The 71,731-nt window shown below is 45.5% G+C and overlaps 1 protein-coding gene across 6 annotated transcripts; it reads left to right on the forward strand.

Annotated features, from left to right (window-relative positions):
- The first annotated feature begins 26,623 nt into the window (after positions 1 to 26,623).
- On the forward strand, positions 26,624 to 53,842 carry DET1 (DET1 partner of COP1 E3 ubiquitin ligase). Of its 6 annotated transcripts, none has more exons than XM_061595606.1 (5): positions 26,624 to 26,718; positions 28,724 to 29,902; positions 38,850 to 39,040; positions 43,340 to 43,531; positions 53,308 to 53,842. In XM_061595606.1, the coding sequence occupies exons 2-5, from the start codon at positions 28,820 to 28,822 to the stop codon at positions 53,495 to 53,497; spliced, it is 1,656 nt and encodes a 551-aa protein (XP_061451590.1). In that variant the 5' UTR covers positions 26,624 to 26,718; positions 28,724 to 28,819; the 3' UTR covers positions 53,498 to 53,842. The 6 variants fall into 6 exon arrangements, with proteins under 6 accessions (XP_061451590.1, XP_061451588.1, XP_061451585.1 ...); XM_061595604.1 differs by lacking the exon at positions 26,624 to 26,718 and adding an exon at positions 26,725 to 26,909; XM_061595601.1 differs by lacking the exon at positions 26,624 to 26,718 and adding an exon at positions 26,725 to 26,883.
- The last annotated feature ends 17,889 nt before the right edge of the window (positions 53,843 to 71,731 follow it).

Here is a 71,731-nt window from a genome sequence, read left to right on the forward strand (position 1 = left end):
ACCAATGGTCCGACTCAGTATATAGCAGCTTCCAGTGTTCCTATGATCCGTTTTGGAAGCGGGTTTGCTATGTAAGAGCACCAAATTCACTTTAATTGTGCAACCTGAATTTGATGGTATACGCTGAGGGATGGGGTAGAAATTTCAATTCAGTTTTGATCTACAGCCGAATCTATCAAATCCTCACTTTCCAAAACAATATGAGAACAAAGCGCAGCCATCCTTCAAAATTTGCATTTATCTGAATTTTGCAATGCAGTCTCCAACCAATGTTTACAAAAAATGCATATATTAGAGGGAAGTATGCATAAAAACGAACGTATTAGTGAAAATAGCATGCAAACATGTATTATGTTAGGAGGAATTGCTTCCAAAAATGTGTACATTAGTCCGAACTGCCTACAGAAATGTGTTTATTAGAATAAATTAGGATAACTATGCACTACAAGACAGCCAGTGTGGTGTAGTGGTTAAGGTGTTGTACTACGACCTGGGAGATCAGGGTTCGAATCCCCACACAGCTATGAAGCACACTGGGTGACCTCGGGCCAGTCACTGTCTCTCAGCCTCATGAAAACCCTATTCATAGGGTCGCCATAAGTCGCAATCGACTTGAAGGCAATATGTACATGCACTAAAATGCTGAAGATTTTTCATTAGTATTTTTAAAAAAGAAAATTTGCAAATTGCTGCAGAAATGGGGAGAACTAAATTTAAGACTGGAAAAATGAGAAACAGAGAAACCAACATTGACAGATCCTTCCATCTCTATATAGGATTGAATCCCACCTGCAAATAGTGACAGTTTGGAAAGGCACTGTAACAGGATAAATAAATGAGTAAGGCCACTTGATGAGTTTATGCAATAGGAGATTTGAATTTGAGGCTTCCTAGTTTACAATTTAGTGTCTTAGGCTGCAATCCAATACACACTTACCTGTGATTAAGTCCCATTGGACCCAATGGAGCTTTCTTCTAAGTAGACATGTTTTGGATTGCAGCCTTAGCCACCATGCTACAGAATTCTACAGCTAAGCTACTCTGAAGCATGGTATAGTGTCAAAGATGCTGGACTGCAAACCAGGAAATTCAAGGAAGTTGCCAGTTTGACTACCATAAACTTGGCAAGCTACTGTTTCTCAATCTCAGGCCCCTGTCTGCAACACAGAGACCTTATTTAATTAATATGTTTATATCCTGTCTTTCCTAAAAAAAAGCTCGAGGTAACTAATGAAAAGGAGGGTTAGGGAATGCAACCACGGGGGGGGGGATACAAACATTACAATTATTGTAATGGTGTGTGTAGTAATATTAATAATAATTTCAGAAAATGTACTAAGGTTTGTACAGATTAAAAACAAGATCGTCTTTGCAATCGAAAAGACCTGGCACAAGAGGAAAAAGGGTTAGGGAAGAGAGAGGAACATACATCCACAGCCACAATTTTGCATAGTTGTTCTCAGAATGACCACCTCAAATGGGAAACAGCTCAGGAAAAAGAGGAAACAAATGGCAGCTGGTCTCTCAGCCAGTGAAGTCAACAGGCAGAACATTAACATTGCAGCGGGTGCCACTGTTCAGGGTTCCAGCCACCCCCACCCCCCATTTTCTATTCCCCATCCCTGACAGTCATCATTCTGTAGCCAGCGACCTTAGTCTTCATGGGACTGTTTTTAGGAAGTTCCTTCCCCCCTTAGGGTTTTTTCCATGAGAGTTTTTTCCTACTTCTGCCAAACATGGGGTCCCCTCAAGCCTGCTGATACTATCTCTCATTTTAAGGATGTATTTTAAATTGTGGTAACCCTCCCTGGGACCTTAGGGTGAAGGGCCAGTAAACAACAACGATAATACTGTAATAATAAAGTAGCAACATGGGAAGCTATCTTATACTGAGTTGTTGGGCTCCTGCTGGGAGGGTGGGGTATAAATCAAATAATAAATAAAAATATCTAGCTCCATAACATCTACATTGTGGCTCTCCCAGGATTTCAGACAAGGAGTCTCTCCCACCTCCACCTGGGGATGCCAGGGGTTGAACTTGGGGACTTCAGCATACAAAGCAAATGATCTACCACTGAACTATGGACATTTCCCCAGTATTCCTCTCAATGCCAGTTGCTGGGGAATAATAGTGGGAACAGTCTTGTTACACCCACTGTGCGGTCGGTGCCTTTTTGGGTTACATAAGGAATGGCACTCAGACCCTGAACGTTGAATTGTTGCTTTTGTCACCAGTTAGACTGCTGCATCACTCTGCTTCCACTTTGCCCCCCCCTTTTTGCATCATCATAACCCAGAAGATCTGCTGCTGTTATTGACAATGCCTACTGGGAGGAAGGGCAGGATATAAATCTAATAAACAAACAAACAAACAAACAAATGCCCTCCTCGTCGGAAAGCTCTAGGTGGAGGAGTCTCATGCAGATCGGGAGTGCAAAAGGCCCACCATCCCAGCTTCCCCCTTTCCTATCTCACCCCTCCCCAAGTTGAGGCTGCCCTGAACTTTTCCTGCACCTGTGTGACGCTGATCCCACCATGGCAGCCCTTTTTTGCTTCCCCTTAAGCATCGGGAGAGGCAGCGGTTGGTTAGCTTTGTTTAATGGTTCTAGGCCTCATTAAACTCCAGCCCAAGTGAGAGAAGCCTGTGCAGTTTCCCCCTCCTTGCTGTGAAAAAAGTTCAAAGGTGACGCTAACAGATGTCCCCTATCAGCATCAGAGCACCTGAGGCAGGCGCGGTGCTGTTTGTTTAACAGCGTCATCAGTAACTGATTATTGGCACAGGCAGAGAACATCTGTTCAATTTACAGAAATGGCTACACAGCCCCCTTCTCTCACCTGACATCCTCCCTGGGTTTTATTGAATCTTCGGGCCTCACAATTGCCTCTAATTTCATTGCCGGCCTTGTGTGAAGAAAAGTGCTTCCCCTGAAGCCCCAGCAAGGCACACACGTTGATGGCCAATTCTCTCTGTCTCTGCCTTTGCCCTTTATTGGATGCAGAAGGCAACAGACGCAGCTGAGGTTTCTTGATGGCATTTGTCTTGAAGCACGGCTGGATCCACATCCCTCAGGCGCCCTGAAGAGGGACCCTGAGGTCTTCTGCTACAAATGTTCTTATGTGGGTGAAGGCCACCAACCCAGGGGGCTTTAAAAGAGGGTTAGACAAATGCATGGAGGATAAGTCCATCAGTGGCTATTGGCTGCACAGACTATGCTCTGTCTCCATTGTCAGGGGCAATATACCTCTGAGTGTCAGTTGCTGGGAATCACAGGAGAGCGCTGTGGCCCTCGGGGGCCGCTTGCGAGCTTCCTGGAGGCATATGGTCAGCCACTCTGAGCAGGTGCTGGACTAACTGATGGACCTGTGGCCTGATCCAGCAGGGCTCTTCTTCTGGTAATGCTGTAGTTGCATTCTGCATTGTGGATCCTTCACTGAGTAGTGTTGTAATTGTTGTAAACCACCCAGAGAGCTTTGGCTATGGGACAGTATATATATATGCAATAAATAGTGGGGTTGAACTAGATCAGGAATGGGGAATCTTCGGCCCTCCAAACGTTGCTGAACAACAACGCCCATCAGCCCTAGCAAACACAGCCAATGGCCAGAGATCATGGGAGATGCCGTTCAGCAACAACTGGAGGGCCAGAGGTTTCCCATTCATGAACTAGGTGCCTTCCGATATGATAAGAGACTGGATCAGATTAAAGGTTCATCCTGCTTCTAACAGTTTGGATGGACTGCCTTCAAGTCGATCCCGAGTTATGGCAACCCTATGAATAGGGATTTCATGGTAAGCGGTATTCAGAGGGGGTTTCCCATAGCCTCCCTCTGAGGCTGAGAGGCAGCGACTGGCCCAAGGTCACCCAGCTGGTCACTCAGCTTGCCACAGGTGCACAAGCCCGCCCCTTCCTTGTCCGCAACTGCCAGCTGGGGGGCAACTGGGCTCCTTGGGACTATGCAGCTTGCCCACGGCTGCACAAGTGGCAGGGCACGTAACCCGTGAGCCACTCACTGGGGGGGTGATCTTTAGCTGGCCCTTGACACCCAGGAGACACGAGCGGGGATTTGCACTCACAGGCTCTGGACTCCCAGCCAGGCTCTCCTCCCCAACAGTAGCCGGTCAAATGCCTCTAGGAAGTCTCCCACTGCCACCACTGCCCCAAAACTAGGCATGAAGGCAGTAGCCCATCGCTGCTGTTGCCCTTCTCCCCCAGCAGCTGATTTCCAAAAGTTTAACCTCCTCTGGACACGGTGGACTCTCCTTAAACTATCATGAATGTGTCTCACCCCTTTTCCCTTTGAAGATCTATAACCATCAGAAGATCTATAACCACAACTGTGTCCGCACATCCCAGCCCCCGAGATGGAGCAGGCCCTCCAGCTTCACTCACCAGCCAATAAAAATAATTTTAAAAATCAAATCCTAGTATTTTTCAGCGGGCACCTCTCTCTCTCCCCCTGCCCTCCCCATCCCAGCCTCCATCTCTTTTATATTTACTGCACTTATGAAGTAGCATTAAGTGCATGTATGGCTAGGGCCGGGAATGCGTAATAAGCCACTCAAGCCTGGGGAAAAAAGGACAGGCCAGCAGCCAGCAAATGGAACTCGAGAGACCCCTGACATTCTACCTTTCAACGGGCGGGGGGGGGGAGGAGTGGAAGAGATGAGGAATCGAAGTGAAGGGGAGATGGCAAGCACCCCTCCCTCCAGCACCCCTCCCTCCAGCACCCCTCTTGGCTGAAGTTGGCTCCCATTCTCTCTCTCTCTCTTCCCCCTCCCCTGCTACATTGTTAATGCAAAAGGATAGAGGGGAAAGTGCGGCTAAAAGCCCTGCTGCATGCCAGCCACGGGTTTCAACGCCAATCTGAGAACTGAGAAGCTTTCCAACTCGCCCTCAATAAAATGCTCTCATTTCCCCCATCCTGTGCTGAACACAACAGTCTTTCCACAAGCAGAGCACGTGTTTGGAAAGGGAGTCGGGCTGGAAATGTTGGTGCTCAGAATTATCGATGCTAAGGTGGCCATGATGCACCTTACTTAAGAGAGAGCAGGCCTCTGCTTGGAGAAGTTCTCTGTCAGAAGGGCTCTCAGGTCCAGTTCCGGATTAAAGATAAGAACCGTCTGAAGGGAGAGCAGGAGGGGCCTTGAAGGTGTCCACCAACAGTGAGCAGGGCCTGGACAGCAGATTGAGCCGGCAAGCACAGAGGTCACCTGGCCACAGTCTTCCCCTCACCCCTATGGAGAGATGTTGCATTCCTGTTTCAGTTACAGTAATTATTTCTAAGTTTGCACCTATGGAATTAAATTAGCATATGCACTTTTTTTTGCAGAGCCTTGTCTGGGGTGTAGTCGCCTAAGGTCTTACTTAGACCCTTTACATTTTTGGGAGCAGGGTCCCAGCCGGGTCCCTGCGTCTCCAGCATCCTATGAGCCAATCAGCATGAAAAGGGAGTGTGTTGGCCACTGAGACATGCTTCCATGCCCTTTCTTGCTGATTGGAGCCTATCAGAGTGAAAGGAAGTGAGTCAGCCACAGAGAAGACTCTGCTCAGTAGCTAACACGCTCGAACACCTCCCCCTTTCATACTGATTAGCTCCTAGGGATGTTTGTTGTTTTGGAAGAAGGTGTGCTGGGGAAAGACTGAGTGTGGAGATGACCACGGAGAGCAAACAAGTGAGTTAGGGGATGTGGCTGTGAGGGGCTTGGTGTGACTATCATGAAGGAGTCATGCACTTGTGAATTTGCCACTACACTACTGGCCATGTCCTCTTTGGTCCTCTTTTCTGGGGGATGCATAAGTGGCTGCCATATTTTTATGCTCCCAACTGTACCCAATTGAAGGACAGAGAAAGTGGAAGGAGATTAAAACCATGCATGGACAGGGGCTTGAACTAGATCAGAATCAACCTGGCAGGTTTGGGACAGAGGCAGAGCACAATCTATTGGGTTAAGTGGAACCAGGATGGTCACAGTCAGGGTCATATAAACACCTCAAGAGCCATGCTGGGTCAGACCTATTGAATCCAACATTTTTCCAGTGGTGGCCAGCTGGATTATTCTGGGAAGTCCACAAACAAGGCATGAAAGTGTAAATTGGACTCTATATCCCATCTTGCTTGAGCATTGGCATTGCTGGCTGAGACTGTTGTGAGTCGGAGTCCAACAACATTGGAGGGGGCACAAATTCTCTATCCCTGCTCTAGTATCATAGCAGGCCAATTGCATACTGGGAATTGTAGTTAGAGGCAACAAAAGGAACTGGGAGGAAAATGACGCAAAGCAATCAGTGGTCCTGTAGAATGGCTGTGTTGGTTTACATTTCAGTTTTGAGAAAGTGCCTGGAGTAAAGAAGCTTCAAGTATTTGTCTCTGGAGTTTTAGGATTTTCACAAAACAACAGAAGGCAACAGCTCTCCTCTGTTATTTGTCCACCAGCAGCTGGTATTCAAAGGATCGTCGTCCCTGAACATCGAGGCTCCATTTAGCTATTGTGGAGAACAGCCATTGATAAACCTTTCCCTCTCCATGAAATTGTTTAATTCCCCCTTCTCAAGCTATCTAAGCCAGCGGCTGTCCGTATCATGATGATGGCACAATGGTAGCAAGCAGGAGTGGCTGATGCTGCCGCCCGTTGGGACTGGTAGGGCGGAAGGTAGGGAGCCCAACAATAGGTGGAGCCAGAGCCACTGACGTGCAGTGCAAGACTCATTCTAGTTTTGTTTTTATCCTTCCTCCTGAGTTCTACAAGGGGCAACACAGAGACTATGGAGGAGGAAGCTGACAGGCAGTGCACAAGCCTGGTGCCAGCGGGCGGCCAGGTCAGGCGCTGGCCAAGTGGCCCTGTGTCTCAGAAGGGCCCCTCCTAAGGCTGGGAGGGTGGAGCTCCCGTTCCACAATCCATGCTGGCGAATCATGCCCAGTGTCCCGATGCTGCCATGGATCATGGACTGGGAGCCCCACTGGCAGTGAGGGCTTAAATAGGTCCGTCTGCCCTACCTACTTGCTGCATTGCTGCGTCTGTGTTCTGCATACACATAACTACCATCAAACACAGTGGCAGTGGGGGAGTCCTAAGGGGTGGATGCCTCCACTGTCATCTTGGGTGATAGCAGGCATGCACACACAGTGCACCAGACCCCTGAGGCAGCAACATGAAAGGTGGGGCAGGTGCAGAGCTTGGAAAAGTTACTTTTTGGAACTACAACTCCCATCAGCCCAATCCAGTGGCCATGCTGGCTGGGGCTGATGGGAGTTGTAGTTCAAAAAAGTAACTTTTTCAAGCTCTGGGCAGGTGGGTCTATTTACGCCTGCACCACCTGCATCTGGAGGGGGTGGTGGGGAGCATGATGACTTGGGCCCGGGGCAGTCTGATGCCCAAGGGCCCAGTCATGCTTGGTGCCAGCCCTGGCAGCATCGCTCCCCAGTCTGATCGTAAGAGAGAAAGCAGGTTTGGGCTGGCTGAGGACAGACTGAGGCTGGTGAAGCAATAACAATAGAAGCCGAGAGCAACACATTTTATTTTAAAGTAGCACATTTTCTTATTTAAAAAAAACTGAAGTCCATTGCTAATTAAAACACACATTTAAAAAAACAGTTTTGTGTACCTCTCAACAGGAACTTCTATGCAGCACCATTCCAAGAAACAGGGACTGCGTCCAGGTGTAAATCATGGGCCCTGGATAGGGATGGGTGAGAATTTTGATTCAGTGCACATTTGAAGCCGAATTTATCAAGGTCACACCTTCCGAAACAATATGAGAACCGAAACACAGCCATCCTTGAAATATGCACATACTCAGATTTTGCAGTGTAGTTCAACAACCGATGCTTACAAAAATTTATATGTTAAGGGAAAGTGTGCATAAAAATGAACATATGAGTGAAAATAACAGGCAAAAATGCATTGTATGACAAACGTCTTGCAAAAATGTGTGCGTTAGTCAAAATTGCCTATAAAAATGTGTTTATTAGGAGAAATTCGCACTAAAATGCTGGAGAATTTTCATGAGGACTTTTGTAAAAAAATTGCAAATCGCTGCAGAAATGTGGAGAACTGAATTTAAGAGTGGAAAAATGAGAAATGGAGAGAACCGAAATTGACCAATCTTTCCATCCCCAGCCCTGGAAGAAGATAGGGGGAGATTCTTGCCGACTCTTGAAAAGTGTAGGTTACTTTTGTCCCTGCCTCCCCACCATCTTCAATAAGCATTCCCAAAAGGAGTGTTCACACCTTCCATTCAACGAGTGTGCAATCTGGTTTATGGCAACTGAGCTGCGTGCTTGTATGGCTATCATAACGGTCAAGGAGGGTACAGTCTGTGTGCCTATGTGGAGACGACAGCTGAGCCGTAAAAAGCCAACAAGCGTACACTCTTTCACACAACCAACTTGTACGTGTGTAGTAGAGACAGCTTATACCTGTGCTCAGTGTAGTGGGAACAAGCTTGAAGTGAAGAGCAAAAAATGGGAGGGACCTGCAATCTTAGGACCTTAATATACTTGGACCTTAATACATGTGGCTGAACGCTGGGGGAGTGAATGGGGGCATGTGAAATTGGGGGAGCATTCACTACCCCTTGCTGCTTTCTGGAATAATCCCTGAAGCAACCTCTGTCTATCCCTCCTTTTTCCTTCCTCTCAGTTTCCCTTTCTGTTGCCATAGTTCCCACACATTTCACTGTTTATGGTGGGTGGAGGCAAAGCATTGCCCATCTGTCACAGTTCTTTCTTAGGGGTCACCAATCTTTTTGGGCCTGAGGGCAAACTGCATAAATGGTTGCGTTGTGGGCACCGCATGGATGCTGCAACCATGTGCATGTGCCCTGCAATGGTACACATACATGTACACTCACACACACCCGTCTCTACCGGCATTCAGGCTTGGAAAAGTATATTCACATCTTTTCAAGCCTTATTGGTGTGTGTGGCTGTGAGAATACTAGCTGCCTACAGCCAAGTGTTTCCATTGGCCACACCTGGAGGGGCAGTGGATTGATCTGCCAATCAGTTGCAAAATCTGTTTGAAGCTGATTTTAAAAAAAACCCTACTCGAGCTGATCTCACCAGGTTTTACAGTAAAATGGGGGCAGGGTTTAACTAGCATTGCGTGCTCCTGTTTTCAGTAAAGAGAAGTGGAGACGCACTGGAACCAGCAGAACAGTAAGTGTGTCTCTACCCTTTGTGTGATCTTACTGGAGAGTGCAGCTGAGGAGGCAAGAGTTAACCTTCCCAAGACTAATTTCAGCAGATGAGGGGAATGGGACTCTGCGGGCACCAGGGAAGGCCTCTGAGATCAATTGCGGGCACCGCATTGGTGACCATGGTCTCTGTGATGAGCATAGTTTTTGATGATGATCCAAGACGTCTGGTGTCCATCAGATATTATAGCAGCCACTACCAAAAGACTTTTTTTAAAAAGTTGTTTTGTTTTTAATATGTTTTTAGTGATTTATCATTTGTTTGCCACCCTGGGTTCCCTTTGGGAGAAAGGGCGGGATATAAATGTAATAAATAAATAATAATATCATAAGAGGCAAGGAGACTTCTTCTTGCTTTTATTCCAGGTGCAGCCAAGGCTCATTATCTTTAATAATAATAATATATATTTTTTAAAAGACACGGTATTTAATGAAGCTATTTCTAGGCTTGGAAGCTATTAGGAAAGAGGAGGCACGTTCCCAGTTTGGGCAGTGATGACAGTGAAAGGCCCACCGGTCATGCTTGCTGACAAAAAGAATGGCTTGCAGTGGAATATGGAAGCTCCACAGAAAGACAATCTGAATGGAAAGAAATGGTTCTTTGGTGGTATAATCTTGGTTGCCACAGGGCTGGGAATGTATTTCGCTATGTGACAAATTTATCCCAGTGGCTCATTGTCTCCCGCACCTGTTCTAACAACACAGCTTATCCAGTCTTAACTCCCACCGATGCTATTGACTCACAGGACTTGAGCCAACAGACGCCCTGTTAGCCAAACACAATTTGGTGGGCTTGATATTGTAGTAATGGGAAACAATTCAGTTACCTGTATGATGCAAGGCACAAAAACCTTGATGCTTGTAATGGTCCCTCCTGACCTTAAAACTGCGTACAATGGCTGAAGCTGCACAGGGAACTTTTAATAGATTGATCCATGGAACTGGACCCTTGCACGTTTTTATGACTGTGATTGTCTTGTGCATTTTAATTACTGTCTCACTTATAGAGGGCTAAGGTGCCAAGGCAAAGTAAAAAGTTTGAATGGGGTTGTACTCCATCTGAAAGAGCAGGTTCGTGGTCTGGGGTGCTCCTAGATCCATCTTTGTCACTAGAGGCCCAGGTAAGCTCAATGGCTAGGAGTGCTGTTTTACCAGCTTCGGCTGGAAAGACAGTTGTAGCCATTTCTGGACCAGGATAGCCTGACCACTGTTGTCAATGCACTGGTAACCTCCAGGCTGGATTATTCTAATGTGCTGTATATGGGGCTGCCTTTGAGGTTGGTCTGGAAGCTACAGCTGGTGCAAAATGCAGTGGCACGGCTGCTCACTGGGGCAGGGTACTGCCAACATGTCAGCCTGTTGCTGAAAGAATTGCACTGGCTGCCCATTAGCTACCGGGCCAAGGTCAAAGTTCTAGTTTTTGTGTTCAAAGCCCTACGCAACTTATACCTGAAAGATCGTCTTACCTCTTACATACACAATTGATCACTGCACTCTGCAGATGAGGGCCTCCTGCAGATACCATCTTATCAGTGTCGGAAGTGGGGCAAGAGCAACTCCTGTTTGGGTTCTTTTGTGTGTATTCCAGAAGGATACCAAGGATGCACCAGACTCATGGAATCAGAAGGGGTGAGTTCACGAACCAAGCCCATAGATGTGAAACACCATTTCATTAGAGATACCTACTGCAGAGGACTACTCAAGATGGAGTATTGTCTAATGGAAGACATGACTGCGGACGCTCTGACGAAGGCGTTGGGCAAATTCAGATACTGCAAGCTGCAAAACAAAATGAACCTCATGGGCTGAACCAAACACTCACTGAGAAGGGGTGTTGGAAGTGGGGCAAGAGCAACTCCTGTTTGGGTTCTTTTGTTTGTATTCCAGAAGGAAGATAGAGTTAGGGTCCTCCAGATGGCTAGGCTTGCCTACCTTTACCTGTGCTCTTCTCTACCTCACTTCCTTCCATTGTAAACTGATATGCTCAGGGAAGCTGACCTGCCCCTCCTTGGTCTTCTTCTTCAACCATCCGAGGAGAGAGGAGACATCTTTGTCTTGGCATTCTCTGCTAAGCCATGAGGGCAATAGCCAAGTCTGGGCATTGCGCCTCCAACTTGGTTAGTTAGAACTAGGTATGCCTTTCCTATCTATTATATAAAGTAGCTTTTCTTATTTTACTAAGTCTTAAGTCTCAGTGATCTATGCAGGGTAAAAGCCTGCTTCTCAGGTAAATACACACACTGGCACACATGCAGCTCAGACCGCTGAATCACTCTGCATATACATATTCCCATAACAATCAGGAGGTCCATTCCACACAACATAGGAAGTGGACCTTTAGTATTGTGGCACCGACACTTTAGAATTCCCTCCCTTTACATATTAGACAGGCTCCATCTCTGTTATCTTTCTGGCGCCTATTGAAGACCTTTCTCTGTCAACAAAGCTTTTAAGTAGAGACCTTATGCCAGTCTGCGTCTGTGCTGGAACCACTTTTTAACGTTTTTTAAAAGTTGATTTTTTAAAGATGTTTTAATATGTTTTTAAAGATGTTTTGTTTTAGTATGTTTTTAAAGTCTTTTGTTTTTAAGATGTTTTAAAATACTTTTAGTGTTTTTGTTTGCCGCCCTGGGCTCCTTCTAGGAGGAAGGGTGAGATATAAATTTAATAAATAAAATAAAATAAAATCTACACAGGGTGAGATGCAGAGCTTGGAAAAGTTACTTTTTTGACCTACAACTCCCATCAGTCCAATCCAGTGGCCATGCTGGCTGGGGCTGATGGGAGTTGTAGTTTAAAAAAGTAACTTTTCAAGATGCTAAGGGCGCTATCCAAACCCGGCTCCTGCCATGCCATGTCTGCTAGCCTGGGCAGAAGGCAAATTGTCGGGCCAGGCCCAAATCAGGCCCAACCCCATCATGTGGCGGCAGTGGGGCTGGCTCAGGACTCAATGAATGGTATTCCTATTCAGAGTAATCCAATTGAATAGATATGACTAACTTGGCTTCATTAATTTCAGTGGGTCTACTCTGAGCAGGATTTAGCTGGCTACAACCCAATGAATCTCAGGTTGGTTCAGGCCCTCCTCCCCACAACTGGGCTACCCCGTTTTGGGGCTTTCTGTTAGCTCCATCAACCCACACATTTAATAGGCGGGAGAGCTCTGCCCCAGTGGAGGCTGGCAGGGCTGGGTGGAATGACACCACAGTCCAATCCAGTCCCAGGTCCTGCACAAAGGTTTGTGCCATCATCATCATCATCATCATCATCATTATTATTATTATTATTATTATTATTATTATTATTATTATTATTATTATTATTATTATTATTATTATTATTTCAGTTTCTTACCCTCCCTTCACCATTGTTAAAGTTTTTGGTAGATACTGTATGCATTGCGGTGGAGTGCAGAAATAACTGGTCTGTTAAGACTGGTAGTTGAAAGAATAAAGAAATGTAAGGTTTATTTCTACAAAGCTAAAGTCATACATGCTGAAGCAACCATGCAGCCTGCACTCAGGAAGCCATGACTCACTAACCAGGAACAAAGAACAGGAAGGGGAGGGAGAAACAGGAGGAGTAAAGCCTGTAAAAAACAACAACGAACACTTTAAAGGAAGAATCAGCAGAGGGAAGTCTAGATTGCCTTTCTGTCTATCACCCCCTAACCCCTGCCACTGGTTCAGGTCACTTGTAACATGCGTTGGTGCTCTACTCCCAACAACTACAAGGTCACAGAGCAGGTTACAGCAACTTAAAAATACAAAAAAAACATTTTTTAAAAAAATTCCAGTCAGAAGAAGAAGGTGGGTCCTGAAAATGCATCTCTCATGTGTCAAACTGCATCTACGCATGCAGCTGATGGAAATGAAATGGTAGAGCCCTATGGTGATACCTCAGGCTGTACCACATCATACACAGGCTGGGGATGATGAGAGCTGTAGTCCAAAGCATCTGGAGGGCACCAGGTTGGCGAAGGCTGCTCAAATAAGTACATCTTTTGAACAGAAGCTGTTGACTGTGACTAGATGGAATCTATTTTGGTCTCTTGCACTCAGTTCTACACCCTGAGAGAGGGGAGACATTTGATGTCTGTTTTGATTTACTGAAAGACGCTAAAAGGACTGGGGTTGAATTGCGTCAAAAGGCAGCTGCAGGTTCTTATATCCAAACAAAGAATTTGTTCTATTATCTATGGGGAAATAATACTCTGCCATTGGGAACCAACCTCTTCAAATCAGGCACATCTCTTAAATTAGGAGAAATCTGTCCTGACCACCCTAGCAGCAGAAACGTTGACAGTTAAAAAAAAAAGTTGAAATTTGGATGAGTCTGCCAGAACCTCATCTTCAGCATGGCAGTTCAGACCCTGGTTCTGAACCAGGCAAAGAGGGGCCAGCCAGATCGGCTGGACTAGCAGCACCAGAGGCAGAGGTGATGGATGCCAAGCCAGGCCACTATTTCACAGGTGAGCCTATCAGCCAGGTAAGGCTGGAGACTTATGTATCATCTGAAGGAGAAAAAGAGGACATATATTGGCATGTTTGCATACACTAATTTATATCTGTAGATGCACATTTAGAAAGAATTACTATAATTTAAACAGAAATACAAGACATCCCACCACAGTGGGGAAGACTATGGCAAGGTGATCTGTGTGCCTGCTCAGTCTGCTTTCCAGGTCCTAACAGTTGATGGGCAACTTCTAAACCCCTGCTCTCCCTTCTTGAAACCACACTTGGACCACAGAGCCCTTCAAATACATGATGCCTAACTGCCTTAGACTTTGGGTCCATCCTGCTCAGTACTGTCTACACTGACTGATAGTGGCTGTCAAGGGTTTGAGGCTCCCATCCCTACCTGGAAATGCCAGGGATTTCACCTGGGACCTTCTGCATGCAAGGCAGGTGATCCACCACTGAGCTACAGCCCTTCCATAGAGTACAGTTCCCTGTAAAGTAGGATAAATGGCCACCCTATGGCCAGGAACCTCTTTAGCCAAGAACCCCTGAACTGAGACCTTCAGAGACAGTGGGCGCTGCCCCATCAACCTCAGTCTGCCCTTAGCCAGCCCCCACTAGCCTGCTTTCCTATTTACAGCCAGTCCAGGGGGTGGCATTGCCTGTCAGCCTCTTACTTAATGTCTGAGTTGCCCTTGTAGAACCCGGCAGGGCGGAGGATTGTGAGAAAACTAGTAGTAGCTGGATCTGTCTGTTGTTGGCTGTTGCTCCACCTACTGTTGGGCTCCCTGCCTTCCGCCCTACCAGTCTCCATTGGCAACAGTCACCACTGCCTCTGAAGCTGTACCCTCCCACAAGGACCAAGCCCCTTCCACACCAGGGACCTCACACACCTTTTAGACTGCCTGTCAGTGCAGGCAATGAGCCTGGAGAGGACACAGAGTCCTAGGTAGACCTTCCAGTATTCTGTGGGGGCTGGCCCAGTAGGGCAAATGGGGCACTGCCTCACCAACCTCAGTCTGCCACCCTCAGTTAGCCTCAGTCTGCCTGCCTTTGTGCCTGCAACCAGTCCAGGGGCTGGCGCTGTCCGTCAACTTCCCCTTCCTCAGTCTCAGCGTTGTCTTTGCAGAACTCAGCAGGGAGGGGGGGGGGAAACAAAACTAGATGTAGTCACTTAGAGCTCTACCATTTCAAATCCTTAAACCTCAAATTATAAACACTTTGCTAAATCCTTTTACAAAAGGTACTACACTTACCTGGAAAACTTGGCAACCCAAATTGGCCCCAATAATATTTCCTCTAATACCCATTACTCATTACCCTAAATTCTTTACACCAGACAGGGAAACCCAATTAAAAGCTTGGAGCACGAAGGGCTTCTGTAGGCAATATGATTTTTATGCTAAGATAAATTGGCTTTTCTTTGCGTAAACTAGGAGCTTTATGAAACAGGAATTTGTTGTACAGCAAGCTACAAGACCGCTCACACAATTTGAGCAATTAGTAAAATATATGACTAAAGGGGAGAAAGGTCTTGTTGTATCGAAGCTGTATAATATTTTACTGAATGTGTCCAACAGCTTCAACAGCTCCCTTAAAACTCTATGGGAAACAGCTGTGGGTGCTGAAATCCAGCTTAGTGATTGGAATATACTTTGAGATGCTCGTCTGTTTTAATCCATGCCTAGTTTTATGAGAGAGAACTCACTTAAAACTAATTCATTGGTACTACAACCTGGTACAATTCTCCCATATGTTTTTATCTATTTCACAGTCATGTTGGAGAGGTTGTAAAAAAACTGGGACCTATTTTCATTTATAGTGGTCTTGTGATTATGTTAAGAACTTTTGGGCTTTGGTTTACAAAGAAATGTTTCTTATTTCACAAGAATATTTATTATTTGATCCTAAATTGTTGTTAAATATTTTTCAAGATGAACACTTGAACATAATATTGAAAGAACTTATTAATTTACATGGCCTTAGCAGCAAAATTAGTTATTGCTGCAAACTGGAAATCAACCTGGAAATCAATTATCAATTGACCACTGGTACCAATCGCTGTGGAACACTGCAATTATGGAAAAGATCACACACCAGCTAAAGCTCTGACATCACAACAAAACTGATAACGTCTACATGATATGGCAGAGATTCATTGACTTTACTTCAGAAGACAATTTCATGAAGAGGCCATCTATACAAGCTTGGCAGATCTGGCAACAGAAATGAACAAGAAATCAACAGAACGTGTGTTTTTCTATAGATTTATTTTTATTTTCAGTCTAATACTATCCCTTGCAGTCTTTATGAGTTATTATTTTTACTATGTTCTCTCCTCCCAAAGTGAAGTGCACGCCAAAAGTGTGGCTGTTGTTTATTTTTGTTAATGTTACATGCTTATCTGTTTCTTCTTATTCATCCACAGTGATGTTCTGATGGTTATGTTAGGCCATTATTCTTGATGAATGGAAGATAAATCCTTTAAAATAATATTTTTTTTAGAAAATAGATGTAGCCAGCTTTGCCTGTCATTGACTCTGGCTCCACCTACTGCTGGCCGCTCTGCCTTCTGCTCTGCCAGTCCCAGTGGACACCAGCTACCACTGCGGGTGACCTGGGGTGGAAGAGAACCTTAGAAGGGTGGGCTAGCTGTACAAGGGTAAAGGGCCTCAGTTCAGTCTCAGATGTTGTAGGAACAAGTTGTTCACTTAAAGGAGCTCTCTGAAGTTCTGCAGTTCAGGCTGGGCTTGCTTCATCACATCCTGCCTGCTTCCAGTCAAGGTCAGAACAGGACGGGGTCCATCTGGAATTTCCTAGTTCGTTTCTGGGTCTCTCTGTATAAAGTGGTTCTCAGGTTCTTTATATTCATAACTGCTATAGCCAGTGCAATGTAATGGTTAGAAGTGTTCTTCAACCTTGGGTCCCCAGATGTTGTTGGACTACAGCTATCATCATCCCTGACAATTGGCTAAGCTGGCTGGGGCTGATGGGAGTTGGAGTCCAATAACATCTGGGGACCCAAGGTTGAATCCAACAACATCTGGGGACCTAAGAGTTGAAGAACACTAGGATAGACTGTTGGAGTAGGACCTAGGGGACCTGGTTCAAATCCCCACTCAGCGAACGAGCTTGCTGAGTGACCTTGGGCTAGTCACTGTCTCTCAGCCTAACCTACCTCACAAGGTTGTTGTAAGGATAAAAAAGGGAGTGGAAGAACCATGTACACTACTTTGAGCTTGTTGGAGGAAAGGCAGAATATAAATGTAATAAATCCATACATTCTTACAGATGAGTCTTAACCTCTAGGAAATCTCTGCCCCCCAAAAATAAAGCCCACAATGTCTCACCTATGGTACTGTGAGTTGGCAGAAACTTTAGCTCAGCTCAAGGGAGCCTTATTATTGGGGATAGCCAGGCAAAAGCCAGGCAAGACCCTCATACTTATTGAGATGGAAATTGTTTGGGAGCTTCATTGCCTTGCTTGGCCCCTCTCCCAATGTTGGGGACGGGAGATAAGAGAGGAATCTGCCAGAGGCATAGGAGAAGAGACCTTACCTTTTGCTGCTTGCTTGTCCCCTGTCTGTTACATCTGCTTGAGGAGAGAAACCCCCCTGCCTCCCCCAGCTCTCAGGTATCATTCATTGGGAACACCTTCAGCACCTTCGACACGTCCTTGAAAGTTCGGACTAAAATGCGGAGTGTATTCCACTACCCCACTGACATGGAGCCACCACTCGCCACTGGCTAGAAAGCTGGCTGCTGCTTTCATTCAGTCCTCCTTTTTGAACAAAAGAGAGAGATGATGATGAAATCCAGCCCTCTTGCCAAGAACCTGGGGAATAATACACCTGTCCCTGGGTGAATTCCTTGGTCATAGGGGGCCCTGGGCCAGATGTTGACCCTCTCTCTGCTCTCATTTAAGGATCTCACTCTGGCAGGGCATGGAGAAACTCTGCTTCAAAGAAGTGAGGCACTCGCCCTGTGCTTTAACAGCATGAGGCCAATACGTGTTGGAGTAAATGAGGGAGGTCAACCGCAGCTATACAGAGCTATACTGGAGGAGTATACTTCACCGTCCTTGGTTGAGCAGTACTTGAATAACAGAGTGAGATGATGCATAACTGTGGGCAAGCAATAAACGGGCTCTCTCCTCCCTGCAACATCGATAATATGCAGATTTCTGTACCCTCCAACGTTAGCACTATTTAACAAATGCTTTGCTTATGTCCCCCCCCCCCCGAAATCTTCTCTCTCTTGCAAAATATCACAACTCTCCTTACAATATCATTTCCGTTTACATCTGTGTCTGGTGTTCTTCCTTTCAAGGTGCTCCAACCATCCTTTCTTTAGAGAGTGCTTGTCTCTCATTTTAAAATCCAGGGAGGAACACATTTTTGCGAATCTACGCTAACGAAAGATATGGTCAGGAGTGCAGGTACCGTTGAAAGCACATGGTTGTTAGATATAAAAATAAATGGCTCTCAAAACTTCTATATAGCTTGTCCTGCAGAATGTTGTTTTATGACTGGTGGTGCTACTAGCTACAGGACACCTCCAGAGACAGAGAAAGAGAGAGAGAGAGAGAGAGAATACTGGGAATAGGAGGACTGAGCAAGTGTTCGGTGGCTGGAATATAGCCAGACAAAGAGGCAGAAGCCTGAATTTGTTCAGCCGGTTGGCAAGAAGGAACTTTGGGTGGAGAGGGGCTCCAGTTCTTTCTTTGGGAGGAAACAATCTGTTTTTAAGGATAAGCATTGTGTCTGAGGTCCCCTCCTCCAGACAACCTGTTTATTGAGCAGTCACAGAATCACAGAACAGTAGAATTGGAAGGAGCCTACAAGGCCATCAAGTCCAACCCCCTGCTCAATGCAGGGATCCAGGTTATACAATGCCTGCTCTTTATTAAATGTTTGTTCTGATATGTTTGCAGGGAGGCTATATGACAGTGAGCTTTCATTCTGATTTGTTTGCCCAAAAGTTATACGTCTTCCTGTCAGTCTATCATTATCCCACACTTTTTAGTGCATTTCCTGATCACTTTCGCAACTGCAAAATGCCCTTTTTTTAAAAAGTGAATTTATTGCACTTTAACCGCACAAACCTATACTTCTGGTATGTAACTGAATCCCTCCCACAAAATCGTGACAGTCTGGAGGTGACCTAAGTGCCTCTTTCCTCCCCCCCCCGTGCTCAATGTGAATATCTGAAAATAAGCAGTTATTACATATTAGATTGCAACACAGACACGTTGACCCTGCAACTACCTACCACTTGGGGAAGTTGACAGCAGGAAAGCTGTAGCAAGATAGTATTTATTTCCAAGCATCAGTTCTATCCTACTTTACTATTTCAGGAGTAGTCAAAACACCCAAGTTTTTTTTGCAAAAGTACAAAACGACAACATAAAACAGTAATGGGGAACCTTAGGCCTAGGGGCAAAATGCAGCCCTCCAAGCCTCTCTGTACGGCCCTTGGGATTCTCCCCAGGACACACCCGTTCCACAGCCATACCTCCTACTGGATCTGCTTCATACACCGCTTGAGTGTTTTTGCCAGGCTTGAATGTGTCCTTGTTGTTGTTGTTGTTACATGCCTTCAAGTTGGTTACGACTTATGGTGACCCTATGAATCGGCGACCTCCAAGTGCATCTGTCGTGAACCACCCTGTTCAGATCCTGTAAGTTCAGGTCTGCAGCTTCCTTTATGGAATCAATCCATCTCTTGTTTGGCCTTCCTCTTTTTCTACTCCCTGCTGTTTTCCCCAGCATTATTGCCTTTTCTAGTGAATCATGTCTTCTCATTATGTGTCCAAAGTATGATAACCTCAGTTGCATCATTTTAGCTTCTAGTGATAGTTCTGGTTTAATTTGTTCTAACACCCAATTATTTGTCTTTTTCGCAGTCCATGCTATGCGCAAAGCTCTCCTCCAGCACCACATTTCAAATGAGTTGATTTTTCTCTTCCCATTTTCTTCACTGTCCAACTTTCACATCCATACATAGAGATTGGGAATACCATGGTCTGAATGATCCTGACTTTAGTGTTCAGTGATACATCTTTGCATTTTAGGACCTTTTCTAGTTCTCTCATAGCTGCCCTCCCCAGTCCTAGCCTTCTTCTGATTTCTTAACTATTGTCTCCATTTTGGTAATGACTGTGCCAAGGTATAATCCTTGACAAGTTCAATGTCCTCATTGTCATCTTTAAAACTACATAAATCTTCTGTTGTCATTACTTTAGTCTTTTTGACATTCAGCTTTAGTCCTGCTTTTGTGCTTTCCTCTTTAACTTTCATCAGCATTCGTTTCAAATCATTACTGGTTTCTCCTAGTAGTATGGTATCATCTGCATATCTTAAATTATTGATATTTCTCCCTCCAATTTTCACACCTCCTTCATCTTGGTCCAATCCCTCTTTCTGTATGATATGTTCTGCATATCAATTAAATAAACAGGGTGATAAAATACACCCCTGTCTCACACCCTTTCCGATGAGGAACCAAGCGGTTTCTCCATATTCTGTCCTTACAGTAGCCTCTTGTCCAGAGTATAGCTTGCACATCAGGACAATCAGATGCTGTGGCATCCCCATTTCTTTTAACGCATTCCATAGTTTTTCATGATCTACACAGTCAAAGGCTTTGCTGTAATCTATAAAGCACAGGATGATTTTCTTCTCAAATTCCTTGGTCCGTTCCATTATCCAACGTATGTTTGCAATATGATCTCTGGTGCCTTGTACCATGAGACCTTTGCTTTCCTGGATGGAGGATAGAGAGGTGTGTCTGTGAGGGTGTGTAGAAAGTTTAGACTCTAGCCTTCTGTACAAAGATGAAATTAACATTCATTTTCCACCCACATGCCTCTGGCCCTACCAACCACTGGCATGTGTCCCTTGGAAGGCTGTCCAGAAGGGAATGTGGCCCTTGGGCTGAAAAAAAGGTTCCCCCCTCCTGACATAAAACATCATCACACTGAATAAAGATTAAAACCATATATCAAGCACCACATTATCATAGTACAATGTGATCAGTTAAAAGCCACGTCCAAAGCCTGCTAAAATAAATATGTTTTCACTGCCCAACAAAAGGAAGAACTTAGGCATTCTACATCCTTGGTACCCGAACAGAAATGATATCTTCCTTCTTCCTACTTGCTGAATCCTGAAAACAACAATTTTCTTCTGTCAAAGGTCAGCACTATGCATTGACACATAACTGAGGATATGAATCCTAACAATGATGTATGATTGTGTGTGTATGGTGTGTGTGTGTGTATATATAGATGTGGGAAATCTAATTTCATGTCAACAACCAGGTATGAAGTCAAGAGTAAATAGGCTTCCCGTTGATAACTGAAAAGGCTCAGGGGATATGGAAAGATATGGGATGGAGAGATGTCTACTGATTATTGCCTGTGACAGGAACATGGATCTAGAAGTGGTTGCTCCTAGGGTTACTTACACCATACTGGGTCCAACTGTTGGCTTGTTTCATAACATTCCAAAAATGGAACTCTTTGATTCAAGCTACTTTTAGTCAATGCAAGAGAGCCCATGGAGTTTCAAGTTGGATCCAAACACTCAATAAACAGCAGGGATATTGATTCTTCTAACCTCCTGCTAAAATGTGTTTCCCAAACACTGAAAGGAGAATTCAAGCAGTAACATTTCTGCCCCCCCTTCAAAACTTATGAAAATCTTTATTTGTTAACAGAAGAGAGAGCAAAGTGGATTCTGCTGTTCTCTTTGTCAAGGCATCAAATCTCATAGCCTACAATGTAGGCCCTGCTTGGATCATGAACATTATAAATTTTGAGGGCCTTGATAGGTCACAAAACCTTTGGAAATGGCCCAGATATCAACACTGGCAGTGAACTATTTCTTTAAGAGGTTTAGAACAGGAGTAGGGAAATATTTCCAACCGGTGGGCCAGATCCTTACCTTCCCCAACCCTTGCAGGCCCTCACAGGCCATTTTGACCAGGGAGGGGGGCTGTCAGTTATCTGATGTCACCATACCAGGTGAAAGCTTTTTTCTTTGCCCACATGGTTTGAAATCAAATCACGTGGGCAAACACTCAGGGGTTTAGAGACTTCACAGAAAAATAGAAAAAGTCCCTTGTAAAGAAGTTTAAAGAAGGTGCTAGAATCTTGAGCAACCCTCTTTGATTAACATGACAATGAACATACTCTGATTTAAGAATCTTGGTTCCAACCCAAACCAAGACTCACTCCTCCTCTCACACTTTCTTGATACCATCAGTTTTTGTCCCTGCACCAGTGGAGTTGCAGTGCATGCAGCTCTTAACTAGTTTTAGCCAGTTATCCTACAGCTCTTCAGCAGACATAAATGGAGCATAAGATTGCATTGTTAGTTGCTTAAAATGCTCTCCACTGAGTTTAGTGGGAGAATGTTAATGTACACCACCATGTACTCAGTGTAACAGTGTACACCTGTAAATTCTGAAGTGCAGGCACTCTACATGGCAACCTCCATAGCCAGTCCCTTCTGTATAACAAAAAATAATTTTTGACCAATGAAGACATTATGGGTTCAATACCAAGTCAGCTTTTTTCTCCCCGCCCCCCCCCTCCTGATTTGCTTAACATCCAGCCTAATGAAGAGTTCTGGTGGACTCAAAAGCTTGCTCCACTCTTTTGTGACATTTTGGTTAGTCTTAATAAAGGGATTTTGGAATTCTTCCAATGAAGAGAGGCAGTTTTGAACCCCTAGCCATGGATGCTAATGTAACTTACCTCTTTTGCTGCTTAGCTTATTTGGTGGGAGTCTACCTCAGAAAAAACATATTCACCTGGCATACAGAGCATTAGCAGATAACACCCCAGGGTATGACATCATTGGACTAGTCATAAATAAATAGTGGTGCTGCATCCTTGCTCCACTACAACACTGCAGTGTAATATTATTTTGGTGTAGGGACCTTATAGGAGAGTCTGAGTGAGCCTGGATTTGATTGATTCTGGGAAGGGCTGTGGTTCAGTGGCAACGTGTCTGCTTTGCACGCGGAAGGTCCCAGGTTCAACCCCTGGCATCTTCAGGTAGGGCTGAGAGAGATGCCAGTCTGACATCCCAGAGAGCCTCTGCTAGTCAACGCAGAGACATACTAAGCTAGATGGATCAATGTTCTGACTCGGTATAAGGCAGCTTCCTATGTTTCTGTTGCATACATTGCCACTGTTTTTGGTCCTTCATAGCAGAATTGCATGAGTGGTAGCAATATGCCGGTGTGACATTCCACTGTCATATTTCTGGCATTCTGCTGGTATATTTTCCTTGGTAGACGTGTATCTCTGGTTGTGCCAGCATAGGGGTTTCTGCCAAATCCTAAAGCTCCTCAGCTGCCGTATCTGGAGCATAGGATTGTGCCCTAAACATGGTATCCTTTCCTTTGATTAAGCATGCCTGTTTGGATAACAGTCTTCTTCTGCAATATGTTGGCCTAGACAAATCATGAAAAGAGTATTCTCCTGGGCAGATGGTGCTTTACTATGGGGAAGATATGCCTATCTGAATGTGCAAGATCAGAGATATTTCCTTTCCAGCCCCCTGCAAGTAATTTATAGACCACTTACAGAAAGGTCTCTGAAGTGACACCGTGCACATGTGGTAGCTCTTATATCCCATCATCTGCAGGTGCACTGGTGAAACAGCCTGTGTGGTATAGTGGTTAGAGTGTTAGATTAGGACCTGGGAGACCAGGGTTCAAATTCCCACTTGGCCATGAAACTCATTGGGTGACCTTGGGCCAGTTGCAGGCTCTCAGCCTAACCTAACTCACAGGGTTGTTGTAAGGATAAAATGGAGAGGGAGAGAAGCCATCTTGAACTCCTTAGACGAAAGGAGGGACATGTGTGTGTGTGTTATAGGCCACAAATAAATAAATAAATAAGATCTCTCTGTTAATGGCTTTGTAGTCCATGCCACCCTTTCCCAACCTTTGGGTTCCCAGATGTTGTTGGACTGCAATTCCCATCATTCCTGACCATTGACCACACTGGTTAGTGGGCCTGATGAACGTTGTAGGGACCCAAAGGCTGGGAAAGGTTGGGTATTGGAATTTGATATATATTGTAGTGGAGTGCAGAAATTGTCTTGTGAGATTCTGGTTGAAAGAATAAAGAAACTTAAAGTTTATTGCTACTGGGAAATAAAGCCATTCTGCTTACAGGCATACATGTGGCCAGTGTAGAACCATGAGGCTTGCACTTGCAGGCACTATTTCTGACAAGTAGTTACTAAAGAAGGAATTGTCAAGGGCAGAATAGGTTGCCTTTCTATCGCCTCCCACTTGTTAGGTTACTTGTTACAAGTGTTGGTGCGTTACTCCCAACATGGGGAATCTTTTTCTGTCGAGGGCCACATTCTCTTGGGGATAATGTGTTGGGGGCCACATGCAGTGGGCAGGCCCAAATCCAAAAGTGGGCATAGTTTACAGGTTTGTATTTTTCTCCCTGTCTCTCTCGCTCTCCCCCCACATCTTTCCCCTCCCCATGCCATCCCATTCTCCCCCCACCCCCGTGTCACCATCCGGAGGGCTGCAGATTCCCCATTGCTGCTATAATGTATTGCTAACCTTACATTACCATGCTCCATTGGCAGGGGTGCTGATTGCTGAGGCCTAAGCTCGTCACATTCTGTCATGGCCAAGGCTGTTTGTTCTTTGGAAAACTGGGAGCCAGGGGGACATTCAGCTGATATTATCTTTTTCCATCATAGAGCCACAGTAACGATAAAAGAGGCATCTGCCAAACAACTCACATGGTTAGTAAAGACTGAGCAGCTCCATCCAGGAGCAAGGGTAGACATTTTACACCCATAGTTTTCAAACGGTGTTCCAGGAACCCTGCAGTTCCCTGACAGCTTAACAAGGACTTCTCAATTAGAGAAAATTGGTCATGGTAGGGAAGGGAAAAGTCAGCTTGCTCACCACTGTCACCCTTTTCCTGTTATACACAGCTGCAGGGGAGCGCTGGGTGTGTCCCAGGGTGCAATCTCAGTTCACATGGACTCAGAATGGGGTCCAGCTACTACCCTCTCAAGCAGGATGCTACATATGAGCATCATCACGTTCCCTATGCCCGTGCCCTGTATGGAGGCACCATGCACACCTTAAAACAGGGGTGGGGACCCTTTTCCGCCTGAGGGCCTTATTCCCTTCTGGGCAATCTTCTTGGGGCAATATGTCACTGATGGGTGCGTCCAGAAGCAAAAGGGGGCAAGGTAGGTCAATTTTACCTTTGCGCAATGGGCTAATTTCAGCTCTCACACTGTCACACTTGCTCCTCTTTATCCACCAACTATTAGAGTTCAAGGAGGCATTATCAGAGTTTAAGGATACATTCCAGGCTGGGAAAAAGACTCAGGGAGTGTGAAAAGCAGGGCCACGGAAGGATGTGGCTCAGGAGAGACCACTTGAGGGCCAGATAAGGAGACCTGGAGGGCTGCAACTGGCCCACAGGCCTGGGGTCCCCTACCCCTGCCTTTGAATAAGCTCTGGAATTCTTTTGCTGTGTAAAGAACTTCCCCAGCATTTGTTTCAGGAGCTTCCTCAGCAGGGGTGTAGTCGTCCAGGTTCTCAGGGGGTCTTAGTCCCCCTACTTTTTTGGGAGCAGGGTCCCAGCAAGGTCCCTCTGTCTCCAGCATCCTACAAACCAATCAGCATGAAAAGGGAGTCACTGAGAAGAGTCTTCTAACATGCTTCCTTGTCCTTTCCTGCTGATTGGAGCAGATCAGAGTGAAAGGAGGTGAGTCAGCCACTGAGAAGACTCTTTTCAGTAGCTTACACTCCACCCTTTGATGCTGATTGACTCATAGAGTTGTCTGTTGTTGTGGGGGAAGGCATTAGCAAGGATCTTTCTCAACCCAGGAGCAAAAAAGGGGGTATGTGGCTGTGACTATGATGAAGGGACCCTGCACTTCTGAATTGAATGAATGAAAGAATTAATCTTTATTTTTACCCCGCCCTTTTCCCAAAACTGGAACTCAGGACGGCTTACAAATAAAAACTACACATAGGTAAAAAAACATACAAAAATATACAATTAAAATAGAATTAAACTATTTGCCACTACACTACTGTTCCTTAGCTGAAAATGGAATAGGCAGTGTGTTCTCTCAGAGTTCAGAGCCTATCAGGAGATATGTGTATGCGTATATAACTTTTCCCTCTGTCTGGAGAAAATCAGTTGTCATACTGTTCTCCCAAGAGCCATGGATGGATGTTGGGAATGACTCTTGACACCCATGAGGAAGCTTTGCTGTGGAAACAGGTTGTCGTTGCTTGTGAAGGCTCCCCCTGGGGTGGTGCAGTAGTCCCACTATGCTTCTGGGATAGCAGTTGGCATTAATATATATTTTGGGGTGGGGTGGGAGGTCGTTGTTGTTGTCAAGGCCTGTTTGTGTATATTTTATAATGTTGGGGAGTATGTCGTCATGGTGCTTAAGGTTGTCATGGCATCGCGCTAGGCTGCGGCTGTCGTGGCAAGGTATCCAACTGGTGAGAGCAGTTGGCATGGCAACCTCAAGGGGATTGGCATCATGTTGCCTCCTCCCTGTACTATATCGGGAGGGAGAGAGTAGAGGTTGCCACCATACAGGGGTTCCTTTGTGGGGCTGGTATCATCACACCAGCTCTTATTATGGCCACGGCCACCACGGGCACAAAGAGCATGAGGATGCTCAAATGTGGCTTCCTGCTGGGAGCTGGGAGGGCGTAGTAGTTGCTAAGACGCCTTGGGGAGGAGGGGGAGAGAAAGGGCCTTGGTTGCCATGAGGAGCCCTCCCTCCTAGGAAGCTGGTTACCATGGCACCACATTAGGCGAGGATGCGGTTGCCATGGCAGCCACGCGGGAGGGGAGGAAGAGGCAGAAGGAGGAAAGGAGCATCGAAGCGACGTCGTCGCGACCTCCGGCCGTCAGGGGCCGCTGCCAAGCTGTCTGTCGAGGGAGGAAACAAAACGGCCAACAGCAACCAAAAACAAAATTAGAGCTGCCGACGCTCTGGTCCTGACGCTTTTCACTCTGTGGTACCTGGGTAAGCTTCCGGTTTAGGGCGCGTACGCTCCTGCCGCCGGCGTAGAAGTAGGCTTTGGGGGCTCGTTGGTGGCGGACTTCGCTCCCCCTCCTCCTCCTTGTTTGGTGTAAACATGGTGGCGGCTGCCGCTGAGTGAGTGATGGAGGCGGCCTGCTGTTCTGCCCCGTAAGGACTGGGTGGGGAGGGAAGCGGTGAGGTGCAATCTCTCCCTGCTCGACCCCTTCCTTCGTATCCGCGAAAGGCCGCGGGGAGGGGGAGAGAGTCGGCGCGTCTCCCCCCACTCTCCCGCCTCTCACCCTGGCCTCGGGTCTGCTCCTGTCCGAAATGCCCTTTCCCGATAGTGATGCGGTTGAAATGTTCAGTGACTGCCCAGGAGGAAGGAGCCTCCAGAAATCTGCAGAGGGCTCCCTTAAGTAACTGCTCCAATGTGGTGGCTGCAGCAGCCATTCCTACATTCATTTTTAAAAATAAATAATTAAACAAACCCAATAATTAAAAGTTCCCGGGAGCCCAAGCAGAGGAGGCTGCCCACTGTATCTGTGCATGCTTTGCTGTTCTCAGTCCATTCTGTCTTCCAAGAAGCATCCGTTGCCCATGTCTGCTTCAAGTGTGGTTGGATGATTCAGTCACGCCTACTATAGAGATGCACAGAATTTCGGTCCCTTAGAGGCAGCTGCCAGTTGCATCCCTGCATGAGTCGTCGCCCTAGGGTTTGGCTTCCTTCCTTACAATCGTGTGGTGTGCCCAGAACAATGACTTTTGGAGAAACAATGGTGGGGTGAACATCTTTTGAGGGTTGGTAGGAAGGTAGGTACCTCATAGGGTAGGTAGGAAGCTGTTTTATACTGAGTTAGACCATTGGTCTATAGAGTTCAGTAGTGCCTACACTGACTAGCAGCAGCTTTCCAGGATTTCAGACAGGGGACATTGTCAGCCCTACCTAGAGATGCTGGGGGTTGAACCTGGGACCTTCTGTATGCAAAGCAGATGCCGTGCCTCTGAGCTATGGCCATTTTTTACATAGGCTGTACACACAGAGAAATGTGTATCTAGTTTTAACTCATCTGAGGCACACTTTTCTGTTAGGAATTTGGGGAACACCAGTTTAAGAGTATTTGGACTTTGACCAGGGAGGTCTGGATTCAAATCCCCATTCAACCCTGAAGCTGACAGGGTGAGATTGAGCCACTTGCTATCTCTCAGCCTAGTCCTTTCTCTGGTGGTGGTTGTAAAGATAAAAGTACAAAGGAAGTGAGCCCTGTACTCTTTGAAGAGGTAGTGGAAATTTGTACTTTTGCAGGTGCTTTGCTGTCTGTCATTCTTAACCTCAGCACCTCTTGTCTGCCAGCAGGAACATTTTCTTTTGTCAAAGCTTGGTTCTTGCAGAATATTTGAGAACAGTTATAAACTGGTTCTGTTTTAATTGTATTTCTAGAGTACTCTGTGTTGCATAGTAGCAGGCATTTCCTTTTTTGATACATACATATCACTCAAGAGAAACTTCATGTTTTTACAAAGAACAAGGTATTGCTCAGTTCTTGTAAATACAGTGTTTGTGTTCAGATATTCTCTTCAGGCTTCGTGCATTGAATACATGCATACATCTGCTGGCCAATGAGCAGACAGTCATTTCTCTGGCACGCAGTACAAAGAGCCAGGTAGAGCAGTCAAGGTGTAACAGTTGAACTACAAATCCCAGTATCCCTAACCATTGGCCATGCTTGCTGGGGCAAATGAGTGTTGGAGTCCAACAACATCTCAAGAGTCACAGGTTTCCCATCTCTGTGACAGAGTCTCAAGCCACTTTAAAACAAACACATTTATTGTTGCATATGTTTTCGTGGGGCATAGTCCCACCTTACCCGATTTGGCGTAGCAGATTTAGATTTAATATTGGCTGTTATGTGAACAGTGATACATTTAATCTTAAACAGATGCACTGTGTGAGTCTAGCTCTGACTTCTCTTTCCTTTGATCTTTTCTCCCTGCATTCTCATTCTCACAGAAACCGCAGTCTTCTTTTTCCTTGACGGCATGATCTGCCTTTTGACTCCATCACATTCTAGCCATCCTGGGACTTTTTCCACTAGAAGAAGATACTATGGATCATGAGGCCCCTACTATCAGGCCTCGTCGGATCCAGAACCAGAATGTCATCTACCGTCTAGAACGTCGAAGGATCACCTCTGGCAAGACTGGCACTCACTGGCACCAGGTCCGCATCTTCCACCAAAATGTCTTCCCCAATTTTACAGTGGTCAATGTTGAAAAACCACCCTGCTTCTTACGGAAGTTCTCCCCTGATGGAAGGTACTTCATTGCCTTTTCTTCAGATCAGACTTCATTGGAGATCTATGAGTATCAAGGGTGTCAAGCAGCAGAGGACCTCCTCCAAGGCTACGAGGGGGAGATATTGGCTAATGGCAATGACCAGCGATCCATCAACATCCGCGGGCGACTCTTTGAACGTTTCTTTGTCCTCCTTCACATTACCAACGTAGCCTCTAATGGTGAGCACTTGAACCGTGAATGTAGCTTGTTCACAGATGATTGCCGCTATGTCATTGTTGGCTCTGCTGCCTATCTTCCTGAGGAGCCTCACCCTCCCTTTTTTGAGGTTTACCGTAACAGTGAATCAGTGACACCTAACCCCAGGTCTCCTTTGGAAGACTACTCTTTGCACATCATAGACCTTCACACAGGCAGGCTGTGTGATACCAGGACGTTCAAATGCGATAAAGTCATCTTGTCCCACAACCAAGGGCTCTATCTGTATAAAAATATCCTGGCCATCCTGTCTGTACAGCAGCAAACCATTCACGTCTTTCAGGTAACACCTGAGGGCACCTTCATTGACGTACGGACGATAGGCCGCTTTTGCTACGAGGATGACCTCCTCACACTCTCTGCTGTCTATCCGGAGGTCCAGCGGGATTCTCAGACAGGCATGGCGAACCCATACAAAGAACCGTTCATAAATTCTCTGAAGCACAGGCTGCTGGTCTACTTATGGCGAAGGGCAGAGCAGGATGGGAGTGCTATGGCTAAAAGGAGGTTCTTCCAGTATTTTGACCAGCTGAGGCAGCTGCGCATGTGGAAGATGCAGCTCTTGGATGAGAACCATCTCTTCATCAAATACACAAGTGAAGACGTGGTCACGTTACGGGTGACAGACCCTTCACAGGTATGGATGTAGCCTCTGTGGGAGCTATTGTGGCAGGATGGCTTAGAACTAACCCTGATAACTATGTTCTGCCCAGGGCTGTGGAGTCGGAGTCATGGAGTCGGAGTCAGAAGCAATTTTGGGTGGAGTTGGAGTCAGTAGAAATGTACCGACTCCGGCTTCAAAATAAATTTTGATTGACAAATTTTTTAAAATATAAATTCAAAATGTCAAAGAAGCTTCCTATGAAGTCAGCTGTAGTTGAGCATTTCACCATAACTCAAGATGGAAAACATTTTGTGTGTCAGTGTATGACACAGGACCCAGATGAAGACAAATGCTGTGATGCCAAGATCAGCGCATATTCAGGCAGCGATAAAAATGTTCCTATGAGAGCTTCCAATTTAAAAAGACATTTACAGCCCTTTCCAGGGCTGTGGAGTTGGAAGCAATTTTGGGTGGAGTCGGAGATGGACAGTAGAAAAATAGAGGAGTGGGAGTCGAAGGTCTGGCGTACTGACTCCTCAGCCCTGGTTCTGCCTCCAGTGTTGGAGGCAGGATGCCTCTGAACACCAGTTGATGGGAATCACAGGTGGAGAGAGTTCTGTTGCACTCAGGTCCTGCTTGCGGTCTTCCCACAGGCATCTGGTTGGCCACTGTGAAAACAGTGCTGGACTAGATGTGCCATTGGCCTAATCCAGCAGGCTCTTTTTACATTCTTAAAATCTTTTGATGATGAAAGTCTGTTCTCATGCTTATAAATGCTGTAGTCCAGGCTTCCTGTCAGCATGCTGCTTTGAGTTTTGTGCGTGGAGAACTTGAGAAAAGACCTCCGGGATCAGGCTGAGGGTCTTTCCAATCCACCATCCTGTTTCCAACAGTGACCAGCCAGAGGCCTCTCATCAGCACACAGGGATGAAGGCAACAGCCCTCCCATGTTGCTTGTTCCTCCTGTAACTGCTGTTCAGAGTTATACCGACTCTGAACATGAAGGTTCCATTTACTTAGCGTGGCTAATAGCTGTAGGTAGACCTAACCTTCATGTATTCCTGCGATCCCTTTTAAAAGTTATCCGAACAGTGGAGATTACTACGTTTTGTGGCAGTGAATTCCGTGGCCTGATTATGCATTGTGTGAAGTAGTCTTTTTTGTATGTCTTGTCAGCTCTGTCCCGAATCTACTGCCCATTAGTTTCACTGGATGAACTTGGGTTCTAATATTGGGAGACACAGTGGAACAACTCTAATACAAAGCCCTCTCTGTCCCCCCATTTTAAAGCAGTGGTGGGAACCTGTTGTTCAGCAGCCACATGGAACACCCATTCGAATTTCATGCAGTCCTCTGGGCGATGTGGACCCATTGTTGCTCTTCATACTGTTCCTGCAGGAGTCTGTGTGTGTCTGTCTGTCAGAGAGAGAGTGTCACCCAGAGGGAGGCTGCATACACACCATACATTTAAAGCACATTTCTTCCTCCAAAGAATCCTGGGAACTGTAGCTTACCACACACAGGCTCACAATTCCCAGCACCCTTATCAAACTACAGTTCCCAGGGTTCTTTTTTGGGGGGGCAGGGTATGTAAGCTTTGAATATATGGTGTGTATGCAGCCTTTAAGAGAGAGAAAGAGATGGGGAACGTCACAGCTATGCAAGCCTCAAACCCTGTCCACTTTTGACTCTGGCTCTGCCTGCTTTTGGCTTTGTCTCTGCCCACTAGTAGCATGCGACCCTTGACAGAAAAAAGGTTCCTCACCCCTGCTTTATAGCAATTACAGTTTTATACCTTTCTATCAAGCTCCTGCCCTTATTTGTCATTTTTTCTAAACTAAAAAAGATCTAAACATTTTTGCCCATTTTGTTTGTTTATTATATTTGTATCCCACCTTTCCTCCCAAGTATCTCAGGGTGGCATACGTGGTTCTCTCCCTCTCCCCATTTGATCTCTCCAACAATCCTGTGAAGTAGGTTAGGCTGAGAGGCAGTGACTGGCCCAAGGTCACTCAGTGAACTTAATGGCTCAGTGAGGATTCAAACCTGGGTCTCCCAGGTCATAGGCCAACACCCTAAGGGATTTGTATGTTTTGCTGGGGTCTCTATTTTATATAGCCGTGTTCCTTACACGATTTAGTAATGCAAACCTCTCTCCTCTGTGTTGTCACAATTTCCTGATCAGTACCCATGTTAGTCTGTTGCAGCAAAAACAACAAAGGGTCTTGTGAAGCCTTAAAATAAATGTGGAGTAGAGTGTTGTCTTAATTGATGTTGTGATGGAACAAGGTAAGGGATTTTTTGGTGGTGGTGAATGTGATGAAGCCTCTGCTTGGCAAGCCAAGGGAACTGGGCAAGTAGAAGCTCTTGGTCTGCCGATGGCTGAGCTGCTGTGGTCTGAGAACAGGAAAGGCAGCAGGATCTAAGGAAGGAGGGATAGAAGAGGCAGGGGCCTGAGAAGGTCTAGAAAAGTGGGGGGGGTAGAGTCCAACAAAAGAGATCTGGAAAAGGAGTGATCTAGAGCAGTGTTTCCCAAACTGGGACTCCAGATGTTGCTGGACTACAGTTCCCATCAGCTCCAGCCAGCATGGCTAATGGCAAGGAATGATGGGAACTATAGTCCAGCAACATCTGGAGTCTCACAGTTTGGGAAACACTGATCTAGAGGAATGGGAGAAAGGGAGAAGGTGAAGCCTAAGAGGGGGCTGGGAAACTGGGAGAGAGAACTATGTAGAGCAAAGAGGTGCACATGGCTAGAAACTGCAGATGTGAGGGAGGCTGAAGTTGTCATGCTGATTTCAGGTGACCACTCTCCCCCCCCCCCGGCCTCGTGTTTATTGTGATGATCATGCTGTTGTCCAGGCTGTCAATAACAATCAGGCCTAGTCTCAGTGGGGTATCTTCTACTATTCAGTTGGTGGCTTTGATTGATTCCCTCTCTTCCTCTGATTCTGTATTAAACCTGCCTTAGAATCAGTCCAGGAGGTCCATAAAGAAAATTATGTTTTTCTTTCCTTCAGTTCTAAAGATTTCTATTAACGTTACCATTTGCCTGGCACCCAATACCATTTGCATTCTTGGAGCTCTGCTCCTTTTGCATTTCTTCACTTTACATCTCTAGAAACATACAAACTTGAATCCTACGTGGGCCAAGAGATGCTTTTTGGCAGCAGGTCTTCTGACCGTAGCTGTGTTTGTGGCTTAAACAGGAACTAAACCAGACTGTCCTCCCAAAGGCTAGTAAATTTCACTAGTTTATAAACGGACACCCCCCCCCATCATATATAAGAAGGTGGCTGCACATTGCGACCATTTAGGTGGGAAGCCAATAGTGTAGCATCCCTTTCACAACTATCTCTTGAAAGCTGCATCAGCTTCTTTTCCAGGAAAGAGAGCAAAGTCCAGGACAAGTCAACAGGGTGGGAAACAGCTGCAAAAGAAGGCATGTATGTTAATTGAGAGCCAGTGTGGTGTAGTAGTTAGAGTGTTGGACTACAACCTGGGAGGCCAGGGTTCGAATCCCCACATAGCCATGAAGCTCACTGGGTGACCTTGGGCCAGTCACTACCTCTCAGCCTCATGGAAACCCTATTCGTAGGGTCAGCATAAGTCGGAATCGACTTGAAGGCAGTACATTTACATTTATTTTTTACATGCTGTTGCTGCTGTGTTGGGCGGTTTCCCTCCACTCCCCAATCTTGTGATATTGATTGGAGTAGAAAGATTTAAATTTGTGAATTTTCCTTGCTTCTCCCTGATTATTATTTTTAAAACCTCAGCCTAGGCTACTATGATTCACACCTTCCATTAGCAAGATTGATGGCCTGATTTATCTAGGGCTCTTTTTTACTTCTTAGAAGACTTTGGAGAGGTGTGGGTTGGAACTTCGGAAGCTGCCTTATACCAAGTCAGACCATTGGTCTCTCTAGCTCAGTATTATCTACACTGACTGGCCTCAACTCTCCGGGGTTTCAGGCAGAAGTCTCTTCCAGTTGTACTTGGAAATACTGGGAAATGAACCTGGGACCTCTTGTGTGCAAAGCATAGGCTTTACCACTGAGCTATTGTCCTTAAGGCTACTCCAGTCTCCCCAGCCTGTTGAAATAGTTGCACGAGGGTCCTGGACCATTTCCAAGCACAATCCAAACCTTGTGTTTCAAACCCTAAATGACTTGGGACCCAGATGCCTGAGGAATAGTGTTCTCCTGTATCAACCTGTCAGTGCACTGACACTGGCTTCAGAACTTTTTCTGTAGTGAGTGATCAGAGATAAAACACTAAGCAGATACACAAAACTGCAGTCAGTCGCAGAGTGGAAAGATGCCACAGGAGTTAAGAATGCAGACCCTATTAGATCCAATCTAACTAGCAACGCTAATGTTAATGTCCCAGGGTGTGGTCTGAAGGCACATGGGACCTCCACTTTGCTGATGCTAAGCAGGTTTGGGTGTGCTCAGTGTCTGATTGGGAGACTGTCTGGGATCCACAGGTATGCTACCTTGGGTTCTGTGATGGAAGAAAAGTGGGATATAAATGTAAGAGAATAAATAAAATAAACATGGAACCAAATTGGGTTACATGGTTATTTCCTACTGAAACTCTTAAACCACTGTTTCCCAGAAGTTAATGGACTACAACACCCATCATCCCTGACCATTGGCTTAGCTGGATGGGTCCGATGGGATTTGGAGTCTAGCACCTTCTGGGGGCCCAAGGCTGAAGAACATGGTCTTAAGTTCTTTTTGTCAACCTAACAACCTAAGTTGTGGTAAGGTGGGCTGTGACTGGACCTTCCCAGTTGTGGCATCCCACTTGTGAAATTTACTTTCCATGGAGGCTTGCTTAGCATCAACACTATTTATCTGTCAGGCACCAGGCAAAGACCATCCCCCCCCCAGGCTTTAATCTCTGGTGGGTTTTAACTCTTGCTGAAATTGCTTGTAAGTGCTGCTTTAATTGTTATATTGATTATTATGGTTCTAGTATTTTACAATCTGTTGTACGATAATCTGTTGAAAGTGGATAAAGAAAAGTTTTTTCTCCCTGTTTGATAACACTCACACTCTGTTCTAGTGAAGCTAAATGTTGGAAGATTCAGGACAGACAAAAGGAAGCACTTCTTCACACAGTGTATAGTTAAATTGTGGAATTCACTCTCACAAGAGTCAGTGATGGCCACCAACCTGGATGGCTTTAAAAGAGGATTAGACACATTAACATAAGAACATAAGAACATAAGAAGAGCCTGCTGGATCAGGCCAGTGGCCCATCTAGTCCAGCATCCTGTTCTCACAGTGGCCAACCAGGTGCCTGGGGGAAGCCCGCAAGCAGGACCCGAGTGCAAGAACACTCTCCCCTCCTGAGGCTTCCAGCAACTGGTTTTCAGAAGCATGCTGCCTCTGACTAGGGTGGCAGAGCACAGCCATCACAGCTAGTAGCCATTGATAGCCCTGTCCTCCATGAATTTGTCTAATCTTCTTTTAAAGCCATCCAAGCTGGTGGCCATTACTGCATCTTGTGGGAGCAAATTCCATAGTTTAACTATGCACTGAGTAAAGAAGTACTTCCTTTTGTCTGTCCTGAATCTTCCAACATTCAGCTTCTTTGAATGTCCACGAGTTCTAGTATTATGAGAGAGGGAGAAGAACTTTTCTCTATCCACTTTCTCAATGCCATGCATAATTTTATACACTTCTATCATGTCTCCTCTGACCCGCCTTTTCTCTAAACTAAAAAGCCCCAAATGCTGCAACCTTTCCTCGTAAGGGAGTCGCTCCATCCCCTTGATCATTCTGGTTGCCCTCTTCTGAACCTTTTCCAACTCTATAATATCCTTTTTGAGATGAGGCGACCAGAACTGTACACAGTATTCCAAATGCGGCCGCACCATAGATTTATACAACGGCATTATGATATCGGCTGTTTTATTTTCAATACCTTTCCTAATTATTGCTAGCATGGAATTTGCCTTTTTCACAGCTGCCGCACACTGGGTCGACATTTTCATCGTGCTGTCCACTACAACCCCGAGGTCTCTCTCCTGGTCGGTCACCGCCAGTTCAGACCCCATGAGCGTATATGTGAAATTAAGATTTTTTGCTCCAATTCATGGAGGATAAGGCTATCACGGGCTATTGGGCACAACGGCTTTGTTCTCCCTGCGCAGGCAGCATGCCTCTGAGTACTAGCTGCTGGAGAGGGCAGGAGGGGAGGGTGCTACCGTGCTCAAGTCCTGCTTGCAGACTTCTCAGTGGTATCTTGTTGGCCATTATCAGAACAGAATGCTGGACTAGGTGGGCCACTGGCCTGATCCTGCAGCCTCTTCTTCTGTTCTGAAGGGCTTAGGAGTTTAGGTTTATTAGTCATCAGTTGCGTTGCGACTCCTTCACATGCAAGATGGGTCCCAACAGAGAGACCACTGATGCAGGGAGAGGGGAGAGGAAGAGAAAGATGTGTGTATATGCTCAAACATTAGAAGTGGGACTTTAGTTGCAGGTTGGGGTTAAACATGGGTCATTGGGGATGAAAAGGTGGAAGAATACTACATTGGTTGATTTTGGGGGTGGTTGGACAGTGTGGATTGTTATCTTGCAGCCAGTTGCCCTGCTGTTTCAGTTGCTGAGTTTGGTTGATCAAACCATTGACGGATCTTTCTTTAGACAGGTTAATTGATCCATTGGGTCAGTTGTCTAGTTAGGGTGACAAGGAGGGTACAAGACAGGGGTGGGGAATCTGTGGCTCGCCAGATGTCAGTCCCAGCCAAAATGGCAAGTAATTGGGGATGATGGGAGTTGTAGTCTAAAATATATGATGGGCCAGAGGGTTCACCATCCCTGATGAAAGAGTTTCAGTGGAAAACAGCCGTGCAGTCTGATTTTGGCCCTATTTTACTTGGAAACAAGTACTGTATTTGATGCCGCTTGCTCCCTGGTAAGGTGTGTATAGGATTGCAACACAAATGCAAGCTGGTATTGGGGAGCTGGATCACAAAAGGCTCGGAACTCTTTGGATACAAACATTTCTCAGAGAGAGCGTATGGTGCACTGGTTATGCATAAGCCGAGGAGACATGGTTTCAAATGCCTCTTTAGCCACAAAGATTTGTGGGTGACTGCAACACTTTCTCTCTTTTTTTTAACCTAACCTACTTCACAAGGTTGTTGTGAGCATAAGGGGTAGAGGCATGTAGGCAACTGTGAGCTCTTTGGAGAAAAGGTGTGATAAGCATGTACTAAATTATGCAATGTTACTAAGATCAATTAGGATCCCAGTTGTACTGCTGCATACAAATGACTTCGTGGAGGAATTCTTAGGATTGCTACAAGAATGAGAAAAAGTCTAGAATGCAAATTGTGTGTGTGGTGGTGGTGGCGGCGGGGCTAAAGAGGATTGGATATGTTCAACCTAGAGAAAAGATTAAAACTGATGGAGGAAGAGCATGCTGGTGCCAGCTAACATTGTTGGAAATGATCTTGGAGAGTTGTGAGAGCTGTTATTCACAAGGTAGGAGGCAACAGAAAGTCAGGCTCGATATCAGGATAGAAGAGCCTTTATAGTCAACGTAAGCTGTCTAAGGAAGTTGTGGTGAACAAGGAAAGGCTGGACAGGTATCTGTTGGGTCTGCTTCTGAGCTCTCAGGAATCCTACCTTCTTTAGGCCAATAAGCTGGACCTGTAAGACTGCTGCTGCTCTGCAGGGTCAGAGTTTTCCCAAGGGGGCATCAAAGGGTTCTTGGGCTCTTCCAGATAAATCATGTTCTTTGAGCAATCCATGTGCAATTTGTTTCTCGGTTGTGTGAGATCCCATAGACCACATTTATTGTGATAAAGAATGCTGTGTGGAATTTAGTTGCCTGAATGTTGCAAGCATCTATCAGATAATGTCTGCAGTGTCACTGGTTCCATACAAGCATGACTACCCATATTCTGGAAAACCAGATTGCACTTTTAGGATTTCACTCCCCCCCCCCACACACACACTTATGGCAGTGACTGGAGTAGCAGAGACAAATGGGGAAAAAGAATAGGGAAAATAGAGCTTAGATTGCCAGTATGGGGCAACTGACCTTGCCATGGTAGCTGTAACAGGCCAGATTTTTCACATGACTTTCTAAGTAAGTGTATTATGCACTATTTGCAGCAATATGGACTAGAAACATTTTTTTTAACATGGAAACTTGGATTAACAGATAGCAAACTCTGTTCAAACTTGAGCAATGAGTCTGTAGACATGCAGAAATACTCATAGTCCTAATCTTTTGTCTGCAGCATGTTACCCAGGGAAAGATTTCTTCACAAGTACCTAGGTGACTGATTGCAAAACCAAAATGCAGCTTTTGGACATTCTTGGATAAGAACGCCAGTAATTCAAAAGGAATAGTTAATGGCGCTCAGTCTTTCATTTCCCCAGCAGCGGGAGATCCTGAAGGGTACACCGTTTACTGGCAACAGTAGACCACAATGCACGTTAAAAGGCTCCTCTCGGCATGTTGGAAATATTAAGACAGGAAAAGAAAATAAGTGCCCCCCCACCCCTCCCCAAATAAAGCCGACCAACTCTCACCTCTCTGCATATACAGGGGGGAAATAATTCATTGCCAGCTACCACCTGGCTGAAAAAATCACTTCCCAGCAGGAACTGAAATTAAATCTGCCACTCTGAAAAAAAAAACACATTTTTGGCAGAGAAAGGAAACAGAAACACTGATGTGTCCAGCTTGAAATAAATAAAACAAGAATTGGAGGAATTTCACATTGCTTTTTAAATAATTTGACGGTTGTTAATAGGGTAGTTAATGTGTTGCTCATTGCGATGGCTGGGAATACAATGGATCGGTGGGAGGAATGCAGAATACCCCTGCAAAATGAGCATCTGTCTTGCTTGCTTAAACTGGTTGGTGGTAGGAGTTACTCATGTAACATGGTCTGTGCGTCTTTCATTTGGGCTCAGCTGGCTGATGTTAATTCTGCTTCTTCCTTTAGCCTTCTTTTTTTGTCGTGTACAACATGGTGACCACCGAGGTGATCGCTGTATTTGAGAACACATCAGATGAGCTGCTAGAACTCTTTGAAAACTTCTGTGACCTGTTCCGGAACGCCACGCTGCACAGTGAGGCGGTTCAGTTCCCATGCTCAGCCTCTAGCAACAACTTTGCCAGGCAGATCCAACGCCGGTGAGCCCTTTGGACCATGCATGGTTGGCCAGTCCATTTGCAAAGCCAGCGAAGTTGGAGGAGCTAAAACAGTGGCTTCAATTCAAGCTCTCTGGTTTAACTGGCTTTGTTGTTATAATGCCATAGTGTGCATGTAGGATGATGATGATGGTGATAATAATTTCTGTAGCACTGGGATAGGCGGCATGGTGCCCTCCAGATGCTATTGGATTTCAGCTCCCATGAGCCCCAGCTAGTGTGGCCAGTGGTCAGGGACGATGGGACTTGTAGCCCAACAACATCTGGAGGGCACCACCTTGGCTATCCTCTGATGTAGTGCTTTTAACATGTTCCAGGTGCTTTACATACATTATTGGTCATCCTTAAACAGCCTTACAAGGTAAGTTAGTATTAGTATTGTGGTCCCCACATTGCAGATGGTGAGGCTAGGGATGCTGGGCTGCCTAAGGCCAACAAATGAGTTCATGGCAGAGGTGAGGTTTGATCAAGGCCCTTGGGGAGGGAGCTCAGAGGAACAGCACCTGCTCTGCATGGAAAAGGAGTGGGCAGACTGGCAGGATTTGCTTTTTCACTGAGGTCCAGCAACCAGAGCCAGGCACAAAACAGTGGCTTTGGTGGGGGTGGAGCTATATGCAGATGGTGGCCTAAGGTGCAGTTGATGACCCACTGTCCCCTATGAGCCTCATATTGGGATAACATTCATATGCAAGTGAAAATCTTATTAATTATTACAGCTCAGGAATTGTCACGCAAAACACAGTAACGTTGCCACAGATATTGCCACAGACACCCACGCTATAGGAGCCTCTTGACTGGATTATTGTAACATGCTCTGCCTGCACCTGCCCTTGAAGATGGTCTGGAAACTTCAGATTGTTCAGAATGCAGCTGCCAGGCTGTTGAGTGGCACAGCCAATTGGGACCACACAGCACTGGTTTTGAAGGGACTGAACTGGTTGTCTATAAGTTTCTGAGCCTAGTTCCAAGTGTTAACATTAACTTATGAACCCCCCTGGCCCCAAACGACTTGGGGCCCAAATACCTTTCTCTGTACCAGCCTGGCCATCCTTTAAGATTGGCAAGGAAGGCTGCCCCTGTGGTTCCACTGCCAGGTGAAGCTTATGGTGCAGTGGTGTGAGAAAGAGTCTTCTCTGTGGTGGCGTCCTATCCCTGGAATTCCCTTTCCATGAAGATGCATCTGGCTCAGACGTTACTTGGGTTTTGATGCCCGTTTAAGAAGCATATTTTACTAAGGCTTTTGCATGAGGTGAGGTAATGTGACCTGTTGCCGATTGCATGGTTCACCTCCTGTATTATGCATTGTACTTAAACAGTTTTAAGAGGTTTGTTTTGTGTTTAGAATTGCTTTATGGTAATTGGTTAGCACGATTGGTGTTGACCAGTTTTGCTATTTTCTTGTATTTCTGTAAATCGGGGGGGGATTAATAAAATCAGCTAACAGAGCTTGCACAAAGATCAGATCAAAGGGAATTAATTATGGCTGCCATCCAGAAGTAAGCTTCATTGGGTTCAATAGGACTTACTCCCAGATAAGTGTGTATTGGATTGCAGCCTGAGACTCCCATTTTACAAGTGGGGAACACTGAGGCTAAGCAATTAGCAAACTGTCAGCCATGCCACAGATAGATAGATTTTTAATTTTCAAGTCCACTTACCATTCTTCAACTACTAGGAGTAAGAAGCCCTTGCTGACCTACTGTAGATCACCCAGAGGACCAGTAGATCCCAGTCTGTTTCTTGCCAGCCGCTGCTCCAACCACAGCACCACACTGGCCCTTTGTTTGACTTGGGATGAAGGCAAAGGAGGTGCATCAAAGGCTTCATGGAAGAGAGATGGTTTGGGTTGGGATTCTAAATAAGAGAGGTGGGCGACATGAAAGGGAGAAAGATCCAAACATAAGGCGCAGCAAAACCAATACAGTATTGATTATTTGCGAGTTGTGCACTTGAGTCCACTGAAGAGAGCCTGGAGATCTCTTCTATCTCCAAGGCAAGAAAACCAGTTTAGTCTGTATACCAGAAGGAATTTTCCAGGCAGCTCAGCGAGAACAGACTTCTCTTCAAGGTCTTTTGCCTTCCATCTGCCTTCCCTACATCCACTTTACGTAATATGAACAACAATGGCTGCAGATGGATTTCACCCTTATCCTTCAACCTCAGAAGATCCATCTGTAGCTGTAAACCATTCAGCTTTCATATAGCTCATGGAGAAAAACAAAGATCAAATTGATGTGCTGCTAATCTCTCTCTCTCCCCATTTCTGATTTCTGCCATATCATGTAGCTCAGGGGCTCTTGATCTTGGGAATGAGCCAATTTGTATCAGTTTAGTTCAGGGCCTTCCTCCAGAAAGCCAGCTGTGACTATAGACTAGAGAATAAGGCGGCTGGTTTGTTGTAAAGGCTTTTAATTATTGCAGGGCTGACAGCTTTAATTGGTAGATCAATCAACTAAAGCTTTAGTTGATTTAATTGGTGGGGGTCAGTTTTGATCAGTAAAGCTGTGGGTCAGTGGCAGATCTTAGATTTCTGAGTCAGTGGAGAGAAGTGGAGCACACCTGAAAGGAATAATTCCTCTTCTGGAGGCAGGGTCAAACTTTTAGGGGAAAAGCAGTTGATGGCCAGCTTGCAGTGGACAGAACCTTCCTCCAGTATCCAGTCTTGACTCTGCCTTCAGCAAGAGTGCAGAGTAATCTTTTGGCTCCTGCATGCTACCACCATAGGTGCAGGGGCCCATTTTTGCTATATCTTAGTTTTTATTAGTAGTAGCAGTAAGGCTATTTTGGTTCTCATGTACTACTTTAATGGAGTCTGCAAAAGAGTATATTAAAGGTTTTTCCTCTTAATGATGTGCAGTAGCTGTGATTTTTTTCCTAATGTACTTTTATCTTGTTGTGAAGAAAGCATCTCAAAAAGGCACCTAAACTGAATGCAGATGGATTTAATTGATTAACTCATGCAGTGGCTTTCAAACTTTTTTTAGCATCAGGACACCTCCTTCCACATTGATTTGTCTGCTTGGGTCCCTTCCCGGGGACACCTGCTTTGACACAGACCCAGCATATGTCACACAGGATTTTGGACAGTGCTCTAGGACTCCCACTCAGTTTGTTTGGAGTCCTGCCCGAGATTACTGAGCCTTATTATTGCCCTGTATAAAGTGAGTCTGCACCATAGATCTCACACAGCACTCCCCTGTGGTTGCCTGTTGCAAGGGAGTGATCAGTAGCTGTCTTTCAGGGAAGCTTCTCTTCTATCACTGATCTTCTCATTAAGGACCCCATGATGAGCTTCCAGGGAACCCCAGAGTTCCCTGCTGGAGCACGCTGTGAAAACCATTGCACTGTCCAATTACTGTCTAAAATGCAAGTTGACTAATCAACAACAATAATAAAAAATGCTATTTAACAGGGTGGTTTGTAACAGATGCTATTGGAGGTCGCTGATTCATAGGGTCACTATAAGTCGTAATCGACTTGAAGGCACATAACAACAAAAGCAGATGCTGGATGATGTCTCCCATCATCCCCGACTAATGGTTATGTTGGCTGAGGCTGGTAGGAGCTCAACAACATCTGGAGGGTCACAGATTCCCCACCCCACCCCACCCCTGGTGGACAGTCTTCCTCTGAGCATATATGAAGCTGTTACCTTCCTGCTGTGTCAGGCCATTGGTCTATCTAGCACTGAACAGCAACTCTCCAAGCCCTTAGGCCAGGAGTGGCAAACCCTTTTTATCCCAAGAGCCACATTCCCTTCTGGGGGCCACATGCCAGTGGTGGGCAGGAACAGGGACAAAAGTGGGTGGGGCAGTGGCTGTAAGTTTTACCTGAGTACAGTAGGCTGGTTTCTACTCTCTCCCTCTCCCAACTGGGCAAGCAAGAGGCATGATCAGAGTTTACCTTCCAGCCAGGCAAATCCAGTCAAAGAGGGTATGAATCAGGACTAGTGAGGGTGTGGGTAGGGAGCAGATACAGCCTGTAGAGAGTCTTGAGGGTCAGATAGGCCTGGAGGGCCGCATTCGGTCTCCGGGCCTGAGGTTCCCCATCCCTGCCTTAGGCAGAGATTCCCTTGGGTACTTTCTACTTGACATGTCGGGGACGGGCTCCACCTAAACTCCAATCACTCCCCTTCTTTCACAAGGTAGTGAGCTTGGGTGTTTTATCTTTCCAACTGTACTTTTCCAAGGCTAAGACTTTGTGTTGTGGGCGGTGATGACAATGATGATTTTTATTGTGTTCCTTTCATCTACATACCATCACCCTGCCTGCCACCTTCAGATTCAAGGACACCATTGTGAATGCAAAGTACGGTGGGCACACTGAGGCCGTGCGGCGGCTGCTGGGACAGCTTCCAATCAGCGCTCAGTCATACAGCGGGAGCCCCTACCTCGACCTCTCCCTCTTCAGTTACGATGACAAGTGGGTGTCTGTCATGGAGCGCCCCAAGACGTGTGGAGACCACCCTATCAGGTAGGTGGTGTGCCCAGAATATTGTCCATGTTTAGAGTTGAATGCATGAGACCGCTGCTGCATTCTGGAATGAACAAAACGAGAGGCAGGGTATCGGAATGGTGGTTGTTTACGTTTTTCATTCACTTTATACAAAAGAAAAAGTCTCAAGGTGACCTAAAGAAGAGAAAACTTAGCGAGTAAAAGCAATTTTAAACCAGAAAAAATTAAAACAATGAACAATACAGAATATATAAGATGCTCATCCGGTAACACGTTCGTTTAAGTCCTACTTTCCGCACAAAAAGATGAGCACCCCAATTGAGGCAATGATTATCAAATGCCTGCATGAACAAAAAGGTCTTAGTCTGGTGCCTAAAGACTGGCAATGATGGTGTCGGGCACGTCTCCCCATGGTAGGTGGCAAAGGCCAAGCTGAAAAGGCCTGATCTCATATGGCACCCTCCGCACCTCCCTTGGGTGAGGCGTACGGAGAACTGCCTCTGATGAAGATGACAGGGTCTTGCTGATAGAACATTTTATCTGTTCAAGCCCACTTCTCAGCCTCACCCAGGTGCCCTGGAAGCCATGACAGGTAAATGGAGCCTCTCTAAATAAAGGCAAGCTACCCTTTAATACCAGGGGAGGGCTGGCTGCTGGGTTACATGGTCCTTAGTCTGATCTAGCTTTTGCTGTTCTTACGTCTTGATGTTTTTAATGATGATGTGGTTAAGTGCCTTAAAGAGACACTTCTAAGAACCAATGTTGCTCATCAGACTCCAGCAAAGATTCTCTCCATCTTCCAGGAGTCTCGTGGGGTGGCGTAACATTTTTTGAGCTGAGGGTCACGTTACCCTGGTGGAAAGTTTGGGAAGGGGGCACATTCCCAAAGTGGGAAGGGTCAAGCCCACAGACAAACTTACCCTTAACACAAACAAACACAGACACCCCCACCCCAAAGCCATTTCCCATGGACACAGAGGCATTTATTTAATTCTTAGTAACTCCAATCAAGTTTCATTTCCCATTTTTCTTCATAGAACTTACTTTTGACAGTGCCTGTAAACAAACCCACGTTCATTATCTGTCGTGACTGTGCAAAAGGCCAAAAGAAGCAAGTCATCTTAGCAGAGGCATGCAAATGAGGCCAATGGACAGCTGAACGGCAAGCTCTGCCATTCCTCTATTTAAACCCCCAAGTGTTACATTGCGGCTGCATCCCGAAAACGGCATGCGTGCAGTTGCAAAAATACACAGGCTGCTTTTGGGACATTTGCAGGGAATGGCTATTGAGACATATTCCGCTCAAAGGTCTTGCAGAGGAAGGAGTTGCAATGACACACTTGGCACGATGTCAAGCCCTTTTCCCTCCCCTGAACAGGTGACGACCCAGAGACCAAGATGAGATTTGGCTGTGGACCGGATGTGGCCCGTCGGCCACAGGCTCCTCACCCCTGCTGTATGGCCTAGAGAAATGGTAGTGGAGTAAAAGCCATTACTTTTATTGCCATTACTTTTGTTTTAATTAATTTCCTCCCTGCCACAGATACATCTCTGTGCCTCCTTTGCTATCTCTGCAGTTTGGGGGGGAATGTTCAAACCAGCTTAGCCCTGTACAGCATGCCTCCTAGTCATAAGTGCTCGATGTAAATGAATCATCCTGGCTTATTTTTCAGCTTGTTTTTCTCTCTACTGCTGGCCTTGATGCTCCGGGAAGGCTCTACTGGGCAGTCTTTTGTCTGTAGGTGGCAACATGTTTTTCCCGACAAAAGGCAACAGCTCTGCAGATGTTCTCAATAATGGGCTTTGGTGGTAAACAAAGCAAGTGGCCACCTTCTCCCGGCTTGTCAGCTGCGGTTATACAATGCTAAAGGCAATATATAGCATTTTGGAGCTCTTGCGTCTCCGTTATCTGCTCACCATACAGAAGTGCCTTCAATATTTTATTTCATGTATTTTTATTTATTATTACATTTATATCTCACCTTTCCTCCAAGGAGCTCAAGGTAGCATACATTCTCCTCCCGATTTTATCCTCACAAAAACCCTGCGAGGTAGGTTTGGCTGAGAGACAGTACCTGGTCCAAAGTCACCCAGTGAACTTCATGGCTGAGCAGAGAATTGAACTCTGGTCTCCCAGGTCCCAGTTGGACACTCTAGCCACTTTACCACACTGGCTGACCAAGCCAGTGTGGTGCCTGAACGGAAACATCCAAATGGGATGCTCTCAATTTAGTAATGCTAAATTGCTATGTCATTGACAGGTACTGCTATCCTTTCTTGGTATCCCAATCTCTGTTGTCTAAGTCAGGGCTACCTTAACCGTGCTGCCAGCCCTGGCTGCTGTCTCTGAGCACACCATATGTTTGAAGCAGAATTATATCACTTTAATAGTCATGGCTTTCTCCAAAGAATCCTGGTAACTGTAGTCTGGTGAGGGTGCTGAGAGTTTTTTGGAGACCCCTCGCAGAACTGCAATTGCCAGTGTTGGGAAGAGAGTTTGACTGATAAACCACTCTGGGGATTGTAGCTCTGTGAAGGAATAGGAGTCTTCTAACAACCCTCCGCCCACTTCACAAACTAGAGTTCCTAGGAGTTTTTGGAGGAAGCCATGACTGTAAAGGTGGCATAATACTGCTTTCAGTGCAAAATTAAGAATACTTGTTAATTTCCCTCCAATGAACACCTGTGACCATACTTGTCCTGAGTCAAATCATTGGTGCTCGGATAGCCCAATCTGGTGTATGCTGACTGAGAGCAGCTCTCCAGAGGTCTCTGGCAAAATATTTTCTACTCCAGTGACCTGGAGATGCCAGTGACTAGATTTGGGAAGCCTGTTTGCTGCCACTGGGATACGGAGTTGCTTTATGCCCATCTTGGCCCATCTAGCCCGGTAGCGTTTACTCTGACTGGCTGCAGCTCTCCAAGATCCCAGACGTCCTACTACAGATCCTTTGGACTGGAAATTCTGTGGATTGAACCTGGGACCTTCTGCGTGCAGAGCATGTGCTCTTCCACTGAGCAACACCACCCGCCTTCCTCATTTGAAATACAGATGCTGTGGCTTTACAACAGTAGTGCGATGATGAGGAGGGCAGATTCTGCCCTCCAGGTCTCTCTGCCTGGCCCTTGAGATTTTCCCCCAGCCACACCCTTCATTTGCCTTGCTTCACGCCCTCCTTGAGTGTTTTTGCCTGGCTGGAATGTGTCCTTGAACTCTGATAATCCTCCTTGCTTTGTTCGGTGGAGGATAGAGAGGGCTGTGGGAGTGTTTGTAAAATTTACGTGAATCGCCCTGCCCACTTTTGCCCCTGGTTCCATCCACCACTGGGATGTTTTCCCTGCAAGGCTACCCAGAAGGGAATGCAGTCCTTGGGCTGAAAAGGGTTCTCCATCCCTAGCGATGTGAATGCCCGGTAAAAAAAGTGGGGGGAGCTTTTTGCCTCTGAATTTTTCCATTTTTCTTTCTGGGCCTTCACATCTCTACTCACCCCTGGTGTAATGTAATCATCGTGATCCCTGTGATGTATATCACAGAGATCACATTCATGTATTCTGTAATCCTTTGGATAGTCCCATAAGGTAGGTTTGTATGATTAGCCCAGTCTTTGCATTTAAACGCTTGCCTAGTAGACATAGGTGACAAGGAACTGCATGTAGGCGAGTGCATAGGATTTCACACAGGCAAGCGAGTGGATTGGTGGTGGAGGGACAGAGCCAGACCCCCTCCTCGACATCCAGCATAGAAATGAAATGGGCTGCTGGAGGGGAGCCGGGGGGGGGAACAGCTCCCCATTCTTCCTCTGTCAGCCCTCAGTATGCTAGTAATTTTAATTTTGCAGGCTAGTAACTTTTGTGGGCTTATTTACAAGGCTGAATTAGTCATTTGGAATGTTTATAACAAAGAAAGGCAAGATATAAATTGAATGAATAATAAAACAAATACGGAAGACGTGAGGGCTGAGAGAGGATAATCAAGAGCTCAGCTAGTCAGTTCATTGGTAGGGGTGAGATTTCAGTCAGGGCTTTTCTTAATTCAGTCTCAGTTCTTGAGGCTTAACCTCCTGTGCTTTGAAATGAATCAGCATCACTTTAGTTTCCAGAGAAGCATCCCTCAAGGTTGAAGTTCAAAAGTGAGACCTGAAAAAGGTTAAAAAGTTGAATTGTGAAATTTGGTCAACCTTTGAATGTGTGAAAAAATTACTTTCCACTCTGAATGGTGTGCTCCTTAACTTGGGGATACCACTTCTAGCTGTCGTGAATCAAGGAATTGTGCCAAGGGAAACTCTGATGCCCCTTGTTCCTCAAAGAGCCATATAGAAAGGAGGAATTTCTTGTGAAGACTTAAGAGGATGTTGGATACTGTTTAAGGCATCCCTCTTCTAGAGCTGTTTGGAGGCTGGTCCCAAGTGAAAGTGTTCCTGGAAAGGATGGATTTCATCCCCTCAGTTTTATCTTGAGAACTGCAGATGTGTATCCCAAGTATGGAGCTGCAAAATGGGAGGAAAAGGATCCAGACAGAGAACATAGGAAGAGAGCCCTGCTGGATCACACCAAAGGTCCCGTCCTGTTTTCCCATGGAGGCCAACTAGATGTAAACGGGAAGTCTGCTAACCAGGGGCGGAAGGCAACAGGGGAGCAACCCTAAAGCTCTTGACTAGATTGGAAACTAACGTAAGGAGAGCCCTGCTGGATCAGGCCAAAGGCCCATCTAGTCTAGCATCTTGTTCTCACAGTGGCCAATTAGATGCCCATTATGGGAAGCCTGCAAACAGGACCTGACAGCACTGTTCCCCACTCTTGATTCCCAGCAACTTGTATTCAGAGGCATCCTGCCTCTGATGATGGAGGTAGAACATAGCCATCGAGGCTAGTAGCCATGGGTAGCCTGATCCTCCATGAACTGCCTAATCCTCTTTTAAAGCCATGCAAGTGGGTGGCCATCACTACCTCTTGTGGGAGTGAATTCCATCGTTTTAACTGCACTGCGTGAAGAGGTATTTTCTTTTGCCCTTCCCAAATCTTCCTAAATTTGCCTTCCCTCGGATGCCCCTGAGTTCTAGTATTATGAGAGAGGGAGAAAAATGGATCACTGTCCACTTTCTCCTCATTCTCAGCTTGTCTGAAGCCCTAGCCAACCTGACATTTTTCTTTTCTTTTGCAGGCTCTTGATGCTTATGACAGCCTCGCTGCTGTTCCAGCATCAGCCTTTTGCCTTCAGATGTGCTGCCTTGGCCCGTTCACAGTGGCCAGTTAATCAAATGAATAGGCTGGCTACTTTAGATCCTTTCCTGTTGTTACTTCTGGATCTTAGTGAGTTTCTTCCCACCCCACCCAGAGCTGTTTAGCTTTTTCTCCCACAAAGAGAATCATAAGGTTGGAAGGGGCCTACAAAAGTCTCTCCTCCTTAACCCTGATCTGTAACCATAGGACAAGCCTGAATAGACTGTGGTTAAGAAGGAAAGACCCTAACCACGATCCTGGGTTTGGATGACACATTAAGCCAAACCCTTGTCTGTTCTGCACTGTGCTAAAATGACCAGGGAGGAACAAAGTGGGTGTGAGCTCCTCTCCAGGAAATAGCACATTTGTGCAGTTCAAATAAGATATAATTTGGCTTACCATGATCATAGAATAGTAGAATTGGAAGAGGCCTATAAAGCCATTGAGTCCTACCCTCTGCTCAATGCAGGAATCCAAGTTAAAGCATCCCCAACAGGTGGCTGTCCAGCTGCCCCTTGAAGACCTTCAGTGTTGGAGAGCCCACTACTTTCCTAGGTCATTGGTTCCATTGTTGGACTGTTCTAATGGTTAGGAAGTTTTACTGATGTTCAGTCGAATTCTGTCTTCCTGTAACTCAAGCCGATTATTCCATGTCCTGCACTCTGAAATGATTGAGAAGAGATCCCAGCCCTCCTCTGTGTAACAACCTTTCAAGTACTTGAGTGCTATCATATCTCCCCTCAGTCTTCTCTTCTCAAGGCTAACCATGCCCAGTTCTGTCAGTCTCTCCTCATAAGGCTTTATTTCTAGCCCCCTGATCATCTTCGTTGCCCTCCTCTGAACCCGTTCCAGTTTGTCTGCATCCTTCTTAAAGTGTGGTGTCCAGAACTGGATGCAGTACTCAAGATGAGGCCTAACCAGTGCTGAGTAGAGGGGACCCAATACATCATGCGATTTGGAAACTATGCTTCCGTTAATGCAGCCTAAAATAGCATTTGACTTTTTTGCAGCCACATCTTGTTATTGGCTAATATTCAACTTGTGATCAACAACGCCAAAATCCTTCTCACATGTAGTCTTACTGAGCCAAGTATCCTCCATCTTATAACTCTGCATTTGGTTTCTTTTTCCTAAGTGTAGAACTTTGCACTTATCCTTGTTAAAATTCATTCTGTTGTTTTCAACCCAATGCTCCAGCCTATCAAGATCACTTTGAATTTTGCTTCTGTCCTCCAGGTTATTACCTATCCCTCCCAATTTTGTATCATCTGCAAATTTGATAAGCATTCCCTGCACCTCCTCATCCAAGTCATTATAAAAATGTTGAAAAGTGCTAGGTCCAGGACCAAGCCCTGCAGTACCCACTCGTTACCTTATTTTTTATTTATTTATTTAATTTAATTTATATACCGCCCACAGTTTGAGAAAGAACCATTGATAAGCATTCTTTGAGTATGCTTCTGTAGCTGATTGTGGAGATCCAATGGATAGTTGTTGCATCCAGACCACATTTACCTATCTGTTACAGAATTCTCCCAGGGATTGATGACAGGTTGACTGGTCTGTAGTTTCCAGGTTCCTCCTTTTTGCCCTTTTTGAAGATAGGGACAACATTAGCCCTCCTCCAGTCGTCAGGCAGTTCACCCATCCTCCACAATTTCACAAAGATAATAGACCGTAGTTCCAAGAGTTCTTTCGCTAGTTCCTTCATTACTCTAGGATGCAGCTCATCAGGCCCTGAAGAATGGTTGCTGTCCTTTCACTTCTGTGTTGTGCTCCATGTCACCCTAGCCCTGACTTTGGTTTCTTCTCCTCACCCTCTCTTGGCTATACAAATCTTTTTCCTCCTACACCCAAGCAGTAGCTGCTGGAATGGCTACTCTTTGCTTTTTTCCCTGGCTTCTGTTCTGAGTAGTGGAACAACTGCAGAGATTCTGGCCCTCCCCAGCTGTCCCACTCGCAGTGGATTTTTTCAGCAGCCTTCTCGCTCAAGGATGAAGTTTTGGGGTGTGGCGTGAATGGAGGCACAAGGAGTGGTGCAATTTTCTTGTTGGCAGCCGCTGTTAGAAGGCTGGGAAGACTTAAAAAAGGGTAATAGGAAACCTGTTTAGGAGCTTTTTTTTTTTGAAGAAAACAATTTGCAGGTAAACTTTCTATTTTCATAACAATTGGCATAGGGAGGGAAACACTCTATATTACTGTTATTGACACACATCTTGCATTTCAGTGCCTAATTTATCCACTGCGCTCGAGCCTGTGGAAATGGCCTCTGATTGAGGAGCACTCTTCAAAAACAGATTTCAAAACACAGAGCCCATCTTGGAGATTACAGGGCGCTTTTCTTGAGTATGGTAAATTGCCCTGAATTGGAACGGGAGGAGCAGACCACAGACCATGTTTTACATAGGGGGAGGGGGACATAAGCTCCACTTCCCTTTCTGTTCCTCTCCACCCCTCCCCGGCCAAAGTCCAGAAGGCTCTTCCCATGGAGGAGGGAATTTTTTAGAAAGCCAGCTACCAAAACTGTAGCTTTTGCACCTAGTTGGTGTCCATTAATTGTCAGGCTACCAGGGGCTTTCAAGAGGGGAGAGAGAGAGAGAATAATGGCAATGTAGAAAGAATGTGAGGAATTCAACTGGCTGCCTTATCAAAAGCTGGAGGGGTGTCTACACATTGAAAGAGCATCCTCATTCCCATTCTATAGCTGAAACTGTGAGCCCAGGAGCTGGAAGGGCATGCTGCTGGGTGAAGCATGTGGGATTTGCTCATGTGGGATTTGCTGAGAGCAGGGAGAAGGAACTCACAAGTAGCTCTCTGGGTCAGGGACTGTCTGTGTCTTTTGCTTATGTTCTGCTGTGAAACTGCGGTTTTCAAATTTTCTACCTGCAGGGAAACAGTTTCCACACCGATTTGTCTGCCAAGGAAAACCTCAGTGTCTGCTGTAGAAACCAAGTGCATTCTTTCTTTGATTTCATTTATGAATCGCTTCCCATAAAATATCTTGAAGTGATTTCACATTAAAAACACCAACAATTAAAACTATTCCACGTGTAAAAACAATTCCATATGTAAAAACAACTGAAAATCCAAGAGAGATACAGACTGGGATAAAGATTTCTACTTAAAAAGCTTGTTGAAAAAGGAAGATGCCAAAAAGGCGATAGAGATGGTGTCTGTCTGATATGTAATTGGAGGAAGTTCCAGAGGGTAGGTGCTGCCACACTAAAGGTCCAATTCCTACAATGTACAGAATGGAGCTCGTGATGAGATGGTATCTGCAGGAGACTGTCTCCTGCAGAGCACAGTGATTGGTTGGGTTTATAAGGGGTGGGACAATCTTTTAAGAGCTTTCTTTTGTTGAGCATTCTTGGGCAAGTTCTAGGGATAGACTTCCTTTCCTCCATGAATCTTTTTTAATCTAATCAGCCTTCAATCTCATAGAAAGATAGGGGGGCAACTAATAGTGCTCCTCTGGTTAATCTCAGTTCCCCCATCCCTGTGTTACCAGCAGCTGTTATACCAATTCCCAGTACAGTAGGGCCCCGCTAATACGGCGGGTTAGGGACCAGGCCCCCGCCATAAAGCGGAAATTGCCGTAAAGCGGGGCCCCATAGACTATAATGGGCTGTGTTGTGCGAAAATGACGTCAAAATGGCGCGCGACGGAAAAAACCTGCCATATTAGTGGAACAAGCGCTGTAACAGCGGGGCCTTTCCCTGATTGAAAACCGCCGCATGAACGAAGCGCCGTAAAGCGGGGCCCTACTGTATGCTTCTGAATACCTGTTGGGAATCAGGTGAGGAGAGCGCTGCTACACTCGGGTCCTGATTGCAGGCTTCCCATGGGGGCACCTGGTTGGCCGCAGTGAGAACAAAGTGCTGGACTAGATGGGGCTTTGGCCTGATCCGGCAGGGCTCTTCTTAGGTTACTCGCATTTCACACTTGTTTGCATGCCTAGCAACCAAGCAGCAAAGACTATTATGCTCAACAGACCAAGAAGCAAAGGGTAAAGAATGACTGTAGGCATTGGGAGGTGAGAATCAGGCTGCATGCACACCATCCATTTAAAGCACATGGCTTCTGCAAAATAATCCCGGGAACTATAGTTTGTTAAGACTACTGGGAATTGTAGCTCTGTGAGGGGTGAACTACAGTTTCTAGGATTCAGTGTGTGTGGGTGTGTTTTAAATGTGCTTTAAGTGTATTGTGTATATGCAGCCTATATCAGCACCTGCCCAGCCAGCCAGTCAGCCTATAGCACATCTTTGTGGCCTCATCCATATTTAGTTTCCACCATTTCATGGGCATTTCACTAGTTAACCAGTAATGTGATTTAATTCCCTTACTGTTCATTATCTAAAAAGATGGTCTTTTGTTTTTCCAAACTGTATTTATGTGAACATTCTCACAGTTCTGTCTTACTGCATGTGTGGGTTTTTTTAACACTCATCAAAATAACATGGCATATTTCTTTGTTTGCTGAATTGCAGGAGATTTACTCTCAAGTCATTTTCATGTAGTTAAAACTGGCCTTCAAGCATCATTCTCTCTCTCTCTCTCTCCTCCCGCTGCAGATTTTATGCCCGAGATTCTGGCCTTCTGAAGTTTGAAATCCAAGCAGGACTCTTGGGCCGACCCATCAATCACACAGTCCGACGCCTGGTTGCATTCACCTTCCACCCTTTCGAACCCTTTGCTATTTCTGTGCAGCGGACTAATGCTGAGTATGTTGTAAACTTCCACATGAGGCACAGCTGCACGTAGCACACTTTTTGCTTATGGTAGCAATGAGCACCGAGTATATGCATTTTGTCACAGACACACCAAAGCTACGGTTCTCACCCTCTAAGAAGCCAAAAGCCGTGCCCCGTTTGAGGATCTTTTAATGATGATTGTCTCCTCCAACATTATTGGCTCTGAAGGTCAGCTGACTGCTGATGAATTTAGAGTCATCGTATATCTCATCCTCATGTCTGTTAGACTTCAGCCTGTCTGCCATTCTTGGTTTGAAGCAAATTGTCTTGTAAATTACGCAAGCTCCAATGATTTCTTTTTCTTAAATGTTATTGCCAGTGAGCAAAATACAACAGAGGAACCATTTACATTTTACTGAAGACTTTAGTCTTTCCTTTCATTCACCTTCCCTTCTCTCAGTCTTGTAACAGGGAGGGATCAGAGTTCTCTCACCACCACTTCAGGGTAAAGATGTAAAACGTCTGGAAACGTTGAAGCTGTGGGAAAGTGTCTGTGTCTCTCTGTCTGTCTAGGGGGCAACGGAGCAGAAATTTTGGGGGCATTTGAAATGTGTGCAATATTTATTTTCCTATCAAGCCCAAACTTATTTTTACGGTTTTGACAACATAAAATGTATCATTTTTATCTTAGGGTGATACTCAATGGTAGTTTGACTCAAAGTAGATCCATTTAAGTTAATAAATACAACTAACAGGTTCATTGATTTCAATGGGTCTACTCTGAGTAGGACTTAGCTGGCTACAACCCTTAGCATATAAAATCACATTATTTGGCATATTTATGAGATTGACAAGACAGCCCTATGTATGTTTGCTCAAAAATATGTCCCACTTGGTGGAGCTAACTTCCAGGTAAGCAAGCATAGGATTGCAAATATATAAATGCCTTAGTTTTGTGCAAGCAAATTTGCAGATATACCCAGTTCTAGAGAGAGCTGAAAACTACTGCACTTTATGCTTCTTAGTTTTTTGCCATTGGAGAAGTAGGGAGAAAAAAATTAAAGTTGAAAATTGAAACTGCAAGTCTTGTAATAAGAAAAGAAAATGTGCGATCTTCTCATGAAGATAGCATACCCTCTAGGTGCAGAGACGCATCTGGCTTTGAGTGTTGTTATATATCTCTGCAGTATACACACAACATTCCTTAATGGGATGGGGAGTCTGCGGCCCTCCAGATGTTTGGACTACAACCCCCATCATACCTGACCGTTGGCCATGCTGGCTAAGAGTTGAGCAATATCTAGAGGGCCGTGCATTTCTCATATCTTTACATAAAGATTTACATAAAAAACCTTCATGCTACACATTTTAAGTGAGTAAAGCCTTGTCTTAAAAAGCATTTCATTAATTCCAAAAGAAGATACTTCAGTGGAGTTTTTTTTTTCAATGTTCCTCAAAATGTCCAAGTCTTCTGTTGGAAAAAGAAGTCCTCAAAGGGGGGGGGAGGAAGCACACCCACTCTCTTCTTCCTGGCCTCCTTCCGCTCGTTTTCTCCCCTTCTCCCTCCTTTTTTTCACCATGGACTTTCACATCTCCAGTGTCTTTCTAACCTAGCTACGCAAGATTTTGTTTATTTTTAAAATGAGAGAGAGAAAAAGGGAGATTCGTTTGCTGTTCGTCTGCTGTTTGTGCATTCCATCCAAATTCTGCAAAGAGGGAGGAGTGTGAACAGTATGCGGTTTGGGTGGGATTTAATTTTGCCAATAACTGAAAACACGAAAGGAGAGTCTTGCTGGGTTGATGTGGAGGAGAGGTAGGTGTGCTCACACATGCACATCACTTGATTTCTGTACGCTTGTTTACTGTGTGCTTGATGGCTACTGAAGGTACATATGAAAGCATTGTGATGGGACATGAAATCTCTAGCATTCTCTCTATAGCAGCCCATTCAGACATGCAAGTCACCATGCTGCTGCAGTCAGCTAAGTGATGCACCTTCATCGGTGAACTAGGTCTTGATGACTACCAGCTGAAGACAGGTAATTAAAATGGCAAGTAAGACCACTGGGAGGGGGGAATGATGTCAAGGAGGCCCACCAGTGTCAAAGTGGGGCCACCAGACTACTTTCACCATACCTTAGGGCAGTAGGCTAGTTTCAGAGGACTCAAGGGAATAATGGGATAGCTGCCTCAGTGTGCCTAACAGTAGGGCTGGACCTGGCTGGTTGATACTTGGACGGCAATAATGGTACTTGGACGGCATTATCTGTCTGTCTGTCTGTCTTAGTTCTAAACTTATTAGTTCTAAACGTTGAAAAGCATTGGACCCATACAAGAGAATGGGAGAAACTGCCCTTGTGCATACATAAGGTGGACAAACCACCACTTTGTGCAACTCTGAGCTGCGGCCACCATCTCGCTCCTGTTGCCATGCACTGAGAACATTCCCGTGTCGAGTGCTGATCTGCCAGGGCTGCCTCTCCTGGTTGCCATGGTGACTGTGATTAGCAAGAGCTCCATCCTAGCATGGCGGTGGGCGAGAGAAGGGTAAACTCTCCCTATCCTCCAGAGTGCTCTCCAAGGCCAACAGGTACATAGTGTTGCTATGTTTTTGAATCTCCAATGAGCATCTAAGAGCTCCTAAATGGCCAGCTCTAAGCTTTGCACCTGCCGTTCATGGAGGGTGCGGCATTTGGCTAGCTTCTCTTATTAGCTGAGGATGGGAATTACCAGAGGTGCCTGGGCCACCCCAGTTTGCTGCCTTGGCTCAGTTCCAGTCCAGGAAAATCCTTTTTGTGTGCCAGATGTTGCCTTGATCCTCTTGAAAATCCACCAGAGAAGTGGCCAGGCGGATGACCACCAGACCCAACTGGCCCATTTTCAGATGCTCAGTTTGACAGATGACTGCACCCTCAAGTAGGGATGGGGAAAAATGTGATCTTGTTTGCATTTTTATGAGGATCAACCTAATTCACAGTTCTCAAACCAATACGAGAACCAAAACACAGCCATCCTTTGAAATGTGCACTTACCCAAATTTTGCAATGCAGTTCTCCAACTGACAGTGTTTACAAAAATGAATATATTAGGGGAACGTGTACATAAAAATGAGTATATTAGTGAAAATACATAAAAAACATTATGGAAAATCACTTGCAAAAATGCATTAGTCAAAGCTGCATACAAAAATGTGTGAACTAGGAACAATTTGAACTAAAATGCTGAAGGATTTTCATGAGGATTTTTTTTTTAAAAAAAAACCACAAATTGCATGATGCTTTTCAACCAGGGTTTGACCTTTAGGTTTGGCCCCCAGCCAGAGTGGCCAGTCCTACCATTAGACAGAATGAGGCGGTCACCTCAGGCAGCAGATGCTGAAGGGCGGAGAGAGAGTGGACAGAGTTCTGTGTGGTGAGCCGTGTGACCAACCTTTTGTCCTCTAAACTGGAGAGCCAGTGTGGTGTGGTTAAGGTGCTGGACTATGATCTGAGAGACCAGGGTTTGAATGCCCACACAGCCATGAAGCTCACTGGGTGACCAGCCTGCCTGCAAATCATCCAGTTCTGCCCAAACGGCTGTAATTGTTTCCTTCTTGAACAACAAAAAAAATAAGCCTTAAAGGTGCCTAGCACAAAAGCCCCTAAAATTATTTGCCTGTAATTTGGCAGGCTTTATGCAGCTGTGCATCCTGGGGCTGATGGGAATTGTATTCCAAAACATCTGGAGGGCATCAGCTTTCAAAGGCCAGTCTATTTCAGTTTTAGCAAGTTGCTGTACTGGGGCATGGAAAATGACACATTAAAGATGCCTTTCCCTTCTACCAACACATGATGAATTGGTGGTTATCTTGCTCTTCATCAACATCTCAAAAAGGTACCCACAGTCAAGGGTTTGGTAATATGCAAAATTAATTAGTGCCTTAACACATTGCACAGTAAGAGAGGGTGCAAGGGTGTTAAAACTCTCAAAGCACAAGGAGTGGTTTGGGGTGAGAGATCAGCTGTCTTGGTAAAAAGATGTGGCAGAGGAAGTTGTCTAGATCTTGCCAGCGTAATTCCTACTCTGGAAATAAAATGACAAATGTCTGCCTTCCTCTTGTCATCAGCACTAAACAGGGCTCTTTCTCTCTTGCTCTTCCACACATACACATGTCCTGGAGGTGATGAACATTGGGGGCGGCTGCATTTGTTGCATGGCAGAGAAAAGCACATGCAAAGCTTCAGCCTTGCTCAGAAGCTTGTCTTATAAATTAATTTTTGTTTCCATCTGTCCTGTGGACCTGCTTGGGCAGATCCGAATGCTGTTGACAAGCCAATAAATTGATGTGCATCTGCCATAAACCATACCAGGAGCAAATGAAAGTCTCAGGTTGTTCCATAAAGAGTGGCAAGAGGGCAATTTCTGACAATTGCTCAGGAAAGTTGCTCGCTGCAGGGCAGGAGGAGGAGGAGGAGGAAAAGATTGCAAACATCTTTCTTCCCTTTCCATCAGGGATCTGCCACGGGGCCTAGTGTGAGGTTAGAGCCAAGCCGCTGAATCTTGCACTCGCAAATTCCTGTATTTTCAGTTCGGGTTTTTGCAAATAAGGTTACTACCTTTGAGTTAGCAAAGATACTAGGACAGGAGACCTCTGAGCATGTGCAGAGTTCTGGAGCAAGACACCTTGGTGCAGTTGCCTTTTTTCTTTCTTTTAGTAATCTCTGCCCTTGTCTCTTTAACTTGATCAGACAACCTTAAAGCAGGCTGTTGTCTCCATGTCATGAAAAACAGTGGAGACTGGCCTGTTACCAAATGGGGCACTGCCCCACCAACCTCAGCCTGCCCTCAGTCAGCCCTCCACCTGTCTGCCTTCTTACAACCACCATGGGGTGGCAGTGCCTGTCACCTTTCTCTCCCTCCTTATTCTTAGTGTCGCCCTTGTAGAACGTGGCAGGGAGGAGATGGGGACAAAACTAGAATGAGTCGGCTCTGCTTGTCATTGGCTCTGGTTGCACCTACTGTTGGGCTCCCTGCTTTCTGCTCCACCCATCCCAATGGACACTAGCCACCACTGGTGGAAAGCTTCACTGGTTAATATCTGCAGGTCAAGCTGCTGTTAAAGGCAGAGGAGCAAGGCAGGCTATTTTTAATAGTCAGTTGGCAACCCTAACAGAGTGGAGAAGGGGCAGCAAGTTTGGAAACCATCCACAAATCAGTGAGATTGCAAAGATAGCTGGTGGGCGTGTGTGTGTGTGTGTGTGTGTGTGTGTGTGTGAGAGAGAGAGAGAGAGAGAGAGAGAGAGAGAGAGAGAGAGAGTACAGCTAAAGGGAAATCAAACAGAGCCAAAATTCCACTGAAAGATAACTAGTCTAGCTAAAGTGGGTTTGTTTTATTGGCAACAAATTGTTCAGTTTGTGTTAAAATTGGCTCAAATGATCACTAAATTATTATTTTTTGTTATCTGGTGTAGTTATTATTTAGTATAAGGGGGATTGTTATTGTCCAGAATGTAATCTATAATTTTTGTTACAAATTGTACTTAATAAAAACATTTTGTTTTCCTTTCCGTTTTTTACGTACTGGTGTGACAAGGTGCAAGAAAATGTAAATTCATATGCAGTGTTAGGAGTATTGTAAAATATTTGCTGAAGTAGTCTATACATTTTATTTTGTGGTGTAAAAGGATAGATTTTATTTACTTAATGCACCCTTAATTTTTTTTCCTGATATTGTTATGCTTGTGCTTATATATCTATCTTCAAATAAAGAAAAGGGGGAGGGAAAGATGAATAATCTGGAAAGCAACAAAGAGTTCTGGTTTAACAGCCTCTGTTCCAAAGCTCAAGTATGTCCACATGTATTTGTATTGGTGCTCAATAATAGATTGCACACATTGCATCCAGGATAGTTGATCTGTGACATAGTTTTATATATCTTTCTAAATCCAGACATTGATATAAGCTTTATATATTTTGAATTTATAACAATGAATTTATTTAAAAATGGTAAAAACGGATACTCCCCCTTCCTCTTTAGTCACCTACCAACAACTCTTCTGCAGGAACGATTCCCGTAGGGAGATGGAAACAGAAAAAGAAGGCATCAGGGACTGCTTCACCTGGGGAAGGGCCATAGCTCAGTGATAAAGCATTTGTTTTGTATGCAGAAGGTGCCTGGTTCAGTACTGGCATCTCCAGGAAGGGCTGGAAGAGACCCGACCCTGAAGCCCTGGACAGCCGCTGCCTGCCAGTGCAAACAGTACTGAGCTACATGGACCAGCGGCCTGACTCGGTATAAGGCAGCTTCCTATGTTCCAACACAGACATTCCCATCTGTTGGCCAGCCACGGTGTCACTGCAGGGCGCTTGCTTTCCTCCATCCTACCACAAAGACTGCTCCGCTCCAGATGCCAGGACGGGAGAGCAGGAAGGAAGGCTGCTCTGGCCTCCACCAGGGGTGGGAAACCTGATGGGAAATGGAATCCAACAACATCTCAGAGGCTGAAGGTTTCCCATCCTTGGCAGAGGCCACAGCGGCCTTCCTTCCCGCTCCCCTGTAGAGAGATGGTCAATGATTTGCTGACGGGAGCGTCTTCCTTTTTGGCAATCGTTATCTGAGCACCCCACCTTTGTGCCCCACAGTAACAAATTTGCGAGGCACTTTAGGGGCAAAACCGCTCCGATTCAGGCAGAGTTGGATGCCACAGTTAGCTCAAGCCTAATGGAGGCATCCAGAGCACTGTCTGTTGCGACTGTACCCGATGACATTTGGCAGTGGCAGCCTGAGGATGTGGACAAGCTGCTTGGAGATGTGCGTTCGACCCCCTGCCCTCTTGTCCTTTGCTCATCCTGGCTTTTTAGAACTAGCTGAAAGGGGCTGACTGGGTGGGTCCAGCGTGTGATTAATGCTTCATTTGTCAGGGGAAGGATGGAGGGAGTATGACTCTACTCACTATCCTTGATCTGTCAGCAGCTTGGAGCACCACTGACCATAGTATCCTCCAGGAAAGATAAGGCTATGTTCTACTGCCAGTTGCTGAGAATCGCAAGTGGGGAGAGTGCTATTGCATTCAGAACCTTCTTCTGGGCTTCCCAAGGCACCTGGCTGGCCATTGTGAGAACAGGATGTTGGACTAGATGGGCCATTGGCTTGATCCAGCAGGCTGTTCTTATGGAGTGGCTCAGGGAGGTGGGGTTAGGGACACTGTAGTTTAGCAGTTCCACTCTTACTTCCAGGGTCATTTCCAGAAAGTAGTTGTGGGTGTCTTTGTTCTGCACCATGAGAGTTGTCTTGTGGTGTCCCACAGGGTTCCATCTTGTCCTCCATGCCATTTAACTTCTACTTGAAACCACTGGGAGCTGTCATCAGGAGATTTGGACTGAGGTGCCACTGATATGGAGATGACACACAGTTCTATCTCTCTCTTCCATCTGAATCATGAGAAGATGCGAAGTGCTAGACCAGTGGTTGGAGGCAGTGATGGACTGGATGTGGGCCAATAAATTGAAGGTAGATCCTGACAAGACAGAGCTGTTAGATGTTTCAAGTTCTCGGCTCTGGAAGGTGGGGAGACAGACTGTTCTGGAAAGAAGCAGGTGTGTAGCTTGGGGCTGTTCCCAGATCCAACACTGTCACTGGAGGGTCAGGTAACCTAAGTGGCTAGGAGTGTCTGTTTCCAGCTCCGACTGGTTTGCCAGCTCTTGCCCTTCTTGGACAGGGATGACTTGGCCACTGTACTCCATGCTCTGGTAACCTCCAGATTGGATTATTGTAACAACCTGTGTATGTCCCCCCCCTATAAGTTATCACAGCCCCTTCGAAAGAAATAAAGAATGACATCCAATGCTAGTCCTCTTCAGAGTATTATTATTTATTTATTTTTTATTTTATTAAGCTTATATACCGCCCAACTAGCAAACAGCTCTCTGGGCGGTGAACATAAAAACATATACAATAATAAAATTACAGGATCTAATACAACAAGTATATAAAAGTACACCATCTAAAATAAAATTACAACATTTACTCAAATTAACTTAGATTAAAATGCCTCAGAGAAGAGAAAGGTTTTAACCTGGCGCCGAAAGGATAATAGTGTCGGTGCCAGGCGTACCTCCTCGGGGAGACTATTCCACAATTCGGGGGCCACCACTGAGAAGGCCCTAGATCTTGTTACTACCCTCCGGGCCTCCCTATGGGTCGGGACCCAGAGGAGGGCCTTCGTAGTAGACCGTAGTGTACGAGCCGGTTCGTATCGGGAGAGGAGTTCCAGCAGATATCGTGGTCCCGCACCGTATAAGGCTTTATAGGTTAGTACCAACACTTTGAATCTGGCCCGGAAGCATATTGGAAGCCAGTGCAGGCGAGCCAGAACAGGTGTTATATGCTCAAACTGCTTGGTTCTTGTTAGCAGTCTGGCCGCCGCATTTTGCACTAGCTGTAGCTTCCGAACCGTCTTCAGAGGTAGCCCTACGTAGAGCGCGTTGCAGTAGTCCAAACGTGAGGTTACCAGAGCATGTACCACTGATGTAAGGTCCTCCTTACTCAGATAGGGACGTAGCTGGGCTACCAACCGAAGATGGTAGAATGCATTCCGTGCCACCGAGGCTACATGAGCCTCGAGTGATAGGGAAGAGTCTAAAATGACTCCCAGACTATGAACCTGCTCCTTTAGGGGGAGTGTAACCCCGTCCAGGACAGGGTATGTACCCACCGTCTGACCAGAGAAACCATCCACCAGCAGCATCTCAGTCTTATCAGGATTGAGTCTCAGCTTGTTCGTTCTCATCCAGTCCATTGTCGCGTCCAGGCAACGGTTCAGCACATTGACCGCCTCACCTGAAGAAGATGAAAAGGAGAAGTAGAGCTGCGTGTCATCAGCGTACTGATGACAACGCACTCCAAAACTCCGGATGACCGCACCCAACGGCTTCATATAGATGTTAAAAAGCATGGGAGACAGAACCGAACCCTGCGGGACCCCATATTGGAGAACCCACGGTGTCGAGCAATGTTCCCCAAGTATTATCTTCTGGAGACGGCCCGCCAAGTAGGAGTGGAACCACTGCCAAGCAGTGCCTCCAGCACCCAACTCCGCAAGCCTCTCTAGAAGGATACCATGGTCGATGGTATCAAAAGCCGCTGAGAGATCAAGGAGAATCAACAGAGTTACACTCCCTCTGTCTCTCTCCCGACATAGGTCATCAAACAGGGTGACCAAGGCCGTCTCAGTGCCAAAACCGGGTCTGAAACCCGACTGAAATGGATCTAGATAATCGGTTTCATCCAATAGCGCCTGGAGCTAGACCCTTTGAAGATAATAGATGTGATTAGTTTAGGTTCAATGGGTCTACTCTGAGTAGGACTTAACTGAATACAACCCAATGAAAGAAGCTAGCTCTTAGCTACGGCGAAAGATATCTTCCCAGCACCAGCATTGCAATAAGGTTCAGACTGCTAGTCCCGTTGGATCCTGTACATTGGGGGAGGGGGGGAGAGCTCTGGCCTGCGGGCCAATAGTCGCCCACCAGGGGATCCAAGTTGGCCCGTGAGGCCATTTCTACCAAATCATGCCCACCTTTTATTGGCTGATGTCACTGGGTGACATCAGCTGATGGGCGGGGCTCCAGTCCTGCTGGAGTCTGCTTCTGGGGAAGCAGCCCACTGCAGCCAACAGGACTGAACCTCTGCCCATCAGCTGATGAGTGGAGGGTTCAATCCTGCTTGGTTTTGCTTCCCCCCGCCCCCGCAGGTCAACTGTAGCAAGTGGGTGGGACTGCCCACCTATCAGTTGCCTAACAGCGTCATGATGTCTGATGCTTGAGAGGTGGGTGGCCCTGCTCTCTGGTCAAAGTTGGCCAGCAGAGATGGCGGAAGATAAAAACCAGGCCTGATGGGCCAAAAAAGGTTTCCTGCACCAATCTGGTCCTTTGCCTTGGGGGCAAATGCCTTGGGCTGGCCTTGCTGATATCCCCCCCCCGAACCATAGGACTTTCTTCTCGCTTTTTGTTCTCTGCCACTTAATTCTAGGCCATGGACAGGGTAAGGCTGAGGACAGGTCTTAATTGCTAGGTGCATTACGGGCCAGATGAGTGCCCAGCGCTCCCAGTTCACCTCCCCCCCCATGCATGGGGGAGTCTGCTCTCAACATTCAGTCCTTCCGAGAAATGAAGAAAGCCATCCTCTTCTTCCATCCATCTTCCTTCCTCTGTTTCCGAACCTCCTCCATCAGGGCCGGCCTCTTGGATGCTCTTAGCTGGCTCGATAACAAAAGCACCCCAGTCGCTCCCGAGATGGAAAGAGTGCCAATTAAAGCCAGGGTGTCTTGTGGAGAGTGGAGAGGGTTGCCAAAGTACAAAAACAACAACTGGAGGGCCCTTGATCTCCTCTGCTCTGCAAAATTGTGTTTGAGGAACGTGGAGAGGCGAGGCAGGTTAAGAAAGGCAGCTGCTGCTGCGCCGGCTCCCGGGCTTGTGGGAACAATAGGAGGGGCTCCCAAAGGTCAAATATTTGTTGTGATTTGCACAGTGCCACAGATCAGTGTGCAAACGGTGTTTGAGAAGAGTAACGTCAAGAAGACGGGTCTCTGCCCTGAAGAGATCACAATCTAAACTTCTGCACAGGGGATACAAGAGGATCAGGATATACATCACATTCAGGGTCAAAGGAAAGACGATGTGGCAGAGCTGCAGTTTGCTTTCCCCGAGGCTTTGAACGTGTTATTTCAAAGCAGGCACGTTAGGAAGGGGGGTCGGTCCAATTTCAGAGCAGCAGCGTTAAGGAAATGGAAATGGACCGCCTTCAAGTCGATCCCAACTTACAGCAACCTTATGAATAGGGATTTCATGGTAAGCGGTATTCAGAGGGAGTTTACCATTGCATCCCTCTGAGGCTAGTCCTCCCCAGCTGGCTAGGGCCTGCTCAGCTTGCTACAGCTGCACAAGCCAGCCCATTCCTTGTCTGCAGCTGCCAGCTGGGGGGCAACTGGGCTCCTTGGGACTATGCAGCTTGCCCACGGCTGCACAGGTGGCAGGGCACGTAACCCTGAGCCACTCACTGTGGGGGTGATCATTAGCTGGCCCTTGACACCCAGGAGACACGAGCGGGGATTTGAACTCACAGCCTCTGGACTCCCAGCCAGGCTCTCCTCCCCACTGTGCTATACCCTAAGGAGCCCTCTCCTAAACTGAAGTGAACCTAAATTGTGCCACTGGGAGGTTGCACCCCCTGCCTCCTAGAAATAATGCAGAGGTGAGGAACCTCATGCTTGGGGACTGAATGTGGCCCTCCAGGCCTATCTACCTGGCCCTCAAGACTCTCCTCAAGGTAACCTCCTCCCCAGCCACACCACTTCTCCCCAGGCCACATGCCTCACTGGCCCTGCTTTGCATCTTCCTTGAGTGCTTTTGCCTGGCTAGAATGTGTCTCAGATCAAAAGGAGGCAGACTCTGCTACCAGCCAGAGGGGGGCGAGGGTAGGGTTGCCATATTGCCCGGTTAGCTGGGTTTTACCAGGATTCTTTGCATGCCACCTGGCGCCCGTTTAGCCCCTTAGGTGGCCCGGATTCTCAGCTTTAATTAAAAAAAAAATTAAGTTTCTAGGTGGTCCGGTTCTCGAGATATACATAAAAACATCAGCTGCCCCTCTGACCCTTAAATCTTTCTTTAAACAGTACTGTATAGCACTTCGTAGCTTTAACCCCGCCCATTCAGGATTGCAGCCAATCAGTGAAGCCAGGGTTGCACTTGGTTGACCTGAGGCAGTGTCTAGAAAACCTCATTGCAATGCCAGAAAATGGTGGTTTCCCTCTCTGTTTATCTGAAAATCTCATAAATTGGGTAAGTATATACATTTCAGTTTTTTCCCCTCTTGTGCGCAGGAGTCAGATCCTGGGCAGTGTTTTGAAAACCTTCCCGATACTTTCTTTTGTAAAAGCAATGTTAATCCCATATACCCAGAGTAAATCCCATTGAATTCAATAGGACTTACTTTTGAGTAGACATGGTTATGAATGTGCTGAAAATCAATGGGACTTTGGAGTGAATGTAAAAAAGAATTGTGTTTGTGTTCTAACTCTTTCTGTCTCCCTCTCCAGTCCTATTTTAAAGCAAGTAAGCAGGGCTTACTTAGGTATTACAGTTTTTATTTTGTAGGAAACTAATACTGATTTTTTTTAAAACTAATACTGATTTTTCTGCAATGACCAACTGGTTTGACAATAAACTATTATATGGGCTGTATGTATTTATACATCTGCAGTGTGTGTGTGTGTGTGTGTGTGTGTATGGAGTGTTTTCAACAACCCTGTGAGGTAGGGTTGGAAACCAAGGCAGCTCACAACAAGAAATAAAGCCATTTAAAATCCAATAACCATAAAAACAAGTATAAACAGTTGCAAAACAGCGTAAAGTAGCATGATCCGGAATTTTGGGTTGTGTGAATGAAGTTGCTTATCACTTGAGGTTGCATTTCTGTCCCTGTTTGAGTAAGCCCCACTGAATACATTGGGACTTGCTTCTGAATAAATAAACCTAGGATTGCACTATAAATATCTTTACAGTTTGTGTAAATAATAAATATATTTGATAGTCATGCTTATATAAATATTTCTTCATTTATCATATTTTTAGTTTTTGATTAGGAATCCTGACTGGTTGTGAGATGGTTAGTTTTTTACCTTACTCATAGGAATCTTCTTGTGGTTGGTATGGTGTTGCATTTAAGAAATCATGGTACGAAATGGCCTGAATCGGTATAAGGCAGATTCCTTGGTTCCTAAAAGAGGAAAGAGACTCAAGGGCCACAGTGACTCCAACATTTATTTATGTATTTTTATTTGCAACATTTATATACCTCTTTATTGTAAAAAATCTCAAAGCGGTTTACAGAAATAATTAAAACAATAAAATTATTGGCAAAAGCGTTAAGGACAGATACTTAAAAACATTCAAAATAATAAAACCAACAATGAGTTAAAAACAGATTTAAAAACACAATAGCTTCCACATGCCTGGAGAGGCTTGCCTCAAGAAAACTGATTTTAGCAGGTGCTGAAAAGAGGCGTTTGCCTAATGTCAATAGGCAAAGAGTTCCAAAGTGTAGGTGCTGCCACTTTACAGGACTGATTTCTTACAAGAGCAGAACAAGTACTGTACTATGTGGCACCCACAACATGGAAAGCACAGCTTGAACTTGGCCTGGTAGCAAATCAGCAAGCAATGCAGATTTCAGAGCAGAGGTATTATGTGCTGATAGGATCTCACTCATGTCAGTAATTGTGCTGCAGCATTCTGCATTAACTGCAGTTCCCAGGTCAGGTTGTGCTGCATGGGGATTTCTGTGACCTTGGCTGACTGGCTGCAAGGATTTTTTTAGTTTGGGTTTTTGGTTATGAATCCTGACTGGTTGTGGGATGCTGTGTTTTCTGCCTTGCTCATAGGAATCTTGTTGTGGTTGGTATGGTATTACATTTAGGAAAGTGTGCCTTTTGTGTTGTTTTTTTCCTATTTGCATTTCACTTGTCTTTAATCTCACTCCTTTACAGCCATAGAAGCAACAGCAGCATATGCAAGGTAATTAACTCCCATTAGTGATAAGAGCAAGAATTTATAATTATTATTTTAATTAAAACAAGAGGCTTATGAGTACTTTGAAGAGGACCAGATATTTATTTTCTTTCTGAGCCCAGGACTGGGTCTTTCATGAAAACTGCAGTTCCCAGGATGCTTTGGGAGAAGCCAGGCCTGTTTACAATGAAATAGCAATGGAATAAACATATGGTGTGCATGTGGCCATAGTGTTGCGATGCTGCTATGAGGCTGAGCTGCGGTAAAGCAAGAAGCTCCAGGTTTAAAGTCTCGCTTCTGCCTGAAATCTTTGGCCGCTAATCCTTCCCTCCTTAGCTGCACTGCCCAGGAAGATCTCTTCCCTCCCCCCGTAATAATTAGACCTTTTGCAAGGGCAGCAACAGGGGGGAGGCTTCTATTGGAACCAATAGAAAGGTTTTCCCCTCAAGCCTAATTGCATAATAGGGTTTTCGGGGGGGGGTCACAAATAAAAAGAGGGGAGCAGGAGAGTAGTCGATAAGACAGACATTCTGGCATTGGTAATCTAATTAGCAAGGTATGTGTGGGGTTGTTGCACACTTCCAGGCCCAGTTTCATTTTGAGTATGGAGGTGGAAACTGTGTAGATGTGTAGATGTGGTTGATCAAAGGGAGAAGAAATTTTGAGTTAAGCAAAGCTCTGCTTTTATAAAACCTAAGAAACATACACATACTTTGAATGTCTGAGCGCCTGCACCAGTGGAATGCTGGAGGAACTTGTAAAGCTTGCTGCAACAGTATTTAGAACCAAGCATGTGGTGTGAAAGACTTCTTTTCCTAACATTTTGGCTTCTTGTTTTTCTCCACCCACCACATCTCTGAAATATATCGTATATGTAATGGTTAACCATACTAAAAAATGTAAATAAGCTTAGTTTTTGTCAATGACCAGCAAAGGTTAACCATACTGCTGCCCTGACTTACTTTATGTTTGTTGCTATTTTGTGTTTTTATTATGTTTTTATATCGATTGTGTATTTTTATTGTTTTTATTATATTTGTAAGCTGTGCTGAGCTCTGTTTTTAACAGCAAAAGGGCAGGATATACATCCTCTCAATCAATAAATAAATATTCCATAGTGTTGGAAACTAGAGTCTAGGCATTTAAGGCTGAAAATGTTGCTTTTAAAAAAAAGATTTCTCACATCTTTCCCCAGTTTTTGGTGGTAATTCCTAGGCACAAAAACAAAACAACTGGACAATCCAAATATTAATATGCAAATAATTTGCATATTATGCAAATTAGCCTACCCAGATTTGTGGAACTGGAATATAGCAACCCTAGGCGAGGGCCACTGAAAGGCTGCACCCCCTGACTCACAGGAAGGACTTCATGGCAAGAGGACAACCAGCCTAACCCTTAACTCAGCGGCAGAGCATCTGCGTTGCATGCAGGAGGTCCCAAGTTCAATCCCCGGCATCTCCAGGTAAGGCTGGCAAGAGACCCTTGTCTGAAACCCTGGAGAGCCACTGCCAGTCAGTGCAGACAATACTGAGCTAGATGGACCAATGCTCTGACTTGGTATAAGGCAGCTTCCTATGTCCCATCCACTGGCCAGCCACGGCAGAGCCACAGGGAGCTTGCTTTCCCCCCTTCCTGCTGCAGAGACTGCTCAGCTCCATGTGCCAGGACAGGACAGCAGGAAGGAAGCATGCTCTAGCCTGTAACATAACTGAAGGCAGGGATAGGGAACCTGCTGGATGTTGTCAGATTCCAACTCCCATCAGTCCCAGCCAGCATGGCCAATGTTTGGCCAATGGGAGTGTGTCTTTTTTCGCTTACGTGGGCTACCTTTGCACCCTGCTTGTGGGTGTCCACTTTTCGCTGCTGCTGAGGAAACAAAATATTTGGGCCGCATGGAACTTTGGTGTGATCCCGGAAAGCAAAGCAATTCTGATATTTTTATACCAAGTGGTCATATTCTCTTCCCTGTCCAAACTCGTATAGAGAGCATCACTTTTCAAAGAATTCTCCAGAACTTCAAAATCATTTTCTCAGTATGTCCTCGCTCCTCTCCTCTGTCTTCCTCTTTCCCGCTCCCCTCCCATGTATTTAATGTTCCCAGGTATTAAAAGGCGCCAACCTTTAATTAACACTGTAATTGAAAATTTGAATAGGCATCAGAAGTAAGCACCTGACACATTTAAACTGACAGAATGGGAAGCTGAGATGCTTGGGGGGGGGAATCTCATGAGGACAGAATGGAAATTAGAATTTAAAAAAAGAAAGAAAAGAAAGCATAATTTGTTGCCTATTAACATGGTATGATTATCTTCCCCTTTCATCTTTCCTCCCTGATTTTTTTAAATAAGTAATGATTGATTACTGAGGATCCTCCCCCAACAGGTTGACCAACGAATGAGAGTAGGTTGAAGAAGGCTGAGTAGAAAAGATCAAGTGGCAAATAACATTTCAGACACCTGTGCATTAAAAACTTTGGAGTTGTTGGCAGTAAGGTTAAGTCAAGCCTTGATTAATGGCTTAGTGGCAGAGGCTCAGCCTGCTAAACCATAGTTTGCACTAACCATAGTTTACAATAACCATAGTCTGACTCAGAGCTTGGAAAAGTTACTTTTTTGAACTACAACTCCCATCAGCCCAATCCAGTGGCCATGCTGGCTGGGGCTGATGGGAGTTGTAGTTCAAAAAAGTAACTTTTCCAAGCTCTGGACTTCCAAAAGTACAACAGGCACAGTGGTTTAGACTGAGTTTCCTGTTTGTTTTTGTTTTCAGTTCGCTTAGCATTCCCATCTCTATGGTGGCTCCTGGAGGTGGAGCAATGGCTGTAATTACAGATTGACACTTGAGACTCCCATACACACCCACCCAAATCACCTCGGAAGTAAACATTTGCCCTAAAAAATAGCCAAAGTACCCCACCCAACTCATGGGCTGCAAAGGGCTGTGAAACTTTTGTGATCCAGATTCCAGCCTACCTTCAAAAAATAGTTTTGGATTCTGGTTTGGCAACTGATCACAAGTCAGTTGGTTAATGGCCTGATTTGTACGTTGTGGTAAGCCAAACTATATCTCCTTAGAACTCTGCAAATGTGCTGTCTCCTAGAGAGGAGCTCACACCTGCTTTGCTCCTCCCTGGTCATTTTAGCACAATGCAGCACAGCCAAGGGTTTGGCTTAGTGTGTCATCAGATCCTGGGTATCTCTTTCTTAACCACAATCTGTTGCCAAGGCATGTCCTGCGATTACAGATCAGGGATGAGGAGGAGAGACCTTAGCCACAACCCTGGATTGGGACGTGCAAACAAGGCCACTGGAGACCTTGTGCTTAACTATAGTTAAGACCTCCTTAAATGTGGAACAGCATGATATTTGAGCTGAACCAGAGACCTATCTTGTAATTCAAGTGCCGTTTCTAGCCAGCTAAGGTTGTTTACGAGTCAAATGTTTAAAGCACATTTAGAAGCGCATCCCCCCCAAAAAGATTATTGGGAACTGTATTTTATCCCCCAAAGAGTTACAACTCCCAGAACCTGATGTGCATTAAATGTGTGGAGTATACACAGCAGCCCTGTAGCCAGGCCAGGTAAGGCAAATGGGTGCACATACATGCACATCCCCAAGTTGTGCTTCGCCTCCACGTTAGGCTTTTTTGGAATTTCGTTTTTTAAATTTGTGACATGACAGACAATGACAGTCTCCATTAAAAGAATGACAACTTGTTTTAAGAACAGGAACCATTTCAGAATAGGACCGACTGAAAAATTCAGTGAATAAGGCAGGGTGAGTGCACAACAAAAGCCTCACCTGGAAGAGCCCCCAAAAGTCTATTCACTCAAGGCTTTCCCTGACTGAGAGTGGATTTTCATTATCACAACCACCCCATAATTACTCAAGTGATCATGAAAAAAATAGCCTGTATAGTATCATGGCCCTTGAAGAGTTAAATATTAGGACTTTATATTGTGGGGTAGAGTTAGTCTCCACCCCTTAGACTTTCATTTCTTTTTCTGTTTCAGTTTCAGTTAAGTTCTCTACTCATCCTGCAATAAAGAAGTATGCTTGCTTGCCTGTGGTAAGAGGTAAGTTTATTCTGTAGTTATTATGATGAGTAGGATTGGGTGCTTAATGCTAAAAGGTAAAATCAAGAGATAATTTAAAGTAAGCTGAAAAAAAATCTATCCTAAATTACCCTTTACTCTTTTAAAGGACTCACTATGGTCACAATGATAGTGGCTATTTTTTCTTCTTTTTCTGAGTGCTTGATGGTAAAGGATGAAAACAGCCCTAGAGGAATACAAATACTACAGTGTGCACACTGGGAAAATAATAAATTATGCTGGCTGGCCACCTAAAGTGTAACTCAGGCCTAATTTCTGATTTTCCCAATGTGTGCAGCTCAGCATGAGGCCTTTTCAGTGTTTCTGGGTTTCAATCCTGCAACCTGTAAAAAATAAATAAATCCAAGTGCTTTCCATAATTAGTTTCCAATTGCTTAGCAATCTGATAAAAAAGTTTTTTCTTGGTTGTCCAACTGGAAGGAAAATCTAAAGGTCATTTTTTTCTCTTGGAAAAGGTATATTGTGAACCTACCATTCAGAAAGCTTTCTTGCATGTTTATAAAGCATTTTTGCAAGTTTACAAAACGAAGTCTATTATGCAGTAATTTCTTTACAAATTTAAGGCTCGATCTCATTGACTTCAACAAGAAGGTTATGCATATTGTTCTCAGCACCACTTTCCCTAAATGTTTGACTATGGCT

Source organism: Rhineura floridana, chromosome 14 (assembly GCF_030035675.1).
Source record: "Rhineura floridana isolate rRhiFlo1 chromosome 14, rRhiFlo1.hap2, whole genome shotgun sequence".
NCBI lineage: Eukaryota > Metazoa > Chordata > Lepidosauria > Squamata > Rhineuridae > Rhineura > Rhineura floridana.

Excerpts from the sequence above, each read along its gene's own strand:
- DET1 (XM_061595606.1), top strand. The coding sequence starts at position 28,820 with ATGGATCATGAGGCCCCTACTATCAGGCCTCGTCGGATCCAGAACCAG. Across the intron at positions 29,903-38,849 it reads GGGTGACAGACCCTTCACAG|CCTTCTTTTTTTGTCGTGTA; the intron begins GTATGGATGTAG and ends TTCTTCCTTTAG. Across the intron at positions 39,041-43,339 it reads GCCAGGCAGATCCAACGCCG|ATTCAAGGACACCATTGTGA; the intron begins GTGAGCCCTTTG and ends TGCCACCTTCAG.